Source organism: Lactuca serriola, chromosome 7 (genome assembly GCF_051521515.1).
Source record: "Lactuca serriola cultivar US96UC23 chromosome 7, Lser_US96UC23_V15, whole genome shotgun sequence".
Taxonomy (NCBI): domain Eukaryota; kingdom Viridiplantae; phylum Streptophyta; class Magnoliopsida; order Asterales; family Asteraceae; genus Lactuca; species Lactuca serriola.
The window spans coordinates 14,591,691-14,663,779 of record NC_136414.1 but is presented as its reverse complement, the minus strand read 5'-3'; the positions used below and the strand labels follow the sequence as shown (position 1 = coordinate 14,663,779).

The 72,089-nt window shown below is 36.4% G+C and overlaps 3 protein-coding genes across 3 annotated transcripts; 1 reads left to right on the top strand and 2 right to left on the bottom strand.

Annotated features, from left to right (window-relative positions):
- Positions 1 to 38,048: 38,048 nt before the first annotated feature.
- LOC145061099 (eukaryotic translation initiation factor 3 subunit B-like) lies at positions 38,049 to 41,971 on the bottom strand. The gene is made up of 11 exons (XM_079008475.1): positions 41,705 to 41,971; positions 41,196 to 41,433; positions 40,891 to 41,037; positions 40,659 to 40,787; positions 40,429 to 40,557; positions 40,240 to 40,323; positions 39,703 to 39,827; positions 39,419 to 39,617; positions 38,806 to 39,326; positions 38,628 to 38,736; positions 38,049 to 38,535 (listed from the first exon to the last, which is right to left on the bottom strand). Exons 1-11 carry the CDS (start codon positions 41,824 to 41,826, stop codon positions 38,203 to 38,205), a joined length of 2,136 nt encoding a protein of 711 aa, XP_078864601.1. The 5' UTR covers positions 41,827 to 41,971; the 3' UTR covers positions 38,049 to 38,202.
- A 13,990-nt stretch (positions 41,972 to 55,961) lies between these two features.
- On the top strand, positions 55,962 to 57,741 carry ENA (DnaJ/Hsp40 cysteine-rich domain superfamily protein). Its single transcript, XM_079011244.1, has 4 exons — positions 55,962 to 56,244; positions 56,697 to 56,793; positions 56,952 to 57,006; positions 57,181 to 57,741. Exons 1-4 carry the CDS (start codon positions 56,062 to 56,064, stop codon positions 57,371 to 57,373), a joined length of 528 nt encoding a protein of 175 aa, XP_078867370.1. The 5' UTR covers positions 55,962 to 56,061; the 3' UTR covers positions 57,374 to 57,741.
- Positions 57,742 to 60,910: 3,169 nt separating this feature from the next.
- Positions 60,911 to 64,507, bottom strand: LOC145061802 (serine/threonine-protein kinase BSK2-like). The gene is made up of 10 exons (XM_079009375.1): positions 64,240 to 64,507; positions 63,770 to 64,005; positions 63,074 to 63,209; positions 62,817 to 62,950; positions 62,606 to 62,711; positions 62,400 to 62,485; positions 62,118 to 62,306; positions 61,851 to 62,030; positions 61,601 to 61,714; positions 60,911 to 61,504 (listed from the first exon to the last, which is right to left on the bottom strand). Exons 1-10 carry the CDS (start codon positions 64,310 to 64,312, stop codon positions 61,253 to 61,255), a joined length of 1,506 nt encoding a protein of 501 aa, XP_078865501.1. The 5' UTR covers positions 64,313 to 64,507; the 3' UTR covers positions 60,911 to 61,252.
- Positions 64,508 to 72,089: the final 7,582 nt, after the last annotated feature.

Genomic DNA, 72,089 nt, shown 5'->3' with positions numbered 1-72,089 from the left:
CAACGTTATGAAGTTTTTCGTAACAGCGAAGTCACGCCTCACGCCATGGCGCGTCTTTTAGAACACTGGTCACGATAGATCATTGTGACTGTAAATATCTTATTATAACATTTAAAAACACATCTGACTATAAATATTTTATGATATGTATGTTTAAAATTAATGTTTTGGAATACAAAAAAAACAGTAATATATGACTGTAAGTATTTTATTCTGATATATATATATATATATATATATATATATATATATATATATATATATATATATATAACTAAAAGTATGTTATAATGACATTTTAATTTTTATGTTTATCTAAAAGTAAAAATAGTAACAATAAAAGAAAAAAAAAACACATGTAACTATAAGTGATTTATAGTGACCGTGTTCTCACACCCCCGGCCGACGGCGGAAACGTCACGTGGTGCAAACGTTGGGAAATTGAATCGATCCATACAAATATATCGCCTGAAATCCATGACTATTCCATTGTCTTGAATTGCTTTTTTTGTCATTCTCTAAGCATATATGTAGTTTTGATTGTCAACACAAGGTTAGTGAGAGTTACATGTTTTCTGCTAATGCAGTAGTGGTACTTTTAAAATGTTTAAAAAGTATTTTTCCATATAAGTAAAACCATACTTAAAAATGTTTTGTAGAGAGAGAGAAACCAAATCCATGGTTTACAGAGAGAGAGAGAGAGGGAGAGAGAGACACAGAGAGAGAGAGAGAGAGAAACCAAATCCATGGTTTGTAGAGAATGAGAGATCCAGTTAATGTTTATAGTGAGTCATATAACCGATGTATGTGACTGAAGAACCCCCTAAAATGCTTCATTGGACATCATATAAATGACTATAGATAATAATCATCCGTTTTGACTTGACCGTCATGGTTGTAGCTAGCAACCGCAGGTGGGGGTGTCAAACCCGTATAGATTTATACATATGTATCTCGCTCTGAGGATTAGTGGTTATAATAGTAAGGAGGTATGCTAAATGTTTATACTTAGGTAATGAATATCGTCTGACAATAAAAGTCATTAACTAATGTACATGAATAAACCGCCCTATCTTATATGTGGATACACATATGGGGCGTAATGTTCGAGAGTAGATAGCCCTAACTTATAAGTGGATAAGTCGCTAGGAAAATTGATTTACGTTGAATAAACTATAAGCCGAGTATGTTCGATAAGTATATACGTGAAAGTGTACGATACTCGCTTAAAATAAATGGTAAATCTCATAAGTAAATGTATAAGTTTCAAGTTATAATATATATATATATATATATATATATATCATAAGTTTTTGATCTTTGAAATACTATAGCTTTTATGACATTCGATTTTGGACATGCATTTATCAAATAAAATCATACAATTTATTGTAGTAAGGAGCATATGCTCTTTTAATGAGTTGTAAAGTGTAAAACTACTATAACATATATATATATATATATATATATATATATATATATATATATAAATATGATGTTTATGACTAGTTTATTTGTAAACAATATGAAAATGTTTAAACTAGTTAAGTTTGTAAACAAGATGTGATTTTCACACAACATGATAAGTTATTTTTGCATAACAAAATATGGGAGCACATGGATTCCCTCATCCCTCAAAATGTATAAAAGCTTTAAAATGGGGTCATAAGCAGTCACCTTAGATGTGTGAATTCTGTTTAGACTCGGGGATGTGACTGTTTTTCGGGAAGCACCACGAGATAACACCAATAGCAACAAACTTTTAACCCTTTTTTTGGACTTGAAGAACTTCTCACAACACAATAAAAACTCGACATTAGGACTTGGAATTTTCACAAAAATTGGCAGCACAATATGGCACAAAAAGGTGGTGGTCGAGGGTGAAACATACAAAAAATACGGTCCATAAATTTCATTTTTAAATCATTAATTAAACAAGAATTACTAAAAATCATTTATCAAAACATGAACCATAATATCTCCAGTATCAAAACGGTATATCCATATCAATCACATGTCAAATAAATCAGAGTAAAACATCCCATGCTAAGCATAAACGGTTTGTGTCATGCAGTCATCCCGAGCTCTTCCCCTTGCTACCAGAAGTACCTAAAACCAAAACTAAAGACCATAAGCACGAAGCTTAGTGAACTCCCCAAACTACCACATACCATACACATATCACCTAATCACATAACAACATATCATGGGCCCCGCCCTGCTACATCGGGACTCGCCTGACATCGGCCTTGCTCGGCATCGGGCCCCGCCTGGCATTAGATCATATCCGTCATCGGGCACTTCCTGGCATTGAGCAAAGCTCGATATACGTATGAGCATATCTTCTAATACACATAAACATAAGTGTAATCACCTAATCATAGACATATAAACATTCCTCGGGCCCCGCCCGGCATCGAACCGAGATCCGGAAAGCATACAAACCTTCCTTGGGAACCGCCACGGTATCGTACGGTAGTCCGGAAACATACAGATACAAACACATGCAGGAATCACAAAGATATCATGAATACAAACATTCATTGGGTACCGCCCCGTGTAACAACCCAATTTTCACGTCCAAAAATTTCATTTTTAAATCAATACTTTGGAAAGCATTTGTAAATAAAACATTGTCTGATCAAATCATTCCATAATCATAAATCGTGTTTGAAAACCAAAATACAAAATCAACTAAATATCAGAGTACAAATCCCAGAACAATCTCGTAAGGCGGAAAAAGTATATGTGTATGATGTATCGCTACCGCGCCAGCTCCTTCCCCCTCGATGAAGAGGTACCTGAAACCAAAACTGAAAACTGTAAGCACGAAGCTTAGTGAGTTCCCCCAACGTACCACATACCATACAATCATATAACATACAGTACAATCATATAACATACCATACTTGTCAGGCATTTCTGGGGTGCCCGACCTACCCGGTACGGCCATTCTGGGGTGTCGTCCTACCCGTGCGGCCATTCTGGGGTGCCGACCACCCTTCGGTCCTAACAACCGAACCTCGGGGACTGTTTCACCCCTACCACTACTACTATCACATATCATAACATAACATACTATCAGACATATCTGGGGTGTCTAACTACCCTTCGGTCCTAACAACCGAACTCGGGGACTGTTCCCCTCCTACTACCCCTAACACGTATCTCAGATCATGCTAGCATATAATCATGACATCACATACTGTCAGACGTAACTTGGGTGTCTGACTACCCTTCGGTTCTAACAACCGAACTCTACTACTATAACACATCGATTTAGCATATAACATATCAGGTAGTAGCAAAACTAGATGATATCACAAAAACAATCATCTAACACACAACTCCTATTGGTGGGCCGGCATTGTGGCTGTAGACCCACCGCTACTGGAAGGTAACTCACCTCGAAGTAGCTGCTGATCTGCGCGGGAACTGTCTGTCTGCTGCTGCTGCTCCGGAAATCCTCCGACTGTAATTCCCACGAAACACTCAATCAAACACTGCTAACTATCCTTAGGGTAAAATGACCATTTTACCCTGACCAAGTCAAAAGTCAAAGTCAACTTCCAATTGACCCGACTCTCCGAGTTGGCTCGCTAACTCGTCGAGTCCCTATCCAGTCGATTGTCCTCACTCTCGTCCCTACTCGTCAAGTTAGGAATTGACTCGGCGAGTTCTCCTTCTATACATATATCCAATGGTCCTTCATTCGACTCGCCAAGTTGTATGAACAACTCGTCGAGTTCATCTTCATCCGATGAACACTCTGGTTCGCGACTCACCAAGTTGTATGATCAACTCGTCGAGTCTGTTCTTGAGGCAAGAAGATTGCCTTGGACTAGCCGAGTCAGGGCATTAACTCGTTGAGTCCCTCCATTACATAGTCTGGCTTCCGACTCACTGAGTCCACTCAACGTAACTCAAAAGGGGAAAATCGGGAACTCGCGACTCGACTCGCCGAGTCCGAAGAACGACTCGCCGAGTGGCATGCATGCAATTACTATATACTCGATTCTGCTTGAATTCAATGCATTCCATTCATACATCTGGGTTCTTAGGGTAGGTTTTACATGTAAAGTTTCCAACTTTACGTGTATTCATGCATCAAAAGGGAAATAAGAGGCTTAACAAGGACTAGAAGAGTAGATCTAGGACTTATACACAAGTTAGGCTCATAAAGGCAATAGATCCGAGCTCCTAGAGCTCAATCATGCCTAGATCTGAAGTCCCTTAACACTATAAGCTCATTACTCAAAGACCAAGACTAAAAGAGGCCTTAAAATGACTATCTTAAGCTCTTAATGAGATAAAAATGAAGGAACAGAGAGGGTTTCGAGTCTAATACCTCTAGAAGCTCTGAAATGGCACAAAGATTCTAGATCTTCTTCCTCTCCTCTTGATCTACCTTCTTCTTTTCTCCAAAACTTCAAGGAATTGCACCAAAAGCACTCAAATTACTAAAAAGAAGCGTTAGGGATTCGTGAGGGGTGTTCTGGACGCAATGGGGGTCGTTATAAGGCACAAAACGATGTTTAAATAGGGTTCAAACCTTTGAAATTAGGGTTTCATCCAGACTGGAGGACTCGCCGAGTCGCCAACTTAAATGTGCTCGATATCCCACCTCTACTCGGCGAGTCGGGCCTACCACTCGCCGAGTCCAAGGCTACGAATGCAAAATGCTTAGATAAATCATACATACCCGGAACCAGGTGCTACAAATCTCCCCCACTTATTTTAGACTTTGTCCTTGAAGTCTGCCGCTTACTCCTGGAAAAGCTCTGGATAATGCTCTCTCATCTCTTCTACTGGCTCCCAAGTCCACTCCGAACCCTTTCGGTGCTGCCATTGCACCTTTACTAGCTCCACCCTCTCGTTCCTCGGATCCTTCGACTTCCGGTCGAGGATTGCTACTGGCCGCTCAATGTAATTCAGGCTGTCATCAACCTGAATATCCTCTAAAGGCACCACCGATGAGTCGTCCACTAGGCATTTCTGCAGTTGCGAGACGTGGAAGGTGTTGTGGATCTGACTGAGTTCGGATGGCAGATCCAGCCGGTACGCCACCTTGCACACCCGGGCCAGAACCCTGAAGGGTCCAATGTACCTGGGGCCCAACTTGCCCCGCTTCCTGAATCGGATGACGCCCTTCCATGGCGACACCTTCAAAAGAACCATATCTCCGACCTGGAACTCCAAGTCTGATCGGCGCTTGTCGGCATAGCTTTTCTGCCAACTCTATGCAGTCTGAAGCCTACTCCGAACCTGTTGAATCCTCTCAGTCATCTTGAGCACCACTTTGGTGTTCCCCATGACCCTCTGGCCAACTTCGCCCCAACATATCAGGGTCCTGCACCTTCTCCCGTACAACATCTCGAAAGGAGGACGGTCAATACTCGCGTGGTAGCTGTTGTTGTATGAGAACTCAGCCAAAGGAAGATAGGTATCCCAGCTACCACCAAAGTCTAACACACACACCCGCAACATATCTTCCAGTGTATGGATGGTCCGCTCGCTCTGACCATCTGTCTGCGGGTGAAAAGCGGTGCTAAAATGCAGACGAGTACCCAGCTCGTCATGGAATTTCTTCCAAAACCTGGAAGTAAACCGCACGTCTCTATCTGAAATCACGAAGACTGGCACTCCGTGCCACGCCACCACCTCTCGGATGTAGATATCGGCCAACTTCTCTGCCGAGATACTCTCCTGGATTGGTATGAAATGGGCGCTCTTGGTCAACCGATCCACGATGACCCATATAGAATCCACTCCCCGTGTGGTCTCTGATGCTCATCCTTGACCTTCCTGCAGGTCAAGCATCGCTCTAAGTACCATGCTACATCCCGTTTCATGCACGGCCACCAATAATCCAGACGAAGATCCCTATACATCTTCGTCGCCCCGGGATGAATGGAGAATCGGGATTTGTGCGCCTCCTTCAGCAGAACCTAGCGCACACCCCCGTGGTACGGTACCCACACCCTACGGTGTAGTGTCAATAATCCTCGGCTATCATAATCGAAGGAGGAAACCTGACCCACTATACGCTCTCTCTTCCGATGTTCCTCCTTCATAGCCTCCTGCTGAGCCTCCCGAATCTGTTCTAACAGTGGAGTCACCACCGTCATCCTCATACATACGTCTCTGATCGGCGCTGCCTTGCGGCTAAGCGCATCGGCTACCACATTGGCCTTCCCTGGGTGATAAAGGATCTCGCAGTCATAATCCTTTACCACGTCCATCCACCGACGCTGCCTCATGTTCAGATTCAGCTGGTCCATGAGGTACCTCAAACTCTTATGGTCCGTGTAAATGGTACACAGGACTCCATAAAGGTAATGACACCAAATCTTGAGGGCGAAGACAACCGCCCCCAACTCTAAATCGTGCATCAAGTAGTTCGCATCGTGAGGCTTCAGCTGCCTCGAAGTGTAGGCAATGACATGCCCTCTCTGCATCAGCACCGCGCCCAACCCTGAAATGGACGCGTCACAGTATACAACAAGATCCTCTACGCCCTCTGGAAGGGCTAAGATTTGCGCTTTGCACAATCTCTATCTCAAAGTCTCAAATGTTGTCTGCTGCTCAGGCCCCCATCGAAAGACCACGACTTTCTTCGTCAATCGTGTCAAGGGTACGGCTATCTTGGAGAAATCCTGAATGAATCTCCGATATTATCCCGCTAATCCTAGGAAACTCCGAATCTCAGATGGAGACTTCGGAACTTCCCATCTCATCAGGGCCTCTACCTTGGCCGGGTCCACTGAGATCCCATTCTGGTTGATGAGGTGTCCGAGAAACTGCACCTCGCACAACCAGAACTCACACTTGGAGAACTTAGCATACAGGTTATCCCTCCTCAAAGTCTCCAGAACTTCTTGCAGATGCTCCTCGTGCTCCTCCTGCGTCTTGGAGTAAACAAAAATGTCATCAATAAACACTATTACAGGCCGGTCTAACATCGGTCTACACACATGGTTCATGAGGTCCATGAACGCGGCAGGAGCATTGGTGAGCCCGAAGGGCATCACCACAAACTCGTAGTGGCCATAGCGCGTCTGAAACGCAGTCTTCTCTACATCCTCCTCTCTGACCCTCATCTAATGATATCCTGAACGTAAATCAATCTTGGAGAACCAAGATGCTCCCTGCAGCTGATCAAAGAGGTCATCAATCCTCGGGAGTGGGTAACAGTTCTTCACTGTTACCTTGTTCAGCTCCCGATAATCTATACACATCCGATGCAACCTGTCCTTCTTCCTCACAAACAGAATCGGGGGCTCCCTGGGGAGAACTACTCGGTCTAATGAATCCCTTGTCTAACAACTCCTACAACTGTCTATACAACTCCTGCATCTAAGGAGGAGCCAACCGATACGGTGCCTTGGCTATCGGAGTCGCGCCAGGGACTAGGTCGATCCTGAACTCCACCTGTCGCTCCGGGGGTATCCCCGGAAGCTCCTCTGGGAACACATCTACATAATCTCGCACCACCAGAACCTCGCTCATCGTCGCCTTACCCGCCTCACGGGTGTCCACAACATACGCGACATATCATGCGCAACCCTACTGAAGGTAGCACCTAGCTCTCGCTACTGAACATACCGCTGGCCCTTGTTGTGGCCTCTCGCCCTGAACTACCAACTCTCCCCCACTTGGGGTCCTGATCCGCACCAGTTGCTGAGCGCAATCTATCACCGCCCCATTGGGGCTGATCCAATCCATGCCTATAATCACCTTGTTCCTACGCAACGGAATGGGAACCAAGTCTACCAAGTAGCGCTCCTCAAATAGCCTCAGAACGCAATCTTTGAACACTGCTGATGCTCGCACCGATCAAATAGACTCAGTGAACTTCTTGCTAAGCGCAAGAGAGACGAACGATCGGGTGGCACCCGAGTCAAACAACACCTATACTGGGATACCGTTCACATGGAACGATCCCGTCACCACATCGGGTGCGACGCGTTCCTCCTCGGTAGTCAGCTGAAATGCTCGGCTCCTCACCACTGGAGCCTCTGCCTTGCCCTGTCGGCCGTCGGTAACCCGCAGGGTCGCTGGAGCTGGCGCCTTCACTGGCGCTGATGCTACTGTCAACTGGGGGCAATTGGCCTTCTTGTGGCCCCTCTGGTTGCAGTGGAAACACAGCAACTCTGACGTCTGTATCACATGTGCAGGGGCAGTACAATCCCTGCTAAAATTCCCCATCTTACTGCACTTATAGCAGCCCGGTGATCCCACTCTACATGTTCCCTCATGTGGCCTGCCGCATTTCCTGCAGCGGCCCGGTCCTGACTGGCCTTTCGGCCTACCATCTAATCCCTTGGGCTTCTTCCCCGAAGCCCCTCTTGTCTATCCCTCCTCTGACTTCCTCTTCCGGATGTGCTCCAGATCTATCTCCCTCTCCCTTGCCATGGCAATCATAGAGTCCAGGGTAGGGCAAGCTAAAAAAATGACATGCTCCCGAATGTCGGCTCGCAGCATGTCCTGATAGCGGGTCTTCTTCATATCCTCATCTCCCGCATACTGGGGCACCAGTAACGCCTTCTCTCGGAACTTGGCGGTAATCTCTGCCACAGTCTCCGTTGTCTGTCTCATGTCCAAGAACTCTTTAGCTAACTGCTGGGGCTCCACCGCAAGTGCGAACTCCGCTCTGAACCGGGTCACAAAGTCCGACCATGTCATAGCCTCAACAGCCGAGGCTCCCAATGAGTCACCAACAGACTCCCACCGGTCTCTAGCTCTGTCTCTAAAACACACTGCTGCAAACCTCATCTTCGACTCCTCGGGGCAGAAGCTAGTCAACTACGCAGACTCAATGTCTGCGATCCATCTTCTAGCAGCAATGGGGTATTTCGCCCCATGGAAATCTGGTGCACCAATGCCCCTAAAGTCCTTAAAGGACAGTGTGCGAGATCCTGACTGGCCAGATGTCAGGTCACTCCTGAATGCCCTGAGGCGGTCCTCCATTAGCTCAACTATCCCTTCCTTGATCGACCCGAAGATGATGGGGGTCGACTCAAGGATACCTCTGGTGATCTCTGACGCGATGAACTCGTGTAGCCTCTCATCTATTGGCTCGAAACCTGTTCTCGAACCCGATCCCTCTCCTAAACTGCCAACTACTGGCCTCTTTCGTAGTACCACCATTCCGCAAGACATAATACCAACCGTTAGTGATATCGATACCTCTAGAGGGACCACGTCCACTACAAGTTCCCTGGTCTTGCCTCAGCCTTCCTTAATTCGGGTACGAATCCTCGGCTTTCAGTAGTACGGGACCATACTACCTTCCATATCTATCCGTACCTTCCTCAAGGTCTTCCTTGACTCCACCAAGTCCCTTTCACCGCTGTTAATTCTCTGCTATTCCCATTCTAGGCTTACCCTAGGGAAAATCTCTGACTCCACCCAAACCGGTCCTCAGTTGCTGAAGGCCTCCTTGTAATGCCAATTAGCCACTACCTGAATACCATCACATGTGATGAGGCTCAGATAATCCTTCGAGTAACAGACTTATCTCTACAACGGTTAGACTCAAACAAGAGATGCGCAATAGGGCCAAATCCAGCACTTTGAGATTATTCAACCCTGATCACATGTGACATGGTGTATTCACCTAATGGCTAACTCCCACCACTCAGAGTCCCATAAGCACAATACAAGCAGCATTCGGATGCAGGAAAACTATTCAAGCAAATCTGTTCTCATAGTGAGAAACTGCACTAGCATACAATGCTAAGCTCATACTATCAGGCATAACCTAAACAGGCTATCCTACTACTGTCTACTCATTACTAGCACGCAATTCTCATAACCTGAAGCACATAAAGCAGGCACATAAGGCATCATTCCTAGATCCTTAGTCATATTCTAGCATGTTGTTCTACTGAAACTGATAAACATAAGATAACTAGTATGGGTACTATGGGGAATACTTACTCGAGCTCGGCTGGTTGCGCACATCACAAACTTGTTCCTTCTCAAAACTCTTTTATCTTAGCTTTATGAAAGTCATTTTCTTTGTAAAAATCTTTTAATCCCTTGGTTTGAGTCCAGACATCCCCGAAGGTGTGTCTGAATCCCTCAAACTAGGGCTCTGATACCAACTTGTAACAACCCAATTTTCACGGCCAAAAATTTCATTTTTAAATCAATACTTTGAAAAGCATTTGTAAATAAAACATTGTCTGATCAAATCATTCCACAATCATAAATCGTGTTTGAAAACCAAAATAAGAAATCAACAAAATATCAGAGTACAAATCCCAGAACAATCTCGTAAGGCGGAAACAGTGTATGTGTATGATGTATCGCTACCGCGCCAGCTCCTTCCCCTTCGATGAAGAGGTACCTGAAACCAAAACTGAAAACTGTAAGCATGAAGCTTAGTGAGTTCCCCCAACGTACCACATACCATACAATCATATAACATACAGTACAATCATATAACATATTATACTTGTCAGTCATTTATAGGGTGCCCGACCTACCCGGTACGGCCATTCTGGGGTGTCGACCTACCCGTGCGGCCATTCTAGGGTGTCGTCCTACCCATGCGGCCATTCTAGGGTGCCGACCACCCCCCAGTCCTAACAACCAAACCTCGGGGACTGTTTCACCCCTACCACTACTACTATCACATATCATAACATAACATACTATCAGACATACCTGGGGTGTCTGACTACCCTTCGGTCCTAACAACCGAACTCGGGGACTGTTCCCCTCCTACTACCCCTAACACATATCTCAGATCATGTCACACCCCAAAACCAAGAACGGCGGAAACGTTCAGGGGTAGATGACGTCATTGTTAGGTTTTGAGCAATCTAACACTTCCTAAGTGTGCATGCAACCCTAATAAACCTTGGATCTATGTTTTCTTCTAAAATACATGCAAATAATAACTTCCAAGGTTTCTTCCTAACTAGCATAGCATAAGGATTATGAATGATAAAAGTACTAGTAGAAATACATACCTTTTGATGATGGTTGATTGTTTGGAGTTTGAGAGCCAAGCACCAATAGTGTGAATGCCTCAAATGGAATCACAAATCACCACAAACACTTGGAAAACTTTGAGAGAGTAGTATACTTTCTTGTGGAATCGGCCACCACTAAGTCTCACACTCCTAAAGTCACATTTCTTGCATCATATCCTTCTTTATATAGTGTGCGTGGTTAGGGTGAAACCCTAATAAACCATGTCTTTTCCTTTCAAAGGATCCATGGGTTAAAAGCTCCATGGATCATCCATGGACTTCCATATTAGCTTAGCCCATTAACAAATGAGTATTAGCCCACACTATATAAAACATAATAGCCCATAATTTAATCAGTCTTCTTTTTAATCTCTAAATTAATTCATAATTAATTTAAGACTAAAACTAATTAAATAACATGACTTCATATTAATATATTATAACTTATAATATATTAATAAATCGTAAGTATACAATTCTCATAAAATTATCCATAAATCGTTTGGGTGAAGTGCAACCCAAATTGACCATGTCAGGTCGGGTCAAGTATGTACCAAATAAGTTATGGACTTAGACACCTTATCCAATAGTCATGTGAAGTATCATAACAGTGTAAAGTAGTAAACAAGCAACAACATCGTCCATTGCATTAAAAGTAAAGTTTTAATACATGTTTGTTCTTCAAATGTAATAAGACACTAAAATATGTAATCAAAATAAAAGACGAGTCTTGACTGTGCTCCGTCTTCTCAAAACCTGGTCATCGTACCCGTTTACTGGTGACATGAGAATACAAGTTATTTTGAAAGAGTAGATCAGCATAAAGCTGGTGAATTCATAAGTATTTAAATGTCATTACTCTGTTTTGGAAAGTTGTTATGAATGCCATGTAAAGTTTTGATTGAAACATTTGATATAAGTGTGAAAACCCTAGAAAATCCCATATTTCCTACTATTATAAAAGTAGTCTTCTAGCAAGACCTGAATGTTTTGAAAGTAGTCTTCTACCAAGACTTGAATGTTTCGAAAGTAGTCTTCTACCAAGACTTGAATGTTTTATTGTAACAAAGATGGTTTTTCCTCCTGTATGACTACTATTAACAATATATAGTATACCTCATCGTTTATGTGAATGTATCACAATATAAAAGTAATGGGGAAAATAAAGCCATATATAAGTATTATCCTTTTATATTAGGATAAACACGACATCGCGACTGCCGAAAAGTATTAACCTTGAACCTCCGTAGATGTTCATTTTCCTCTGTAGCTAACAGCAGGTTGTAGGAATGGTTAGTCCCGTAAAGGTACCCCTAGTATAAGTATTAACCGTAGGCATCCGTAGATGTTCATTACCTCTGTTGCTAACAGGTGGGTGCCGGAATGGTTAGTCCCGTATAGTATCCTTTTGTACTAGGATAGACAGAACTAATCTACACGTAAATTATGTAATAGTATCTCATCGTATAGTATCTAGGTACAAGTATCCATGTAAGTGTATCCATGTAAGCATATCTCTTCATATAGCATTTAGTATATACTCATGAATGAACTGACTCTGGTGTGATTCCTTGTAATAGGAATAATGTTTTGTATCCCCTAAACTATCCCTATAATAGTTTACTGGAATGTATTTGTGGTCCAAGAAAGTTTATACACCCTTGTTACTCAAGAGTGTGGGAACTGACTGAAGAATGAAAGATGTCATATCAATATATATATATATATATATATATATATATATATGTATATATATATATATATATGAACACAAGTGTATAGATATAGATTTGACCAAGGACATGAAAGAGGTTTTGTAAAACATTTAAGAGTTTTGAACAATAAATAACAATGACTTGATGTCATTGTATAAACATTTAAAAAAGCAATTCATTTGATAACAAAACATTTTAAGATAGAAAACCATTTCATGTATCACATTTTGAAGCATGTGAAATCAGTTGGATGAAAACACAGTTATGAATCACATATGATTGATTCTATAGCATGTTGTTTTCTACCTGTATTCCCCCCATTAAAGCATTTAAAATCATTTAAAACATTGATTAAGGGGTATGAACTCACCTGTAGATGGTGGTTTGGATTAACTGAACGATGTAGGATTGCTAAGTGTCAAGTGAAGACTTGTACACACTCAAAGATCCTAGTTAACATATAATCACACATATATGCATCCAATTAGTCTTTAAACTACTAATTGACAATGTTAAGACATCCTAGAACATGCTAAACACCTTATATAAGTGTTATAAGTCCTAAGGATTGCATCTAAGTTGTTGTAGGACAAAGCTATTGGGTTTAGGGTTCCAAAGAACCCCTTTCTTGAGTTTACTCCCCAAGGACTATAACACAATGAGTTTACGGTCGTAAACCCTTGAGTTTACGGCCGTAATCTCCTAAGCTCTTGATCCTTTGATGGTTTGAAGCCTTACATGTCCCTTAGAAGTGTTTCCACTTGATGGATTAGTCCTTGGAAGAGATTAGGGCACCCTTTACCTCCTTTGAGGAGTTCACGACCCTAAGGTATGAGTCTAGGCTAGTTTCACAAGGAAGGGAAGGGAATAGAGCACACTTTTGGCCCTTAAAGAAGGGTTTACGGTTCAAGGTGTTCTTGGGCCGTAAACACTTTGATCTTGATGTTTCCTTGTGATTTCTTGATGTTAAAACACATTACAAGCGCTATTTTACTCTTGGATAGAAGGACTTACGATTTGGGATGAAAAACTGAAGATCCTTGAGAGAGAATCGGGTTTTTCTCTAGTTGGAAATGGAACAAATGAATAAATATGGATAAGGACTATATATATACCCCTTGGGGTTTTGGACCGCAAACTCCATGTTTGGGTCGTAAATTTCCAATTTCTTGAAGTATGAAATGTTATTGTTGCACAATAAACCCTAGGACATCCCCTCTCCTAGCATCTCCTAAAGTGTTAATCAAAGAATACTCAAACTTATCCCAAATAGTCTGAAAATTAACAGTAACTGTTCTGACTTCTATTGACTTGATATGTTGTACAGAATGGAAATTTCGGGTTCTCACAGATCATGATAGCATATAATCATGACATCACATACTGTCAGACGTATCTAGGGTGTCTGACTACCCTTTGGTTCTAACAACCGAACTTTACAACTATAACACATCGAGCTAGCATATAACATATCAGGTAGTAGCAAAACTAGATGATATCACAAAGACAATCATCTAACACACAACTCCTAATGGTGGGCTGGCATTGTGGCCGTAGACCCACCGCTACTGGAAGGTAACTCACCTCGAAGTAGCTGCTGATCTGCGCGGGAACTGTATGTCTGCTGCTGCTCCTCCAGAAATCCTCCGGCTGTAATTCCCATGAAACACTCAATCAAACACTGCTAACTGACCTTAGGGTAAAATGACCATTTTACCCCTGACCAAGTCAAAAGTCAAAGTCAAAGTCAACTTCCAATTCACCCGACTCGCCGAGTTGGCTCGCTAACTCGTCGAGTCCCTATCCAGTCGATTGTCCTCACTCCCATCCCTACTCGTCGAGTTAGGCATTGACTCGACGAGTTCTCCTTCTATACATATATCCAATGGTCCTTCATTCGACTTGCCGAGTTGTATGAACAACTCGTCGAGTTCATCTTCATCCGATGAACACTCTGGTCCGCGACTCACCGAGTTGTATGATCAACTCGTCGAGTCTGTTCTTGAGGCAAGAAGATTGCCTTGGACTCGCCGAGTCAGGGCATTAACTCGTCGAGTCCCTCCATTACAAAGTCTGGCTTCCGACTCACTTAGTCCACTCAGCGTAACTCAAAAGGGGAAAATCGGGAACTCGCGACTCGACTCGCCGAGTCCGAAGAACGACTCGCCGAGTGGAATGCATGCAATTACTATATACTCGATTCTGCTTGAATCCAATGCATTCCATTCATACATCTGGGTTCTTAGGGTAGGTTTTACACGTAAAGTTTCCAACTTTACGTGTATTCATGCATCAAAAGGGAAATAAGAGGCTTAACAAGGACTAGAAGAGTAGATCTAGGACTTACACACAAGTTAGGCTCATAAAGGCAATAGATCTGAGCTCCTAGAGCTTAATCATGCCTAGATCTGAAGTCCCTTAACACTATAAGCTCATTACTCAAAGACCAAGACTAGAAGAGGCCTTAAAATGACTATCTTAAGCTCTTAATGAGATAAAAATGAAGGAACAGAGAGGGTTTCGAGTCTAATACCTCTAGAATCTCTAAAATGGCACAAAGATTCTGGATCTTCTTCCTCTCCTCTTGATCTACCTTCTTCTTTTCTCCAAAACTTCAAGGAATTTCACCAAAAGCACTCAAATTACTAAAAAGAAGGGTTAGGGCTTCGTGAGGGGTGTTCTGGACGCAATGGGGGTCGTTATGAGGCACAAAACGATGTTTAAATAGGGTGCAAACCTTTGAAATTAGGGTTTCATCCAGACTGGCGGACTCGCCAAGTCCAGAATATGGACTCGTCGAGTCGCCAACTTAAACGTGCTCGATATCCCGCCTCTACTCGGCAATTCGGGCCTACCACTCGCCGAGTCCAAGGCTACGAATGCAAAATACTTAGATAAATCATACATACCCGGAACCAGGTGCTACACCCCGACATCGGATCGAAACTCGAAAAAACTAAATATTAAATATTTAATTTTACATATAGTATAAGATGTATTTTAAACTTTTCAAAATGCTTGGTTTAATTACTAAATTTCAAAATTTTAAAATATTTAATTCAAATTTAAAATTAAACCAAATGATTTAATAATTATCTATTAATGAAAATTTTAATTAATTTATTAAATCAATTGAGGATTATCCGGTTAAATTAATCAAGATAATTTAATCCTAATCCTCTCCTAATTTTGGAAAATAATGGGAGGGATAAAACAAATTTTATAATTATCCTATTAATAAAATAAAAGATGATTACCAAAAATAAGAAAATCTCTATCAAAACCCTAATTTTTCGAAAAATTCTTATCTTGGGGAGGAAGGCAAGGATTTCAATCCTTGCCATTTTCGAAACCTTAATGGTTAAGGAAACACTAATTTCGAAAATTATAGGGCAAAGGAAAGGGTTAAAACCCTTTCCTTATTTTCAAAACTTAGGGCTCAAGGAAACCCTAAAATCGAAAATCCCTAAGTCCAAAAGTGTTTAATTGCCCTAAAACCTAATTGATCAAATTCAACAAGTGTAATGCATTCAATAGAAAACAAGCCAAGGTTCTGATACCACTGATGGATTTTGAGCATAACAAACAAAAAACCTATGTGTGCATGCAACCCTAATTAAGGTTCTATGTTTTCTCTAACTGAACATAAAACATTTTGAACATCAATTGGGAAACCATATGAATCCTATACTATTTTCGAAATTAGCATCTAGAGTTAGAAAACATACATTTGATTGTTATTGATGAATAACAAGAAACCCTTGTGTTGTTGAAGCTTAGAGAGCAAGCACCACAAATGTCGTGCCTCTAATGGTTCACACCCAACACTAGCAAGAGGATGAGAGAGGAGAGAGGAGAAGGGAGATGAGATTTTTGGCTATTTCTTGAGAGCTTAGAATGGCCAAAAATCTTAGGGTGGAGAGGCTTTTATCTAGTGCACCAAGAATCCTCTGGATAACCCTAATCTGAATATAATATTAATATTTCAAATTGGTAATTATTCAGCTCCTTATTTATCCATATGAGATAATCTAGAAACCCTAGATTATCCATATGAAAACCTTCCAACCTTTCCCTAGGAAGGTTCTGGAACCTCTTGCTCAACTATTGAACAATTGCACTTTAGCACATCTACTTTTAATTAATTCATTTAATCCCAAAATTAATTCCAATTAGTTTCTGATTAAATATTAATATTAATATTTCTAATTAATATATTATTCTCATAATATATTAACAAATTATTTATTTCAATTTATTAATCAAATAATAAATTCAACCTCTCTCCAAAAGTTATCATGTCTAGTTTCTAGTTTTGAGGGCAACCCAAAAGGACTGTGCTACTATCAATTCATATATATATATATATATATATATATATATATATATATATATATATATATCAATTATAGTTATAGGCTTAGACACCTAATCCAAAAATTATATCATCAACAATATAAATACACAATCATACAAGTCTTTCAAAATTTTAAGCTTCGCCCAACCCTTCTGACTTATACAACCCACAAGGTTTGAGCCATCAATTTATATGTTTTTATTTAGCGACACCAGCCATTGACTTGGCTCAAATAGATTATCAAAATCATCTAGATATCATGTTTTATTTCTACAACTATCAATTATAGATCCCAAGAATTATCAACTGCAGCTTTCGGTGATTATCATCTAAAAAACTTTGTTATTATCAACTAACAATATCCAGTCAATTATCATTCAACCACTACCAATTACCATTCAATTATATAAACATATGTAGATAACCACTATCAAAGAGTGTGATAGGGTTACTCACATTGAGATGTCTTTTGTAGATTATTTCCCAAATCATGAAGTCCCTTATCATCTCTTGTTTCAGGACCTGACAAAATAATACGTTCTGGTTGAATATTACAACCTAATATATAACCATATTTCTACATACTTTTAGTTTACCCTTTCAATTAGATTTATGAGCCCTTAACTAACTTTAGGTTGTGAGGACTGTAACATCACCATCTGGCACATATCACAATATTCTCCACTTTGGGCTCCCAACACGAAAACTTCCTAGGGGGTCACCCATCCTTGAATTGCTCTCGCTCGGGCACACTTACTGCAGAGTTCTTATCGGATGTGCTTCCCTCATGGATTTAAAACGTCTTATGATTGGGAAGATATCCACACCCCTTATAAGGAATGCTTAGTTCTCCTTCCCAACCTATATGGGATCAGGTGCAACCCACCTAAATTGTGACAGCCCTAATTATCATGATCCAAAAAGACCTTTTTATTTTTGCTTATTTTCAATCAGAGTGATATCTATAAATGCAGAATTTGTCCCATATAAAGTATTTCTGAAGAAAATGTTTTTCATTGATTATTAAAAACTTAGGATGTCATAATTGATACAAAACATAAGCATAAACGTAATCATTACATGCCTTACATTAAATTATTGTACTAATGGCCTAAACTCCTTGAATCTCTCAGTGGATTGTACGTTCAAACCGCTACCTGAGATACAAAGAAACTAACTGGATTAGGCTTGGGAGCCTAGTGAGTAGATAGGGTTTTCAACCCACAATATTGTAATTATATATTTTTCACAATAAACAAATAATCCCTTATTACCCATTGCTGCTATTCTCATTCTCAAATCCCTAATGTTAATCTCAAGAAACCTACCCTAAGGGATCTCTGTAAGTAGACAATACTACTTCAGGGAATCCATAGAAATATATGTCAGTAAGGAAACCCTAAGGAGGATAGAATACCCAAACGAACAACTTTCCTTTTCCCTAAGAAGTATGATCGCTAACACCTACAGGTGGCGAACCTACTAGTGTTCCACTGGACTACCTAGAATAGCCAGTGGTCGTTAGCGATTGTTCTCGGTAATACAATGCGTGACCTCTCACCATTACTTTATTTTTCCAGAAACCCTTTACTACCCAACCCATTATTTTATCTTTCCCAAAACACTTCACTACCCAATGAGTATATGATAAAGCAATTTATAAAAATAAAATCATACCATATTATAGCCAAAATATCAAGTACACATATAGTAATCACATATAGCATTTAATAGGTAATTTATATATATGTTTAAGCTGAAAGTAACTATGCACTCACTGTTAGAGTGGATGCCTCAGAATTTGGGCAGTGTTTCGCCATAGCACTTTGACGTTTCCCTTGACATGACATAGATATGATTATTACTAAGTCTTAGTTTGATATTCCTTATGACTAATGATAGTATAGATTCCTCAAAAATCATAATGTCCACATCAAGATTTATCAAGTAAATAATAACCAGCTAGGATCATATGGGAGGTATGGTTAGTTTGGTATACAAAGGATACTATTTGGAAATCCCACTTTAAACACCTCACTAAATCCAGCCTAGACATTACTCCCGTAAGTAGATCAATCAGTATAATGACTTTGGAATCACTGATAAATCTTAATTATAGGTTCATGATAATGAATGTGACTATAATTATAAGTTACACTTGTCACACCTCTAGCCGACGGCAGAAGCGACAGGCTATGTGACGTTAGGATGTTAGGATTCCAGGCCAAAGATATACATTGAGTAATACACAGTATGTACTAAAAAACATTTCTATTTATTCATTAAATTAAATAAGTTACATAGTTGTTCAAGTTATAAGTAGGTTACAAAATCAAAGTACAAAAGTATAGCACATAGACTCCAAGCTGCATCACAGGGGTTATCTCCTCCTTCAAAAAGTTTAATTCTCCTGAGAATACATATGGTTTGAGAGGTCAACATAATGTTGGTGAGTCCACAGGTTTATGATTTTTAAATCGTGGGTGTTTTAGTTTATCTTGTTTATCTTAAACTTGCTTCCTCAAGTTTTGTATGTACTGTCACTACTTTCTTAGGTTGATTCCTAGTAATAGTCTAAGATAGTTAGTTTTAGTTCAACAAAGTTACGATGAGTTCCTATAATCGAGTTATGACTGTTGATCCCGAAAACCACGACGCTTCATCAGACGTTTTTATGTGTTTAGAAAGTTATGCTTGCTTCGACTTGTAGTCGGGTTATAGCTAGCAACCACAGGTGGGAGTGTTAATCCCGTATAGATCTATACATATCTCTCCTACTCACTTAACATTTAACGATTATAGGTCGGGATCTAACTGAAAATCTATAAGCATGTTGATGAATCGTGTCTCGTCTAACACTTGTTGTGGGGGCCTCCCATGGTCGGTTGTGTTGTTATTCGCATAGTATTCAGATGGTTTTACTATATATATATATATATATATATATATATATATATATATATAGTGTGTGTTTTGTGTAGCGACGTATTTGGGCACAGTAACACTAGGTATTAAGCTTTATCCAAAGGGTGGATTATAATAACGAGTTTCAGCGTTTCATGGCAATTGGCCACCGTGAGAACTAGGTATGATCTCATCTAACATTATAGTTCAATATAACAACTAGGCATAATCTTAGCTAAAAATTTTGGGCAGATTATCTACCGGGCATAATATCATCCTACTGTTACGAGCATGCATTATTATTTAACTTAAATTAGTTAAAACTATGTAAAGTTGCATTTTAGACATGTATCCCCCCCTCCCTAAAGACTTTGGAAAGTGGGGCCGTGAACTCAACTGTGAGTTATGAAAACATTGTTGTAGGGTAGAAACCACAAGTTAGCATATCGAGAGATGCTTGGGGAGGTAGCTTGTGAATCAATGTAGATAGAGAACTGATGAAAGGGGTGAGGAAAATGAGTTGCTGTAACCTGCTATATATAGAAAGTTTTGGAGTGTGCACTGCGCAAATACGCATGAACCGTAGATTCCTTCCACGTGTCCTCATCTCATCGTGCCACGTCATCCCGTATCTCGACGTACCGCTTCAAGTGCGCGCGAGCGCGCATGACGGTGAAAATTCAACTTTGAAATTCTGTAACTCTTGCATACAAACTTCATTTAACGACTCTTATATATTCATGTAGGTCTCGTCATTCTCTACACCTTTACTTTTGATCATTTTGTCTAGTTTTCACATTCGTTTGCAAAGAGTTTTTATTACCGTTATAATTTTATAAAAATCATAACTATCTCACATGGCTTCCGTTTTAGACGTTTATTGCCTCTTAATTCCTACTTTAAGTAGTACTACATTGCCTAGTTGGTGACTTTTTCCAAAAGTCGATGAATCTCCTTATAGTTTTTGTCGTTGTTACTTTTTAAGTACGATAGATATTTATTTACTATAAATGTCATATCTCACCCATAATGCGGAAGATTCATGCGAATTTCATATTTATGGAATCGTGGTAACCTATAGAGTCTAAATATTCTAACCTGCTCTCAAAGTGACACAAATTTTTGCGCACTTATTTTTTAGCCTAATAGTTGACGTATTTAAGGACGAAAAATTTGAATATATTAAAATATATCAGATGGTTACAAGGTTGTCCTTATTACATTTTTACGTCCCATCATTAAATATTAACGATGGTTTATGATGCATTTTTTGGGTTGTCACAACACTTAAAACAAAGTAAGTTTAGCTCAACTTATAGAGTATTCTGATGAAAACCAGGAATTATGTCAGCAGAACTCTGACCCGAAAGCTTTTAATAGCCGGCTATCTGACACCGCAAGGCCTCGCTAAAGAAACAAAGAACTAGGAAGTAAAGGGAGCAAGGTCTAGAAATGATCTCGAGAGGATTCAGAGGAAAGATATGAGAAAATAAGCTGAGAAACGCATAATTTATAGGCTGGAAACTAAAGCATGTCATGCACCTGGTCGGGGCGGGTGACGTGGATCCACCAGGCGTTTGACACATGTTGTCCATTGGGTGGGTCGTTAGAGGCACGCCGCACACATGAACGCAAATTTTTTATAAAACTTCGAAAATTTTATTGTCGTCATACGAGCTCCGTTTTCGACACATTTTACATCTACACATAACTATCGATGAGATTGACAACGTTCAATTAGACTCCGTCGGCGAATTTTGACTTTATTTTTAAATGTTATATTTTTAATAGGCTTAGACTATTAAAGTCCGTTAAATATTCATAACTCTCTCGTACGACGTCCGTTCTTGACTTTCTTTATATCGACGGACTCCTATTAATGAGATTTTCAACTCTCATTTAGATCATTTTCCTAACAATCGACCGATTACAATTCTGGTTTCTGAACCATATATTGTTACGTTGAAACTTTGAAAAATCATAACTTCCTCTCACGAAGTTAGATTTGAGTGTTCTCTATATTCCCGTTCTCGGTTTATGACTACTATGAATTTTGTTTAAATTACTTATGCTAATAAGTATTCTATCAAAAATTCACTTTTTACGATACGTAGAGTTGTGTTGGTTTAATCGTAAAACATCGAAGAAGCATAACTTCTTCATACAAAGTAGGATTTCAGAGTTCTTTATATGTACGGAATCCTTGTCACATGCATTATAACTTTGGTTAAGATTATTTATCATAAATAGTCTTCTATCAAGAATCATATTTATCCCTCATGATATCTTAATTGTTTAGTCTGAATTTGCGGGTGTTACAAGAACACATTGTCACTTCCATGTTGCTAACAAGTTAGCATTTAGAGTTTGTTCCTATAAATTTCCAAAACCACCACAACACAAGCTTTATACTTGTTTAACAGGTTTTAAGCCATCAATTAAGCAATTAATCTTGTCTACCATTATCTTTATCATATAGGAAGATTTAGAATTTAGGGTTCATAATGTTTTTTAGCACCAATTTTTGGCCATTTTTATAAAATATAAGAATAAAGTTTTACATAGACGTAGCGGCTAAACAAGCAACAAGCTGTGCCGCAACCCCTTTTTGGATGGCAAAACTAATTCTTTTAAGAACAACATCTATAGATCTTGGAGTCATAACATTACTATGCATGACCCGTTGTACTCTATTGAGTAGCTCTACAACTTCTAGCGCAAGGAAACTGAAAGTATCAAATGCAAAGGGTATAAATGTGTGTTGATTTTCCATGCACGCTTTCTCATGTTTTGCCATTTTGCTTAATGCAGCTTTTAAAGCAGCTTGCCCCATAGTGAAAACCCCACTCCCCAGACCCACAAGAGGGGAAACCCTTGTTAGATCCATGCATGCATGTTTTCCTCCAGTCCATCCAAATACTAAAACATCAGCTGGTCTAAGTATTGATCTGCCTTCCAATGGGTCAGTCAAAAAATTCATAGGTGCCTCTTCCTTGGCGGGAACCCCAGCGAGTCTAAATATGTCGAAAAGAACATCCCTAACCAGATTGTGTCGGTACTTGAAACTCGGGAGCTCTTTACAATGAACTGCATACTCCCCAAAGGAGTCCAAACATGCCTTACGACAAATAGGGCAAGTCTCGTCAGCCGGAAATAAAGGGATCATAAGGCAATACTTGAGGATGGCACGATACTCCACTGGCGGCATATGTTTGCCAACACCGTCAATAGGAATAGTCATAAGGAAATCCTGAGCATGTGGGACCCTTAGACACTCAAAAATTGTTTTCTGCCTAATCGTCATGTCGAAGTAAATTTTCATGTCTTGGACAATTTTACTAAAAAGGGCACTCGCCAATGAATGTTGGGCTTTTGGAGGGGCGGTGTCCTTATTAGTGAAACCGCTGAAGTTTACCTTAATTCAAGTGAAGAGAGATTGATTTTTGCATTTCTCCCTTGATTCTCTTCCACTTGCTTCAACTTGATCTTATAGAGCCTTTAGAAACGTTAACCCCTACTTTTTGAGTCTAATATAGGTGTGGAAATGTGTTTTATGAAGCTACGGACCGACTTACTCTTTATTCGTGCTACTAAGAGCCTCTTAGCATTACACGAGTTGTTTTTTCGAAACATAATCGTGTTTTGGTCAAACATCCCCCAAAATAGAATTCTACTTCATTTGAATCAAATATATGTAATCCGATCATCTTACACGGTCCCCTTAAGATGCATATTTAGGAAATATACTTTCATTAACTTAAGTCTACTTCAACCTCTAACTTCAAATGTGCATATTTTTCTCATATGAACTCTGTTTTAACTGATTTTTTTGTTCATGCTTTTTATTTTATCATATATACATTCCAAAACCAAGAATTAGTAAAATTGACTCCATTAAGTCCTCATATTATAGTTTCAAAAATTAATCATCGAATTTCTTTCAAAACAATACATTCATAGCCCTATTTTGCCAACATATACAAGATTTATTATTATACAACCAACTCTTTGAGTTTCAAATAAATTAGTTGTAAGAAAAATGATTTATCTTGAACAACACTATTTTTTGAATATTTCTATTATAAGATACATATTAGCTGTGTAATTGTGCATGCCATATGGTACAACTTTTTTGCAAAAATGATAATTACATATCCATTCGTTGATTTCCTTCAGATTTTTTTTCCGAACAAAGGTATTTGAGGGGATTTTTTATTGATTTAAGTTGACATTCTTGGTTGTGGATACTATGATGATTTTTCAAAAATTGATGTTTTCCATCAACCCATCAAAAACTAATAACACGCAAACTCATCAATTGAGAATATAATCGATCAAAAAAATAAAAATAGTGGATTGCGGTGGGAGCATATCAACAATGACAAAAAGGGAAGGCTGGTACAGGAGGCATTTCGGTTAACTGAAACATAACATCATTTTCATTAACCTTAATTGAAAAACCTATTGAAACATTTGCATGTATTGGCATAGTAAAACATGAAATTCACATTTTTACTTGTTTCTTACAAAGAACATTACATTGAAAAAATTCATTATAGTCTTTTTCGAAGGATGATAGTGCCTCTTATCGATTATCTTAGATTAAATTTGTGACCCTGATATTAGCTACGTCGAATTATTAGTTAATGATGGTGAACCATATATAAACAATCTGAAAAAATGACAAGCTGAGATGGTTTCAAGGTGACATTTTGGGTTTAGGATAAAGATAACGAGGGTGGAACAATATTTCCAATATGAGTAACATATGATGCACTGATCATGATTGTGATGTAGCTGTCTAGCTGGCACGTAAAGTTTGTCTTTGGTGGGGCATTACGGTTTGTAACGGAGCGTTACGGAATATGGTGGAAAACTTTCAAGGAAATTTGATGGCTATCAAAGCCTTTGATGCAGTAGTAGGGGCTTGCTATGGTGCGATTTGGAACTTCAAGAATAAGCTTGTTTTTTTTATCATGTTAAGCCTAATTAAGCAAATGTTAAGCCTAATTAAGCAAAGTGTTATCTTCCACCGTGGTTTACTTTTCATTTTTCTCTATTGTCAATAGAAAGAAGTCTTGTAATTTGTCGTCGACTGAGTGGTTGAATACCCCTCATATTGTTTCTTCCAATGTAATTGTGTTTTTGTGATTGTCTTTCTTGCTTTGTTTTCGGTTGGTAATGAGAATTGTTCTTAAAAAAAAAGTAACATATGGTGTACAAATATATGTATATATCAAAAACATAACATTTAAAGGAGTACATCACTACTTTTTCCGTTAACTGATGGTAATTATCTTGCTTTGTACTGGTTGTTGATAGTTGTAACTACCACGACACGTTCACCACCTCTTGTTTATTATAATGAAGCTGATACATTGATTTGTCATATTATTATCTTTTGTAAAGTACCATGGACATTGCAACTCCTCTTGGGAACGAAGATGCTTCATTAGTATTCAAATTTAATTGTTATTTTAGACAATTGTATATTTGTGGACCACGATACCTCATAGAACGAAACAAGTGCATGTTTACGTAAGGAAATAGGTGAACGTTTGCATGGCAATAGTCTTCATTACGAATGTCACACAATTAATGATTGTCGCTACGTCTTTATTTTAGGTGCATTTGTAATTTTGTACTTAATCGGGTTTAGATACATCAAATCTTAGGGTGGCAATTTATGACACGACACGAAACGAAATTGGGACGAAACTGATATTTGAATTTGTGTTCATGCTAACTGTAAAAAACACGATGTCGTGTCGTGTTGTGTTCGTGTTCAAAATTCGACACGAAATTGATACAATTTAGCAGTTATTTATCGTGTTGTCGTGTTATATTTGATAAAGTATTCATTAAATAAACTAGTTTTTAGTATATGTTATATTTTTCGTGTCGTGTCGTGTTTATCGTTTTTTAATTCGTTCGTTTTCGTGTTAGTTAAAAAAAATACAACTTCGTATCATGTCGCGTTCGTGTTACATAAAACATTATCGTGTCATGTTGTGTTAGACAGAAACACGAAACGATAGTACAATATAATTTGTCACCTCTATCAAATCTATATATCTCACAGTGATTTAAAGAGTTAAACCATAACATATGAGAAACAAAAAAACACATAACTTTATGTTAAATACATGTCACGAATTTATGGTCATATATAAAGGAATTCGGTAGATATTATTACTCTGTGGTATCAGTGTTAAAAAGATTTATATAAATACTACTTTTATTAGGAATAAGGGGTGAAGGAAAATTTGTTATCTGTGAACTGTTTTAAACGAAATTCACTTTGCCGATTCCACTTCTACCAGGTTACTTCTTGAAGAGGTTCGGTTTTTAAATCTTATGACTTCAAGCCGTAAAAAAAAAAAAAAAAAGTGGTTGCTCGGTTCACGGCTGGTCCTGAGTGTCACAGAATGACTTTTACGACTAGTACTCTATCTCGTGTGTCATTTAGCTTTTCTTCAACTAAGTCATGCTACCTTTGACGGTCTAGATGTACTAACAAATTTAGAAAGCTAGAGTCACGACAAGGAACACTTTAAGTATGAAAGAAAGCTTCTATTATAGAAGTCGACTTTTTTACAAGGCAACTTCTCGATGATCTCTACAAATGAGACCTCCTTCCTAGGTCCCATATATTCTTAATTATTCTAAAGTGTTCTAACAATATCTGTCTTATCTTTACAAGACTTCATATTATGTAATACTATTCATGATGTTCTAGAGATCTTTAGGACGTCCTAGTATAATCCAAGTCGCTCTTGTATGATCTAGCGTGTTCTAGATCGTTCCAAAGTCTTCCGGGTGGTTCTATCTTATTCAACGTGGTTCTATCTTATTCAACGAATATCTATAATTTTCTAGTGTCTTTCAGGACCTCATAGAGTATTTTTAATCTCTTCGAAGACTACTCGAGTACTCTTTATCCTTCCAACGTTCTCTATATGATCCTAAAAACTTTTGGAAACTTGGTCTGTGACATGAGGTTGTCCATGCCCAAGGTGAAACCACGTAATAATGCCATATTTTTATACTACCATAAAACTGAACGACGTAATGTGGGACACAATTTTTTAAAGCAATAATATAACTACGTATATTTAACTAAAAACTCATATTCATGCAATGTGCACGTAAAACAATTAGTCCCTATATTTTTCTTGGATCAAGAATATAAAAATCATTAGTTTGTCGTTTCTTCTATTTTCTGTTTTAGCACAAATTGATTGTTTTCGAGGAACATAAACAATCATTGTACTTGAGTTAAACATAGAAGCTTCCGTTTTCTTTTTGTATGTCGATCGAAACTGTTAGACGAACAATTTCCAATTAGCCTTAATTAAACACTTCTTCATTAAATTCCAACAATCCAATAATTTGAAATATAAGACTGGTAAATTAGATTAAAAATGCTAACCTTTTTACCAAAAAAAAAAACAAATACTTGTGACTTGTGACTGTTAAGAAACATATATACTAACGGAAATAAGTAAATCAAAGAATTGTAGTTAATAAAAAACAGATTAATTCTAAAACAACCTATCAAAACATAATAAAAACCTATTAATGCTTAGCATTCAATAAATAAATTGAAAAATAAATACTAAAACAAAGTAATTCTATTGTGCTACGCCAAAAACAAAAACAAGTTACTATTAAAAAAAAACAAACATTGTCAATGGTAGAATATACTGAATCAAATTTTAAAGAGATTATAAACAGACAAGAGTATTAGATTAAAGGTAACAGGGAGAAAAGAAATGAGATAGTGTGTTGTTATTATTTGTAACCTATATTTATTTAGCAACGGAATGATTCTTTGTATTTAACATGTTATATTTTAATTTTATACAATGAATTGTTTTTTTTTTGTATATATGATGTTATATTTAAAGACTCAAATATAATACATATCATATCCTTGATTATTAATAACACTGCAAGCATTACAAATAAAGCGATATTTATTGGCATACAAAAAATGCTATTATATATATCCAAAAGAGTGACACTAAATGTCTTAAAGGGAGTTAGGGGCACAAATAAAAAAATATTACTGCCAGAAGCATTCCACTAAAACCCCTTAGTGCATTTTTTAATTTTGATGTTTAAGTTTTTGGGGTTTTAATAACATTTTTTTATTTGTCATAGTAGACAAAAACTATTTTGTGGCACATAATTTTTGCCTCTAAAACTCATATAATTCTAAAGTTGATCCAACTTTTATTGGAATTTTTTTATTTGCCACAATACAGTAAAATATTTTGTGGCATATATTTATATATAGCAACACTTTTTTTGTTATAATTGTTGGTTTATATTAACATCAATATACATCAAAAAAAATAAAGAACATACTAACCTCTTGGTTTCTTTCTTGTTATAGCAACGAACTTTTAAAAACAAAAATAAAGAATATACTAACCTTTTGGTTTCTTGCTTGAGATCTTGTGAATGTCAGTTGATACAAAGCATGAAAGACCCAAAGTAGAACCACTCTAATGAAGTCATACCCACAAACTCCAAAAGTAAAAAAAACAAAAAACAAAAAACAAAAACAAAAAAAACAAAAAAAAAAAAAAAATCTATGGTTTGTACGAAATTCACTAACTATAGGAGAGGGATTATGAATTTTTTCCAACAAGAGAGAGAGAGAGAGAGAGAATGAAAATATGAGAGAATCAGTTGTTAGGGTTTGACCCTTAGCAGTTTATTTATAGTTAGTTGGTGAAACCCTAAAAGATACAAACTCTTAGGGTTTATCATTACCTTTCTGCATTCTTTGCACATGAGCACAAACAGAGTCCCATTCCTTCAACTGTCATGCCATAAGAGACTTGACCACTTCATAGCATTCTTGTCTCACTTTCTTGTGAAAATTTTCAACAATATCAAGGCTTATTTCATATGGACAATAGTCCTCGTAGAACTTTTTCAGTTCTAGCGCCATGGTAGCAACCATGATACAGGAGACCTTAGTGGCATCGTCATGATGTTTGTTATAGAAAGCAATTTCCTCAGGAGTGTCAGTGGTTTCATTGATTTCAATAAGAGGCTTCTCGAGGACATACTCTTTGTTCTCGTATCAAAGAGTCATCATCAGATTTCTTATCCAGTCCATCTAGTTTGGACCAGTCAGCTTCTCTATTGACAGAATCAACAAGAGAGTGAAGTTGGAGTTTTGATTGGAGCTTTGAGCAGCAGGAGCATCACTGATTCCAAACATCTATAATAAGTGAGATATTCTTATTTAGTTTATATAAGTACTTAATATTTTAACCCAATTTAATATTCAAGGCTAGGATCCAAAATACAATACGAAATTAAGAATAAGGATGTCATAATCTAATTACAAATTTATTAAGGTAGGTGAAACGATTCACCAATTTCAATCTTCTAAAATTCCTAGATCATTTGAGATTCATTGAATCATATCAATGGCATGTTTAATCTCAGATTATGTTCTTCAATTTGTGATTGGGATACCAAGGATCACAAACAAGATGTGAACAACCATGCAAACCCACTTGATAACCTCAATTTCATTTATCATCTCAAATTGATGTATCCGTAAACCACATAAGCTTCATCAATAATGATAATTTTCGAGTTGTGCCATCAACTCAACTTTATAGTCCCAAATTAGTGTGTCAATTAACCACACACGCTCCACGAATGACTCATAAAGAATGATAGATTATTTCCTATCAAATCCATTCGACTAACGACCCTCCACCACACAAGGGAGCGGTTGGTGAAAAGGACACCCATTGAACTTGCAGTTATTTCTAATTGTATACAATTTAATGTTGAACTTAATCATCCATATAGCATAAAAACATCCAAAAATTTGCCATATGAAATATAAGAAGCAAGTATTTTAGAAAATACATATTAAAAAAACTGTCGATTACTTTCAACTATGAAATTTTCGTCAAATTTGGTATCATCCAGCAAACATTAATAGCTGATGAACTTTATAAAATTTAACAACATAACATCTTGCACAACTTTTGAGCTCAACAAGCTTGAAGAATATAGACTTTGTCAAGCCTTCGAATGTGCTTTATTTCTTATAAATACATTAACCTAAGAAGAAAAATAATTAAAGTCATTCAAAAATCAAAACTTTAACAAATTGGCAAAAATGTTTTGAAACAATACCACAATCTATCATACGTCCTAAAAATGATAGTAAAATTTCTATTTTCCAAACACCCAACAATACAACCAATTTGTTCCAAATCAACCATAATATAAAATATTCTCAACATCAGAGTGAAATAAAATGTCAATGCGAAATAAAATCAAGGAGATGTTGTGCGATCATATTGGCCCTTCCCTTTTGAACTAGAAATGCCTGAAAATGTTAAACCACAAAACTGTAAGCACAAAGCTTAGTGAGTTCTCCAAAATACCACATACCATATAAATGGGCCCAACCCAACATACAAATAAATGGGCTCATCCCAACATACAAATAAATGGGCCTAACCCAACATATAAATAAATGGGCCCACCCCAACTTATATAAATGGGTCTACTCAAACATTCAAATGGGTCCAACCCAACATGCAAATGGGCCCAACCCAACATACAAATGTAAGAGTCACAAAGACAACTATCACCCTATATAACACAATCCAGTGGGTCGGATTTGGTGCCTTTGATCCACGAGTATAGTGAGAATACTCGTCTGTCTCACGAAATCAGCTAAGAACAGTGTCTACTTCCACGTGAACACTACTATGACCCACCTATTGAATCAAACAGGGTCTCACCTTAGTCTAACCTCCAAAACTTGTCATTTGACCAAAAGTCATACTAAGGTTGTGGTTTTATTTTTATTTTTATGGATACACTTGATGCTATTTTTGAGCATGAGTTGAAGACACTTGATGATCTATTAGATCCATAAAAATATTTGGAGGAGCTGGAAAGATTGCTAACAGACGACTCGTATGAAGAACAAGAACAAGTTGAATTACAAAACCACATCGTGATTTGATCATTGCCACGATGCGGAACCATGTTTGTCCAAATTGTGTTTTGAATCATAGGGTGGAAATTCTGTCTTTGGAAAGAGTTCAGATATGCGATCCATTTCTGATTAGTGTCCAACCGCTTCCAACCCTTATCAAGATTCTTGGATTTTATAGATTCACGCTCGACTGGCCGATTTTAGAAACAATGAGTCAAATTTTACGAATCGGTCCAAAAATAATATTAAATGTAATGGATGGATTGACATCGAATTTATTAGGAGTTTCTTAAGTTGGGATTCAAGCTCAAGACTCACACAAAAAGAAGCGTTTATCGAGACGCAGCCTGACTTTTTAAATTAGCTTGCATTTTATTTTCATTTTTAGATTTTAATTTTAATTTTTAGTTTTAGTTTTGAATAAAAGTGCTTTTGATGATTTTTATTTTTGTGACATGCAAATGTTTAGCTAAGAAAATAATGATGGGCGAAAATTCAAGAGTGGGGTGGATTATTACGAGAAGAAAACAAGAGACATTACACGCAAATAAGTGTGGGGTACACATTTGAAATGGAGAAAGTCGGAAATTATTGTTACAATGGGAAGAAAACTGATACAAGGGACTATTCGAGAAATTAGCTACTTCAAGATTGGTCGATTCATTGAGCGATGAAGAATTCTAATTTTTCCCGAAGTCTCGTTGTGAGCCTAGCTAACCCGAGACGTGGCCACCCATTCCATCGCGACTTATTTTTCAGATGAAGACTGGAACACGTCAATCATATATGTTTGTTTCGACGTGTGACAACCCAAATTTACTGTCGTTACAATTCCACCTTCACTAACGGAATTCGTCATTATATACTATTTTCTGTAATGTTTGGAGTCGTCAATAAACAAATATCTAGTTATTTTATGTCCTGATATTATCAAAAGCAATTATAACTCGTAAGTGCTAACCTCGTTTGACTAAATAGAGTTATATTACTTTTCAACCACTTCACTCGGGTAAAAAAAGTTTTAACCCCGTTAAACTTTAGCATCGGGTAGCCGTGTATCGGGTGCAATACCCGAGACATATATAAGCAAATGGACACCACTTTTAAGCTCTTTTACCACACATTCACTCTCTCTCACTACTTTCTCTCTCTAGACCCGAACCCGACTCCAAAACCGCGAATCCCGGCTTCCAAACGTAAGGATTTATTCCCTATCTTATTCTAAACATACTTCATTGTATTTAGAGGCCAAAAATCACAGAATTTAGGGGATTAAAGGGAGTTTACGGCCTAAGAAGCCCCTTAGGCCGTAAACACCTAAAAACTGGCCAAAAGCCTCATTTTTCCTTCCTTTAAGCTTATGTACTAATTAAGGGATTTACCTAAGGGAGTTTGGACATTAAAACATAAGAAATTGAGGCCTAAAAAGGAGTTTACGGCCCAAGCTTATGCTTAGGCCGTAAACACCCAAAAACCTTGGATTTAAGTCCCAAAAACTCATCTAGGGCATGGGGTAAATTTGCTATGACCTTTGGAAAGGTTTAAGGCCATTAAACAACACCATTTAGAGGCAAAAAGAGGAGTTTACGACCAAGTCTAAGCTTGGGCCGTAAACACCCAATAAATATGCCAAAATGCCCCTAAAACTTCACCTAAGGTCTTCTAGTATTTATCTAAGGTGAAGGGAAGTGTGTTGTACCATTAAGCATCTCATTTTGAAGCCAAATGAAGAGTTTACGGCCAAGACTATGCTTGGGCCGTAAACTCCCCAATTTTTATGCCAAAATGTCCCAAAACTCCATCTAAGGCCTTCTAGTATTTATCTAAGGTGAAGGGAAGTGTGTTGTACCATTTAAACATCCATTTTGAGGGATTAAATGGAGTTTACGACCCAAGCACAAGCCTTGGCCGTAAACTCCCCAAAATATCACAAAACGAGGGTTTAAACCCTCCATATTAGTTCAAGACACTTGCTAAGAATTTAGGGAAGTGATTAAAGGCCTTAACTTGCAATTTTGGAGGACCACTTGAGTTTACGGCCAAGCCTAGGGGGCTTACGGCCGTAAACTCCCAAGGAGTGGCCTTTGGGCCGTAAACTCCAAGGGATTGAGCTCATGGACCCTCCCGTAAACCTTTCATGGCCTTGTACCACTCCCGGGAACCCCTTCTAGGCCCTAAAACCCCGAATCAATGCTAAAATGCCCAAATACTTTAAAGAAAAGCATAAGATGATTAACTTCTTGTAAAATACATATTTCATATGACATTAGGGTCCTAAAAAGGTGCTCAAGTCGTTATTTGGTATCAAACGCTCAACCGACACTTTTACCCGATTTACCCGATTCACCCGATTTACGCGAATTCAGGTGAGTTCATACCCCTTTAATGAACATTTCATATGTTTTATATGTTTTAGGGGGGGATACAAGTCAATTATACATGTTTATGGAAATTCATACAAGTCGTTTATTCATGTTACGGAAATTAATCACATGTGATTCACTATCCGTAGTTCAAATCACATGTGATTTACCACTATGCTTTATAAAAAGGATTTTTCGTTTTCAAAACCATTTCGGATAAAAGATCGATTTTCTAAATATTCCCTTTTGAAAAGATTTTTATTAAATAAATTCCTTATAAAATGTAACCACACCAATATATTTATATAAATAAGGCTTGAAGGACTTAGGACCGATAGCTCGCCTTAATTCCTGTTCTTGTTTGATTGTGGGCTTAGGGTAGTTGGTATCCGTCCGACTGTCGTTGATTTCTTACTTATATATCATATATATTAGTGTTGGATACGGGTATTTTGGTTTCATTCGATGTTTAAACCACTAAATTGACAAGAATCATACGCACTAAGTTAACTATAATAGGTATAGTTAAGGCCACTATTACTCGCTATAGCTACTACTCTACACACTATAATACACTCTATAATGATACTATATGCTAATACGAGAACGTGCTAAGAGTGTACAAAAGACTACTACGCTATAATACAAGGGAAAACACTAATCAAGAGATAACACCCTAACCCACTACGAGATACTCTATTCGCTACGCACTACGCCCAGAGTCTTCTGGCAGGAAGACGACGCTATATGTATAGATCTATACGGGGCAGACGCTATTACATCCCGACTGATAACTTCAGTCCGAACCGTACAGGCCCAGGGATGCCGCTACTTCACTACACTGTGCATGACCGGGAAGGTCATGGGGTCCTCTATTACTCACACTATCGGTAACATACAAGAAATACACTATAACCACACTAAAATACTAGACAAAAGTTAAAGTTAATATCCCGAAGTAAACAAGTATCTAATACTAAAGAAAGTCTGCACCACTATTATGGACTTCAGGCATAACCTACCATATTGCATTACTTATGGGAAACCCACTATTATACTGTTACAATGAATGTTTTCTTCAATGATGAAAATTACATGTTTCTTAAAGGTTTTCACTACAAAGTATTTCTGGAAAATATAGGATTTTCTAGGTTTTTCTACTACTTATGAATGTAAATTACAGCTTTTCATACTATCGGTTCTAATGCTTTTTATACAAAAACTCACACTAAACTCTTATGAACTCACCAGCTTTATGCTGATATTCGTTTTCAAAACAACTTGTATCCTCAGGTCAAAGATAGATAGGTACAGGCGCGGCATTTTGGAGAAGGTGGAGCATACAAGATCCATCTCTTATTTTTGTAATACTTTTGATGATTGTTAAACATTACAAAACACACTTGTAATTAAACTCACTATGAAATGCAATGGTTGTATGTTTCTTGTTTTTACTATTATGCAATTGTGATGATATTGTACATGACGTCCTCCACCCCGAAACGTATTCCGCCGTTATCGGTTTTGGAGTGTGACACGACGGTATTTTACATCACAAGCTTATTCTTAGATAGGGTTGTGTGCCTTAAACGAAGCATGGGGATGGTTCATTTGAGCAATAGAAACCGCACCCACGGGTGGTGTTTCCTCAATACAAATAAGAAGTGTAGAGCATGTTTACATATCCCGTCATAATATGTCTTTTTTCTAGTAGTGACAAGAGCTAACCACTTACAATTCTGACCTTTGATGAGTTGAATTGAAGATCAAGGATGCAACAGAGCTCAACAGCCTTACAGACGACTTGTTTCGATTCTTTAAGCCCTAACTTCATTGCAATCTCTGAAAAATCAATTTCAAGAGAGAGTGGTGGAGAAAAAGAAACAATCGATATTTGGATTCTATAATTGTTATTGTGAATGGCAGAAGATGGTATCAACGAGAAACCACCGCGGGAATATTGAATCTTTTGTGTTTCTAGTTTTCGTTTGGCACCACTTTGGAAAACCGGTGCACTCCATTTTTCTTTCCTTGCATTTTTTTCATGTTTATATTTTTCCAGAGAGAAAGAAATTCCCTTCTTTAAAACTTTTAGAGAGAGAAAAAGAAGACAAAACTACAAATTTGGTCCCTGTGGTATTCAAAAAACTTTGGATAGGGTCCAAAAAGTTTTGAACTTACATGGAAGGTCCAAAATCAAAGTTTTTCTGGGTTTTTGGTCCAAAAAAACTTAAAATGACATATATGCCTTTTTTATTTCTTTTTTCCTTTTTCTATAAGTATTTTAATGCTATTTTGATTTTTTTTTTAAAAAGAAAAAAAAAAGAATTTTCCACCCCCACATCCACCGTACTCTCTCTCTCTCTCTCTCTCTCTCTCTCTCTCTCTCTCTCTCTCATATTTCACTGGTTACTCCACCAATTTCTGATGAGAATACGTACACACGGCAATCTCTACCACAAAAGAAAACCCACAAAATCCAATCTACAATCAATTTATGTATGTGTGTATGTGTAGGTTTCCTTCTGGAAATTGTTTCCCCAATAAGATCCAAATCAAAAAGCTTTGTATGCCTCTTTCTGAAACTGAAATCGAAGTCAACACCTACCTCCCATCCCTCATATCTACTTCTCATCTTACTCTGAACCGAAGGAGACTGAATCGATGTCGTCGTTGAAGCATTTCAAGTGGGAGTTTTCAAAGGATTTGGTTGTTATTGCAGGTTGGTTCTTGAGAAATCGAGTTTTCTGATGATTCTGATTTCTTGGATATGCTGAAAAGGGCTAGAGTTTGAAATTTAGGGACGTTGGTTGTTGGTGATTAGGACATAGCACTAGGGAGATAAGCTGATTTGTGGGTTCCATTAAATAAGGTCAAGAATGGGGAGATTACAGAAGAGTATTTGTTACTCAAAACCATAAATGATTTCATATGAATTTTTATGTTCATACCCAGAAATCTAGAGAGATAGAAAGGCTACGGTGAGTTTAGGTGGGGTCGAGTGGGCGATGGATGCCGATGATGGGAGAGGTGGCTGGAGATTGGCAAGGTTGTTGGAGGTGGGTGATGATGGATCTGGTCTGGTTTGTTCATCTAGAAATTGCAGGTGAAATGTCGGGAGGAAGAATAAGATAGGAGAGAGAGAGAGAGAGAGAGAGAGAGAGAGAGAGAAAGAAAGGGGGAAGGGTATGATGGAGAGGGATGGGGGTGTAGTTTTATTTTTTTATTTTTTTAATAATTATTTAAATTCTAAAATAAATAAAAAATGTAAAAAAGAAATAATAAGGGTAAAATGGTCTTTTCGTATTTATTTGTACCAAAACCACATAAAAGTTTTGATTTTGGACCTTTCATGCAAGCCAGAAACTTTTTGAACCCTATCCAAAGTTTTTTGCAAAGCACAAGAACTAAATTTGCATTTTTGTCGAGAAAGAACAAAAACTTACAGTGACATAAAAAAACCTAATAAAATTTAATAAAATTATAAAAGCATATAATAACTTGTATGACACAAAATTTATAAGTTTTAATGACATTTTAAGTCATTATTCCACTAATAAATGCGGACATTAGTGACATAAAACGTTAAGTGTTTTTAATATTTATAACTAGTAAAAAAGCTCGGGCTACACCCCGGATCGAGTTTTTTTTTTTTTTTTTTTTTTTTTTGCTGTGTTAATAGGGTGGATTGGTCTATACATTTCACTGAAATGGAAAATTCCAAATCTACCCCCAAGACCTAAAAACATCAAAATTATAGCAAAAGTGATCTCTTTTTCACACAAGCATATTTCTATTCTTCCGACTTTAAAAATCAAACTTAGATTTTGTAGTCACTTAAAAGGCAAGAAAGTAATTGTGGAAAACTTACTTTAAGAATCTCGATATGTGTACATGGGACTTTTCCCAGAAGTGCAATTGAACAAGGAGTTGTGAGGAATTAATTTAATGTTCACTCCTCTGACTCCTGGAATGGCAATTGTGTTTTCCTTTATCTCGTGTCTTGATAATGATGAAATACTTGTGAGCATGGCTTATATACTTCAATTGGGGTTGTTCTTTGCATATACTTCTTCAAAGTCCCTCTCCAATCACCTTTTTCAAGATTTTCTAAACTGATCAAGGATGATTGTGTTCATCCCTTGTCCAAGGCAACCCTGATCAATGATTGTTTTACAGAAAACATATGAACAAGAACAATGAGGATCAAAAGTTTTTCTTTCACCAATAACTCCAGGATGTCTACGTCCATCTACAGATCAGTTTAACTGTATAACAACGTAATTTTGTGACAGAAATTTAGTTAATTTGGCTCAAACTCACAGCTTCATTTGTTAAAAAAAAAAACTAAAATTAAAACCATACGTAGCTTTTTCAACGTACAACGTTAGAGCAAAATTATTCAACATATTTGAAGTTTGTAATTATTGTGGACTTAAAAAGTGATTCGTTTTTGGTATTTGCAGATGGGTAGATATTGCTAAGTTTCTACCTGGACGATCCGATAATTCAATAAAAAACCTCTTAATATCGTCTTTAAGTACATGCAACTCGTTTCCTTCTTTGATTGTTGTATTTGTACAACCTCCTTTGTTAAACCATGATATCATTCCTTGTTTGATTGTTCATATATAATTTCCTTTGTCACAAAGTATATTCTATGTACACATATGTTGGTTGTTACTTGTTAATATGATAAATAAACAAATCACGCAACATAAAAGAAAATTTTAAACAAAACTTTTGGGTTTAGACTTTAGAATAAAAACCAGTTATGTCTGAAAAAGTGTTTAAAAAAAACAATCAACAATCAAAAACCAAATACAAAAAATAGTCGATCAACATAACAAAATATTAGGGGATTCAAAACTGAAAAAAGTTTCTAAGCATCAGCAACGACCTCTTCAGAAACATCCACCAATTCTTCAACCTCAACCTGTTTGGCTTCATATTCCTCTTCAACATCACTGGCTTCACCATCTCTGAGCATTTCTCTCTCCATTTTGTCATGTTGATGATACTTCTTCCATTGATTCACCCACTCACTCCATTCCTCCTTCAACTGTTTCCTTTTCTCACGATCTTGCTCACTCAATAGCAATGAGATATCTTGATCTTCCACATCGTACTTTTTGCTGTACTTTTTCAGATTCTTCAAGATCTCCTCCTCTTTCTCAGGGCTCAAGAATGATGGTGGCCTTGGCCTCCACAAAAACTGTTTCAAGGTTTTGTTTATAATTTTTTAAGCCAAAAAGAAGCAAACCGAGATTTATACACATTTAAATTTTAGTGCTTAATTAATTTTACCTGAAAGAAATGGTCCTTGAGAATGCGATAGAGTAGCTTGCCATTGAATGACCAAATGTTGAAACCATTTTCCATTTCATGCACAGAAGTCACTGATGTTGCAACATACCTTTTCAACAAAAAACAATTATGAATTATTCAGCCACTTTTAAACCAAATTTATGAAAATGTTACCTACCTTCCAGTAGGATCCCATTCGATATCGGTTGCCATAAAATGCTCAGCAGTTGCCATGGTTTCAAGCTCATCCACATTAAAGAATTCCAACTGTCCATTGAAGCCCTTCAACCCAGCCAAAATTACGAATCTGCCACCAGGAGACCAGAAAAGGGCATTGGCTTGTTTTTGCTTTAGGGTTGTGAGTTTAGAGACTTTCCCTCCTTTCATTGAGTAGAAACTGATATCGGGCCTTGGGTTATCACCATGAATGATTGCAAATCTGTGACCCTTGGGCTCCCATGCAAATGCAATGATTTTGTCGTTTTTGTTTTCGAGTTCAAAAACTTCAATTGGGATGTCGCGTTCTTTGATTCGGAAAAGCTCAAATCCAGTGTATGTGCTTTTTTTAGTTTTTGTGTATCGGTCAACTTTGACTGCAAGATATTCTCCTTCACTTTGCCAATACATTTTGCAATCACTCACACTGAAGAGGTTCTTTTGGCGTAACTCTGCTTTGCTTGGGATTTGGAACAGACTCACCTATAATATATATAAATAGTATGGAATTTTTCAGATTCTTGAAATATAAATAGTCAAAAAAAGATTTTCTTTAATGTGTAATAACAACTTACTCTAGCAGGTTGATTTCCACCACCTTGTTCAGGTACAAAGAGTGCAAAAATAGGATCAGCAGGAGACCAACAAAAATCAGTCACATTTTCAACTTTAATTGATTTCTTATCAATAAGACTAAAAGTCTCTGTCTCATACACAGAAATCACATTTTTTCCAAGTCTAGCAAAGTACTTGTCTTCTTTTCCACCACCCCATCTGCAAAATAATACCCATATTTAAATAACCATAATAATTCTTCTACAACTAATTTATAATCAAACAAATATTAATATATTATCACCTGAAAACAGGCCAAGAAACACCAGAAAAGCCTCCACTTCCTCCAAATGCAAACTCATCTGCACTTCCCTTGAAATCTCTCATTACTTTGCTTGTTCTCACATCAAATATGTTGAGCACCACCCTCTAATCATGTACAAAATTATAACTGTTAACTCAAAAAAATATTTGTTTGTTCTATAATTACAACAAATAGTAATGTGGGTTTTCATTTATTTGTTTATTGTATCCTCTTATTTTCATTTCTTTCTATCATAGCATTGTAATTTCAAGTTTATATTATTAACATGTACTTTGAAACATCACTCCAACTATTGCATTGTACTTTCAATTTTTTTTCTTATTAAGACACTGTACATTAAAATATCTATTTATTTATAGCAGTAGAATTTGCTTTGTATTTGGATGACACTGTTATAATTGAGTAGATTTTTCAAATTACAATGTTGTAATATGGAGAAAATAAAGTAGGATACAATACTAATTAATAAAATGTGTTGCTATTTCTTGTATTTAACCCTATAAAAAACCTCCTTACATGACTATCTCGTGGATTGCTTGGCTCATGGCTGCTGTAAGTAACCAGATACTTCTCACCAGGAGAGAAGTCAATCAATTTAACCTACAATTTCACAACACAAATTTCAAAATTCAAAGATTAAAAGCCTAAACAAATAAATATATTTAATTAAAAAAGTAAGATCAATTCAAACTTCAAAGTAATAACCTGAGGATGAGCATAGCGCATAAGGCGATTAAAGGTAGAAGCACCACCCCACACAGCAGCACCCTGTCTATGGACAGTTGCCAAGTATGTCCCCAAAGGAGACCATTGCACAAAGCTTTCTGTCCAAAACTGTATACAAATTAAAGAACCAAGAAAGGTTAAATTAGTAAATACAACCATAAATAAACCAGAAAAATGAAAAGTAAAGGATAAAAAAGATGGTTAATTACAGGTCGTTTGTAAACAGGATCAGCTTTCACTTGTCTTGCATCATTCCACAAAACCTCTGTGTCTGATCCAGCACGAATAACAAATTGATCTCTACCTTTCTCATCAGTAAGCCAATGTTGTAGATTTTCCTGTATTGATGCACAATAAATGTTGACAACTTATAAAGAAAATAACTAAAAAAATGAATGCAAGATACATGGCATAAAGTTATACGCAAATGAAAGTACATACCCCTGAAGTGTATGGTTTGGATTCTGGAGGTGCCCACTCATCTGGGACTCTCATGAACTTCTCAATTTCATCAAAAATGTTGACAGAAAAAATGTGGGCTCTATCAAGCTTGTACCCATTGGTTTTTTCCTTTGCAAGTTCAGCTTCCTACAACAAACCATGCCACAAAAACAAAAATTAAAATCAATTTGCAATCTTGCTAAAAGATTAAAAGATAAAAACATCATCTTTTTTCTATAGATCCAATGAGTAACAGAGTAAGAAAGCTATTAACAAGAATTGTGGGACAAGAGGGAGGTATATACCTGTGGAGTGTTGTATTCGATGAAGCAGTAACCTCGAGTTTTCCCAGTTTCTTCCTCAACAGGCATCCAAAGCCCATTCTCCTTGATTACCCCAATTTGACTGTAAATCTTACGTACTACACCTTCTAGCTTCTCAAATTTCTCACGGGGAACAACTGGTAAATTGTCCACAACAATAATGTTGCCAAACCCAGCATCAAATTCCAATGAATCCTCCTCGTTAAGATCTTCATCGTCACTGAAAATATCAGATACTCTTAGCTATTACATAATACATATACATAAATACATGTATTTGATGCGAAATTTTCAAAAACACACACAATGTAAGTGGATTGTCAATGGTTCAAAAACCACGTATAGATATGTAACACAGGTAACCCTAAATTAATGTGCGATAGATGCACGATGAAATCGTCCCAGTTTATTACAGAAAACAAAACAGCAATTAAACGCATATGCGAGCATGTATAATAAAGAGAGTGACTGTAAGAGATTTAAGCTTTTACCTTTTGATACCGAAGTCTTCACCGGGAGGAACCCAAACAGAGTTCCAGTCAACTGCCGACAAATCAATATTCAAACGGGAGGCCTCCGTTCGGATATCTTCCATTGACATTACGTCCGCCATGGTTGCTTAATGTTTTCTGTATGGTGAAAACGGCCTAGGAAAAGGTAATCCTAAGCAGTTTTCGGCTACGCCCTTTTGCAACCGATGTGATGAACTATTGGTCGAAATTAGGGTTTTTGATAAGATTTGTTTTGAGGCGACGGAGTGACGGTGCGTCTATATAAACAAAACATATTTTTATTGTAGTATTATTTAGAGTAAATTACATAAATGGCCCATGTGGTTTGGGATAACTTATGTATTTGGTCCTTAATTTAATTTTTTAATTCGACTCGTCCCTATAATATGTTTTTATTGTGTGTTTGGTCCATGTCTCAATTAAAAAGAGTAATGTGCCCTTATCAATATCTTTTTTTTTATTAATTTTATTATATATGTATTTCTAGATGGGCTCACTTGACCCTCACAACCCTCATTCCTTATCCTTTCCCCACCCATTGTCTTATTCATCTGACCAACCACTCCCACTTTTACCATGTCTTCCATTTTTGAAACCTACTTGTAAGCATAATACCAAGAAAATGAAATTAAATCTAACTGATTGAATCGGGCTTACAACCAAAGAGTTATGACGAATAATATTGTGTCCATGTTTCCTCCCCTTTTCCCTCATTGTCCCTCTTCGACAAGTTATGCTTACTTAACTCTTTCGATGCTCTAAATCGACGAAGAACAATTGATTCCCTCTATCTATATCTCCAAACTCCATCATATCTATAAGGTTAAAGAACAGGTTTTCCTCACCTTTCCCCTCCCCACCTCGTCTCCCTTTTAAGAATCTATTTTTTGCATGCGAACAATAAGGTATGATGGTAACAGTGACTTGAGTTATTATATTTATCGGATGAAATGTTGATGATTTGGGATTCTTCATCGTCGACTCAGTGTTCTATAGTTATACCCATTGTCACCAATCAATGGTGGATTAGTTATATTCATCAAATTTGAGTTTTTTGTAAGTGGTTGATATCATCGATGGTGATGTTGATGGCCAAAAAAATATGACTAGTGCAAGTGGCAGTGCTTATTGAAGAAGATGACCAATGCTCGAGTAAAGAAAAACATATTGTAATCATGTGGGTTATAGGTGGGTTTACAGATTAAATAGAGGCAACGACGTTGTCTGTTTGTGGTTTACAGTTTTTCCGATGGAATTCTTTGTGTGTGGGGTAACCTAATCAAAAAAAATCAACAGCAATGGTTTCGCTTTAGCTTATTAATTTCTCACATGGTCACCAAAGTGGTTAAGTGGTTGCATCATGTTTGTTTTTAGAATTTTTTTGGTTGATTTTTTTGAGCTCACTAGAGAATGTGATGGAGGTTGGGATGAGGGGATGGTGGTTGTATGGTCGGAGAACACAAAAAAAATGGAAGAGATAGATGGTGTGGTAATGTGATTGATGTACACATGATTCGACTAGCTGTACATTGATTACATGTCTTAAGAGCAAAATTAGTGTGCTTAGTGGTGGTGGTGATAAGTTTTCCAACAACCAATGGTATGGTCAGAGAAGATGACTCGACCACGAAGGCTTAGGTGAATAAGTAGAGAATGTAGGCTTTTTAGAATGGGGCCCACATGTAACACTCTAAATTTTCAAACGAATTTTTCATTTTTAAATCACATAAAATCAGTATAACATTTTCTCAAAACCCCAATGTATCAAATGTCAAAAACACAATTCAACAAAACAACTGATAATATCCCAGAATCCTCATCATAGTCTCGAACAGGTGTGTACAATCAAGTCGGCGCCTTCCCACGATCCTAAGAAGTACCTGAAACACATAACACACAGCACAGTAAGAATCAAGCTTAATGAGATCCCCAAAATACCACATACACAAATAATAAGCCTCTCATGACTATAACTCGGCACGGACCATCCGGTCTCATGCGTCTTGGTGAGGACCCTTCGGTCTCACGGCTCGGTGTGGAACCTACGGCCATGTGTCTCGGTGAGGACCCTCCGATCTCACAACTTGGGTTGGACCCTCCAGTCCTATATCTCAGTGAAGACCCTCCGGTCTCACAACTCGGTTTGGACCATCCGGTCCTAACTCGGTAAAACACATAATAATATAGCATATATCACAAAGACAAAATGCATATGTAACGATCCAATTTTCATGACCAAAAATTTCGTTTTAAAAACATTACTTAAGAAAATATTAAAAACTAAAAACATTGTCTTATCAAATCATAACACAAGTGAACCATGTCTAAAAGCCAATTCATACATTCAATCAAAATATCAGAGTACAAATCCCAGTGAAGCTCGTAAATGCGGAAACCGGAGAGTGTGTGTGTGACATGTTGCTACCGCGTCGGCTCCTTTCCACTAGCTGAGTAGGTACCTGAAACCAAAACTGAAGACTGTAAGCACAAAGCTTAGTGAGTTCCCCCGTCGTACCACATACCATACAAACACGTAACATACATACTGCCAGGCTATTCTGGGGTGCCTGACTACCCGGTACGGCCGTTCTGGGGTGTCGTCCTACCCGTGTCAAGCCATTCTGGGGTGCTGACTACCCATGTCAAGCCATTTTGGGGTGCTGACTACCCATGTCAAGCCATTCCGGGGTGCTGACTACCCGTCGGTCCTAACAACCGACCACAGGGACTGGTCCCCTCATACTACCTCTATCGCATATAACATAACAAGCCAGCATGCAAACATATCATCATATACTGTCAGACGTATCTGGGGTGTCTGACTACCCTTCGGTCCTAACAACCGAACTCGACTACTATCACATACAACGTATCATGCTAGCATATAACATATCAGGTAGTAGTAAACCTAGATGATATCACAAAGACAATCATATACCATACGTCTCCTACTGGTGGGTCGGCATTGTGGCCTTAGACCCACCGCTACTGGAAGGTAACTCACCTCGAAGTAGCTGCTGATCTGATCGGAAACTGACTGCCTACTGCTGCTGCTGCTGCTCCGGAAATCCTCCGGCTGCAATTCCCACAATATACCCAATCAAACACTGCTCACTAACCTTTGGGTAAAATGACCATTTTACCCCTGACCATGCCCTAAGTCAAATTCAGAGTCAACTTTCAGTTGACCCGACTCGTCGAGTTGGCTTTCCGACTCGCCGAGTCCCTATCCAAACGACTGCCCTGAATCCCGATCCTACCCGTCGAGTTAGGCGACGACTCGACGGGTTTACCTTCTTAACCAATATTCAAGTCCTTCATCCTTCTCGCCGAGTTGTATGAACAACTCGTCGAGTTCATCTTCATCCGATGAACACTGATGCTAAGACTCGCCGAGTTGTATGAACAACTCGTCGACTCCATCTTCATCCGAAGAACACTTATGCTGAGACTCGCCGAGTTGTATGAACAACTCGCCGAGTCTGTTCTTGATCTAAGGAGATTGCCTTGAACTCGCCGAGTCAGGGCATTGACTCGCCGAGTACCTCCATAGATGAGTTAAGCTTCCGACTCACTGAGTCACACCCCGTGACTCACTGCTCACTCGACACTACGAAAAGGGGACAAACTCGGAGACTCGCGAACAGACTCGCCGAGTCATATGAACGACTCGCCGAGTCGTTGCCATGCATCCACTAAATACACAAATTTGCTCGATTCCAGTCCATGCCATTCACAGATCTGGACTTCTAGGACACGAATCACACGTAAAGTTTCCAACTTTACGTGTGGATATTCACCAATATGGATTTTAGGGCTCAAAATGTCTCAAAAGGGTAGATCTAGGGTGAACAAGCAACATGGGGCCATAAAGCTAACAGATCTGAGCTCCTGGAGCTCAACCTTGCCTAGATCTAAGGGCCAATCAGCCTATTACGAAGTAATTTGCACATACAAACTTGGGGTTTGGCTCAAGAATGACTTACATGAAGTAATAAGCATAGAAATAGGGGAAAAACGGGTTATACCTCAAAGGAACTGCTGAAAGAGTGCAAAGATGCCTGGATTCCTTTCCTTCCTCTTGATCTACTTCCCCTTCTTCCTCAAAACCTTCAAGAACACACACAATAGCCTCAAAATCTCAAGGAACAAGCTTAGAACGAGGGTTTGGAGCTTCTGGGGAGAGAATGGGGGCTGGCCTGAGCGGATAAGTCCTTTAAATAGGGTGCAAACCCCTGAAACTTAGGGTTTCATCCAACAGCTGTGACTCGCCGAGTCCAGGATATGGACTCGCCGAGTCGCCAACTTAAACGTGTCCCGGGTCCCGCATCCACTTGGCGAGTCGGACCTATGACTCGCCGAGTCCAAGGCTAAAAGAAAGGAAATACTCAAATAACATTTACGTACCAGGAACCGGGTGCTACATCATAATATCACATAACTCAGTATAAGCACATAGGACCCTCCGTTCGATAACTCAAAGACCTTCTGATCACACAAATTTACTGCTCAGGTAAGTATAGTGAGAACTGAGAAGACTCACCTCGGAAGTAAGCAAGTAGATCTAGTACCCCACGAACAGTCTAGACTCCGCATATATAATCTAATTATCTATAATAAGCAATTTGTAATAATCACTTTGATATGCTAAGTTAACTCCTCCACTAAATCTAAAAAGGGTGAAAAGACCAATTTACCCCTCCATGGTCTCCAAGGTCCACAATTGACTAAACCCTAAAAGCCAACGAAAGTCAACACCCAAGTCAACAGTCCATGTTGACTAAACCCGTCGAGGGCATCTATGCGACTCGTCTAGTTCCTTCGCTTCCTCTGAAGTATCGGGAAAATCCAACTCAACTCATCGAGTTGTCTCATCAACTTGTCGAGTTGTAGCGTGTCCAATCCATCGAAGAAAACCCTAGCGGACTCGTCGAGTTGGATCATGCACTCTTCGAGTCCCTCTAGACCAATTCTCATTCAGACGATTCTAAGCAAAAATAATGTCTGAAACCCTAGATCTAGCCTCCCAAGGCTAAAATACCACGTAAAGTTGCAAGTTGTACGTCCATGCATGGAATATAGGGCTCGAAATGCCAAAACAAGCTCCATATAGGGTTTAATGCATAAAAATTTGCAACCAGCTTGATAAAGCTTGGATCTTTGGGCTCAAGGGACTATATATGGTCCAAATCTGAAGTCTAATCTCCATGGCAAGCTGAAAACACTCTATAACTCAAAGAAAGATGGAAAAAAAGGCCCTAAACTCCCTAGAAACAGAATCTAATCAAACAATGAGCAAGGTGGTGACTTTTTACCCTCAAACAAAAGCTTGGAATGAATGACCACCAGATCCAGAAGCTCCCTCTCGTCTCAAAACTTTTGCTCCTCAACTTTCCTCCGAAAATGCACTAAAACACACAATATTAGCCTCTATTTCTCTCATACAAGGTTATAGTTCGATTAGGGTTTCTCACAGAGTATTAGGGTGATAAGGGAGGCAGAAATGAAGGCTTAAGATCCTTTAAATAGGACACAAACCCTGAAAATTAGGGTTTTCTCACTCAGCACCTACTCGTCGAGTTGGGGTCCTCCAACTCATCGAGTAGATTCTAAAAATCATGCGGCCATTAACTCCTATACACGGCGAGTTGGGGGCATACAACTTGTCGAGTTGCTCTGACATTATGAATGTAAATTAATTTAAAATTATATCTGGGAGTCAGGATGTTACACCACATGTATTTATCTTTTTAATAAATGTTTTTTAATAAGATAATAATAATAATAATAATAATAATAATAATAATAATAATAATATAAATGTCAATTTAGGTCTAATAGGGACTAAGCATGAAATGAAATCAAACTATATAGATGGTCCAAGTTAAAAAAAAATTATGGAACAAACACGTAAATTACCTTAAACCACATGGACCATTAATGTAAATTACTCTGTTATCAAAAAATTTAGGTTATTACCTTTTCCTAAGAAATATATTAGACAAAACTACAAAAATGGTCCCTGCAGTATGTAATTATTATAGGATTTGGTCCAACCCATACTTTTTTGGATTTGTGGTGTTTGTTTGTGGTTTTGGTCCCTATCCAAACCGAAAAGACTAAATTTCCCTTCTGATTTTTTTTTGTATGTTTTTTTCTATTTAATTTACAGTTTTATTAGATTAAAATATAAGGCCCACAATCTCTCTCTCTCTCTCTCTCTCTCTCTCTCTCTCTCGTTTCCCAACTGAACCATAATAAAAGCTCATAAAGATAACGTTTGCTTCATACTTTTTGATATGATGATTTCTTCAAGTTCGTTTGTTTCTTTGTTAATTTGGGTTTTGGGGTTTTCTTTAAAATATATATTCCCTTTCAATTTCTTTGTCATGGATGCTTTTGTACTTGATTTTGTTTTTGTATCTGTGAATGAATCTAAATTGATGTTTTATAGATTGTTTGTTTGAAAATACAAAGATTTTATGCGTTGTGATTTCATGAGCTCTATCAACATGAACATTTTTTTTATCATCAATATTTAGACCCAAATTGGTCTAATTTCTTTATCTAGTTTTTTTTTTTTTTTTTTTTTTTTTGTGGTTATGCTCCACGACATCTAAAGCCTTGTGTGAATTGATTCAAGAATGAGGAGTTCCCCTTCGTTCTTTGCTTGTTTACATCCTTCCTAATGCAATCGTTGATAAAAGAAAGAGACATGTGAAGGTTGATTCGAAAGGGATGACTTTCTTTCTTTCTCTCTCTATATCTATCTCTCTCGATTTCCATTTATTTCTTGTTATTGGTGTCATCTTGTATATATGAAACCTAATGAACAGGTGATTGATCACTTAAATTCATATATACCAAAATAAAGAAGATTAAACCATTCAAAAAAAAGGTTATCAATCGATCATCAAATCAACCCAACTAACCCATACCAAAGCTCAACTCTAGATATACCTTGGAACCAATTTCTTTGACTTCTTGTGAGTTTTTTGATAAGCATGTAATGATTATGTGACTGAGAACTTGAGTCGCTTCCTCCTGCATCTTGTCGTCACCCAATGAACGAGTAAAAAAACATGGATTTGAGATTGAATAGTTTGAAGGATGGATTAAGATGAGTTCCATGTTAAAAAGTTTGGATTTATTTGATATGTTCGATTTGGGTGTTTATCATTTTTAGTTTAAAGAACATAATTAATGTTTTGGGGCTGCAAAAAGGTTGTTTGGTTTGAGAAGATGAATTGTGGGTGGCTTTATGCATGAGAGAAATAGAGAGGGAGAGAGAATATATATATATATATATATATATATATATATATATATAGAGAGAGAGAGAGATACTAAGGGTATTTTAGTCTTTTGAATTTTGGGAGAGACTTTTTTCTACATACAAACATGTTTAAATGGACCAACAATCCAAAAAGGTTATGGTTTTAATCAAATCTAAAAAAATGCATAGCAAACAGATATTTTTTGTTGTTTTTATCAATATATTATTATTTTTCTAAAGAAATAAAAGATGTAAAAAACCTATTACTTTATAATTAATTTCGTAAAATAACTAACATTTTGGGTTTAACTTTTTAAATATAAATTAGTTTTCCACATATAAATTCTCGTGTATTTTTATTTTGGTTGGTTTAGTTAGCTTGCATGTAATCTTTTGGTAACATATAAATAATTATTAAAAAAACTTTATATTTGACAAAAAAAATTGTTTTGACTAACATGTTGGTTTTGGCTTATAATTCATTTAGTCTTAGTTGTTATTGTTTTGGTGTTATTGATGATTTCCAACATTTAAAATCTGGAAAAAAATAGATTGTTGTGGAATTAGATAAAAAAAAAGTTGTGTCTTATTCTTCTTAGCAAAACACATATTAAAATTTATTTGCACGATACTTAGAGATTGCAGCGGATAAATAAAATCGGTATAGTTTGGTTTGGTATCTTAGTGAGTAGCTCCATTAGATTGTTTTCAAAATAAAACATAAATACAACTCCTAAACTCTGATATTTAAAAATCTATTTTCAATTTTCATATTGTTCTTGTTAAACAATATTTTCTATCTTAGAAGTGATTTGATCAATAATATTCCCATTAGATTTCTCTAAGACTTTTTTTTTTCCACCAATAGTATATCAATAATAGCAATTCAACAAATTCCTTAGATATTGCATTCTAATTCATTTTCAAAACAACAAACATAAAAACTTTGGTTATTAAATGCATTATGATATGATTCCTCTAAAGTTAGCATACAAAAATGTCTTATTATACTCACTAGTTAATGTCTTGTATATATTATGTAAAGTGTAATATGTAATTTGTTTATCTATAAATAAAATGCACTTCCACCTTATTCAGTGTGATGAAATTTATTCTCATTGTATCTACAACCGTTTAATCCCACCCTTAATCTCTTCATCTCCCCTTCTTCACTTCGTCTTCTTCTTCTTTGTTTATGCAACTCCTCCCCCATGGCGTCCTCCTTTCAAAGTGAATAAATTATTACAAGATAATTCCTTATGTCATGCATACTTGGGGCGTACGCATGGCATAGTCCATTTAATGAATCACACATGCATGTGGGTATGTAGGGCGTATGTGACCAATAAACAAACCCTACTTTTTTAGGGTTTGAACACTATTTAAACATCCTTAACTCTCCAAAACATTTTCCCTCATCAGCCTCCATCTCTCAAATCGCCACTTGCAAACCTTAATCCATTGTATGAGTCTTTGAGCTTGAAAGTGCATTTTTGGTGTTCTTAAAGGAGGGAGAACAAATTGGAATCATCTTGGAAGCTCAAGGCAACCTAGATCCAAAAGTATCTCACCCTCAAGAATCTTTTAGAGGTATAAAGTCCAATTCTTGATGGGTTATTTTCTTAGATCTTTCTAATCTATAGTTTGTGTACATTTTGGTCCTATAGTTTTGGTCTAGTGGAGTATGAGCTACTCCATGTCCTTGAATTGTAGTTTTATGTAGTTTTAAGCTCATGGATTCATAAAAATGAGAGCTTGAACACTCTCATTAATCCATGTAGAAGTTTTGGAGCTTTGGATGGCTTTTGGACCAAGGGTTTGAGTTTATACCCTCTTGTATGCATGTAAATGGATAAAGTCAGAGACTTTACCCATTAACACGTCCCTTGTTACATGGATCTCTGGAGCTTGGTGCTTTGGATTGATGAAATAAGTACTTAATGAGGAATTGGGGATTTAACTCTGGTACGTTGGGCGTACTGAGCCTAGGTGGAATCTTTGACTTTTTGAAATTGACTTTGACCAAGATTTTGACCACGTTTGACTTAGGGGTATTTTGGGTATTTTGAGTAAGTAGTTTGAGATTAGGTCATTGTTTGTTGTATAAGTGACATGTAGAGTCAACAGTTGGAGCTGTTATCCTTTCAACTACATTTCAAACTATGAGGTGAGTTTCCTCACTGAACTTGTGGGTCGAAGGCATTAATGTCAGCCCAGTAGATTATATTTCCTGGATTAGGATGTTACTACGATGTAGATATCTGTCAAGATTTGCATGTTTATTTATTTGTTGTTATATGTCTATCTGTTGCATATGTCGATATAATGCGGTTTGGTTGAAGCAATATTGCTTTGTGCGGAAGCCAACAAACCCGGGAGCAAGTCAGACATAAGTTGTGGGTCAAAAAGACAAGCCAAACTTATGTTATGGGCTCGAGAGCAATCCAAACATGAGTTGTAGGCTAGGAAGGCAAGCCATACTCATGTTGTGGGCTTAGGGGTAATCTAGTCTGATGGTTATGGACCCAATATCCATGTTGTTTTATGTTTGTGTGGTGGTATTTTGGTGGAACTCACTAAGTTTTCGCTTAAAGTTTAAGTGTTATGTATCAGGTACTTTTGATGACTGAGGCAAGACGAATGCGTGATCGTACATATCATTCGGTGACATGTTTTGGAGATGTTATGATACATTGATTTTGGAATATTTATACTTGATATTGGTTTCTTATGACTTGGGTTTTTATTAGAGACAATGATTTTCCTTTAATTAAAAATGAAAAATTTATTTGTGATTTTTGGACGTTACAGAATAATCAAATGGTTCCTCTACTCACATATCAAAAAAATTTGGGGCACGTTGTTGGTACCTTTTCTCAAACCGGTTCTTGAACTTCTTATTAATAATAAATCACCATCGAATCCAGCTTACACAAAGTGATTGTAGGCTAATCAACGGGCCATCATTCTTCTTTGGGCATCACTTATAGAGGAAACTTCTTCTGAAATAGTTGGTCTTTCCACTACTCAATAGGGTTGGGATGCTCTTAAACATCCACATATCAACTCCTTTATTTAGTGGATTCAATCGTTACGATATCAACTTTGTTAATTGTCAAAAGGTTCATCCTTTGTTGCTGATTTCGGGCGAAAGTTCAAATTCATGTGTGATCAATTGGCGGCTGTTGGACATCATGTCGATGAACCATATAGGGTTTATTGGTTCATGTGTGGTCTCAGTTCATCATTTGAGACCTTTTTAAATATTATTTGAGCCTCCCGATCTCCCACTACTTTTCATGATCTTCTTGCTCAAGCTAAAGCACATGAGTTATTTTTACGCTCCTTACATGATACTATTTCTCCTTTAGTTGCCTTTTCGGTTAATACCAACACACCTGCTCCCTTCGTGGACATGTTTGCAGGCCGATCAAGGGGCTATCATTCTTCTCCAGACATCACTTACGGAGGAAACTTTTTCTAAAATCGTTAGTTTTTCCATTGCTCAACAAATATGGATTGTTCTTGAACACACATAAATCAACCCCTCTGTTGAACAAGTTTAATTGTTACGAGATCAGCTCCATCAACTGTCAAAAATGATGGTTTTAGAGACATATATTGAATATCACACAACACATCAACATATATTCAACACACATGTCTCTACAACCATCATTTTCCATCGGGTCTACCTTGAGAGCACCTTAAAGACGAAGTATAATGACAATGTAAGATAACATTACTTATATATTTTGGGAAAACTACAATAAAGTCCCTACATATTGGCCTCATAATCGATTTAGTCCTTATATATTTTTTTATTCAATTAAGTCCCAAATACCGGTAATCGTATTCAATTTAACCCTTTGACCCGGTCAACAGGTCATCCAACTTTCAAAAATTACATTTTCGGCCCAGATTTCAAAATTTATTACAATTTTGGTCCAAATTTTACATTTTTGGCCCAAGTTTTAAATTTTTTTACAAATTTGATCCAAAATTTACATTTTTTGCCCGAATTTTAGAATTTTATTATAAATTCATCCTAACTTTAGTCTTTTTTACAACTTTTTTTCTCAAAAGTTTGTTTCTAATATGTTGTTTCTTTAAAACTCATATTTATACAAAAAAAAACATATTTTCACATAAAAATCTTATTTTTTCTATATAAAAACTTTTTTGTATATGAAATATCTAATTATAAAAATAGGTTTGGATTATTTGTGTGATTTCTCTTAAAAAATCAATTAAGAAATTTAAAGTAACCCTAAATTATACTATTAAATTATAGTTTGTCAAAAACTAGTTACACTAGTTACCCTAAATTATACTATTAATATAGATATTTTAATATGTGTTCTATTTAGTGTGTATTCTTTTTTGTATGAGATTATAATATAGTTGTTTATATGTATGTTTCAATCTGTTGCATTTTTGTAAATTAAATCATACCTTCGATCACATATATACGACAAAAGGTATGTAGAGTTGTTATAATCTCATATATGACAATCCATATTGATTTCAGTAGGAGTTGTAACTATCAACGTTTGTAATATTTTTTTACATTTGTTAAATGTCATTTTCTGCCAAAAACCTCCTTATCGACAAATGACAATTGCTCCATTCTAGATAGTTATTTTTTGTTATTACAACAAACAAAATTGACACATAAATCCGATTTTACAAAGAAGTTTAAATAAAGAAATCTAAAGTGATGATGAACTATATGTATGAACATGTATTCAGCGAGAAACAAAAAATATGAAGTTTTCAATATGCAGCATCTTCTATTATTTAAACTTTTCCTATAAATGTGATTAAAGAACAAATAAATAATATTAAAATGAGTGTAACTAGTTTTTGACAAACTATAATTTAATAGTATAATTTAGGGTTACTTTTAATTTCTTAATTGATTTTTTAAGAGAAATCACACAAATAATCCAAACCTATTTTTATAATTAGATATTTCATATACAAAAAAGTTTTTAAAAAAAGTTTTTATATAGAAAAAATAAGATTTTTACGTGAAAATATGTTTTTTTTGTATAAATATGAGTTTTAAAGAAAAAACATATTAGAAACAAAGTTTTGAGAAAAAAGTTGTAAAGAAAACTAAAGTTAGGATGAATTCATAATAAAAATCCTAAAATTTGGGCAAAAAGGGTAAATTTTGGACCAAATTTTTAACAAAATTTATAATCTGGGCCAAAAGTGTAAAATTTGGACCAAATTTGTAATAAAATTTGAAATCTGGGCCGAAAATGTAATTTTTGAAAGTTGGATGACCTGTTGACCGGGTCAAAGGGTTAAATTGAATACGATTACCGGTATTTGGGACTTAATTGAATAAAAAAAAATATATAAGGGCTAAATCGATTATGAGGCCAATATGTAGGGACTTTATTGCAGTTTTCCCATATATTTTCGGTACCTTATTAAATATCATGCATTGCACTATTACATGTATTTTCGTTTATGATGTTTTGTTACATTATATAAAATCAAGTAACTGGAGCCCGCCCTTATCAGGTAAGGTATTACCTTACACATGGGAGGTGCAACGTTCGAAACCTGGGGGGTTTAATTAAGAGTTTATGAGGAAAGGGTATGCAATGCACTTAGATGTCTTAACGTATCTCCTAAGGAGCAAGCCATCACCTCTTATCTTTGCAAAAACGGGGAGTCGTGGCAAGACATCGAAAACCCATTTATGAAGTTATAACAATGTACTTTGACTTATATAATGTTTTTCCAAAAATGTAGTTCTATAGCTTTAAAAAAGTTATAAAGAAAGATTAAGAAATTTTAAATAAACTTTGATGAAGTTATGAGGTTGTTACATTTATATATATAAAATGCTTGTTCATTTACATATTGTTCTTATGATGTCTAGATCCTCTCCGGTTAACTAGGATTTCCATGTCATACTTTCTATTTTGACATGTACTTATGTTAGTAACGGGTATTTAGTGATGTTATGCAGGCTAAGAAGCTTGATGATATTTAAAGATTAATTATGATGGTATATTTGAAATAGTTAGACATTTTACAATTACTTATTTTGTTAATTATGATGTCATCGTATGAACTTTTGATAATGTACTCTCAATGTTAAAAGTTTTCCGCATGTTACTTATTGCACAGCCTCCTGATTTTTTTTACAATTAGCCCATCTACTTTAAATTTATATATATTAGACCCAAAAATATTAAATTTTGGCTGTGCCCTCCCTGCTCATTGATTTTTATACATATTATATTTCCGGCCCTCCAAATCAATAGTTGAAGCTCCGCCCCTATTGCAAAGTACTTTGCAAAGTACTTGTATAATGGATGTTTCATAATACGGTTCATCTTTTAAAGCTCGTCCCCTTGATTCAAAATGCCAAAATATCTTTATATAACATGTGTGAAGAAGAAAGTCTCATGTTGAATTCTTTGTATAGCATGTTGGTTCCATCACAACAATCATTAAAAATAATATATATGACCTCTATAATGGGTGAAGAAACCCTCACCACTTATGTTTTTATCCACATAGACCGATTAATAACATGAAAAATACATCATAGTCAATAAACACGTTATAGCTATATTTTTAATCTTAAAATCTATATCTACATACATGATTTTGGAACTTTCAATCCATGTGACCTAAGAAAAGCATTATGAAACTCTGCCATCCATAACTGACATTCCCATCCTATTACATCGATAAATTGTACATCTTGTGAACACATACATAACACGTTTGTCGCAAAAAAATTTCGTTTTATATATGTGGTTGTCTTCGAATGACACAAGACCCTTTATGTATGTTCCATCTAAAGGTCAGAGATAATTTCTTTATCAAGAAAAAAAAATGTTAAAAATATATTAAAATCAACCAAATAAAATTTTTATGGAATCCTTTTAAATCCAATTCCATTCGATTTCACAACCAAACATAAAAATTCATATTCCAATTCCACCAAATGAAGTCAATCCCGCCTAACCAAAGGCACTCTTGTACATACATAAATGGATAAAGTTGCTCATAACTCGCACAAAAAATGATAGTCTTTACCGGAACAGTATCCAATCTTTTCACGCGAACAGCCGTCCAGGCCACGAATTCAAGCAATGGTGCACCGCCTCCGGACAGTCGCAACCTACCAGCACCATCACCGCTACCGCCACCGCCTCGAACCCCTCTGCTATCATCCCCGAAGCCATCTTGGATTGTTAGAACAGAGGTAAGGTAACACTTTCTTAAATTGATATTTATACATGCTGGTTTTGTTGCTGCTGTAATTCGTAATGAAACTTAATTTAATTATCCGTTACTGTATTGATCGAAACCTGACAAATAGTTGGAGCATGAGAGTTATGGATTTGGGGAAAACTGTTGCGATTTTGAACAGGTTTTGATTATTTGAAGTTGTGACTGTTTAGATCTCATCCGATACAAAGTTTGTTCCGTTTACAGGCGATCAAATCGAACTTCCCATGCTCATTTGACCTCTTAATTGTTTGTATATAAGTCGAAAACATAGTAAATAGCTAGAAGTAAAGTGAATTAACGAAGGCATTATGTTCATATAAATGGGAGCTCAAATAGTTGAAAATTGATTTCTTGATTTGCCCTTGTTTTGTTGGTGTTTTTTGAAGAATACCTGGTATCCAAATTGCTCTTTTTTTCTTGCAGTCTAATGTTAGATTAGAGAAAAGACAAAAACCAGATCCTTCATGTGTTGTATGCAAAGGGAGTGGAAGAGTAGATTGTTTTGATTGTTGTGGAAAAGGTTAGCTTTTTCCCTCACTTCCATAAAAAAACACAAATGCATCAACACTTGCTAGTTTTTCCTTTTCTTGTGGGCCCTTTTGTTACACAGAAAGAACATGTTGTACTATGTTTGTCATGTATGTGTTACAAGTGATGTTTCTTTATATTTTGTTTCAGGAAGGACAAACAATGTTGACTTAGCAATGCTTCCAAATGGGGAGTGGCCAAAATGGTAAAGTATCCTAAATCTTGAGCATTTTTCTAAAAAAAGTGTTTTTTTTTTCCAGACGGATTATGCATCCATGTTTTCAATCTATAACCAAAATATGTAACCATGTTCATCCCACAAATGTTTATTTTTGCAACATAATGTTTGACTTTTTGACCAATTTGAGGTTTTACACAGGTGCAAGACATGTGGTGGGAGTGGGCTTGGCTATTGCTCAAGGTGTCTTGGGACAGGGGAATACAGGTATCTTATGGGATTTCAATTTATGAAGAAAGATAATGATGGAAATGGAGGAAATTACAAGGTTCGTGATATGTTAAGAAATCGCAAGAGTGCAGCAGATTTGCTTCCAAATGATGAAACAGCTTAGAAGTTGACATACCACTACATTTTTCAAATCTGGTCCTTATCGGGTTTAAATCTACAACAGCCACCCTTCATCTTCCGGTTGAGAGCCGGATGGCCCATAATATTTGTGGTCACTCATCAGATATTCCATTCATCACAAAACAAAGAAAGATTTATGGATCACCAATGAGGTGTGAATAAAATAGAAACAGAAATGTTGAACAAGGGTTGAAATGTGAAATGGTGTAAACAGAAGGTTTTATTAATGATTGGAGGTTAAAAAAATTAAAACATTCTTTTTGGTTTTTATGTGGTTAGAATCTAATTTGTAATGGATTTAGGTTTATGTATCTATTGTAAGTAAATCGAAAGAAAAGTGTTTGATTTCAATGTTTTTCTCTTGTCGCATCTTGAGTTAAAAAAAAAAAAAAATCAAAAGATTTTCCCTAGGTGTTATTTTTAAAGGTCTCAACTCTTGGATAGTCACATGCCTTCTTTTGTGGATGATTTGCTCTTTCCTAATGGACCAGATGATTTGTAGTTGTGCGAGTCTGAGGTTTTTTCTTATGCAAAAGAAACAAAAACCGAACTAAAAATAAAAAAATATATATATAAACCTTAAACCATTGAGTTTAATTTTAGAAAAGAAGCAATTTTGTATGGTCATGGTGGTTTTTTGTTTTAAATCCAGAAATAAGAAAGGATGTGAATCAATCTTAATATGATGTAATTTGTAAATTATTTAGGACCAAATACATAAATGTCACTATATTTTGACCATTTTTATTTGGGAAATTGAGTAATCTAACTCATATAAATGAGTTTTTTTTTATAAAGAAAATAACCATTTTTTCAGCTTTTGAAAAATGATTACAATCTCCTAAATGTCTCATTGCGGACTACTTTTCATTTTTTTTTTTTTCAAAGAATGCTCCGTTCCGGATTTGATCTTCAAATTCTTCCGGAATTATCTTTAGGTTTTTTCCCATTTTTTTTTTGAAAAAATATCTTCCATTTATATCCGAAATGCTCATTTCTAAGGGTTTAATATCCCAATTTTTCAATAAAATGTATGATTTTATACACTAATATCAATATCGTATATAGTTTATATTTAGGCGCTGATATTGCCACTGTAATTTTTTATGTTTCCACTGAAAGAATATAAATTGTCAATTATGCCCCTACTACCTGAGAAAAAGAAATAACAATCTTTATATAAAAAAACCCATGATCTTCGCCTGGTAGTATCCCTCGTAAATGTATTGTAGGTGATGAATCATCTGTAAAAGTAGAACTTCGTTGACTTCAAAAGATACAAAAATTTCATGAGTATTGTACCATTGTATTGTGTTATTAAAAAAATATATTCTTTAATCACTGTTTCAACTCTATCATCCCCACCAACATCATCGTTTCCGATCATCATTTTTCTCCGGCCACCAATCTTCTTTTCTCAACTACTAAATCCAAATGGTTGACCTTGTTAGTAGAAACCAAATTCCCGGCGATTCCCACCATCGGTACCCTTTTTATCCAACATGATACTCTCCAATGAAATGGTTGTGAGTTTCTCCAGTTTGTTTGAAATCCAAATCTTTTTTTAAACAACCTGTGATTCTATGCAGAACCAAGTTTGTTTTCTTAATCTCTCTAGGTTTATAGGCGTTGCAAGTGGGATAAAGTTCCTACCTTGGCGGTCATCTTTTTCGTGGTGTCTATCAACTCGACGAGGAAGAGACAGAGATAAATAGGGACGAGAAGGGTGATAGAGTTTATTGGTTCTGATCATTGTCTCTCGCAAGGTTGCTTGTGATAAATAGGGTTAGTCTGTTTGAGTGGGTGATCTGTTTTTTTTTTCAGCAGTGAGAGAGACAATTGGGATAAAGGAGGTGGAGCGTTGTTGGGTATGGCTGGCTCGAGCATTTGGGAAATTTAGTAGCTGAGAAAAGAAGAATGGTGGCCGGAAAATAAATGATGACCGGAAAAAAAAATTGTTTTGTCCGGAAACAATGAGGTTACGGGTTGGGAACTGAGGATAATAGAGTTGAAACGGTAATTAAAAGGTTTACAATAAATAATAAAACCATCAAAAAATTATAATTTGGCATACATCGGTAATTACTTTAGGGGCATAGTTGTCAATTCAAATTTTATTTCAGTGGAAGCATTAAAATTTGCAGTGGCAATATCACCTCCCTTATATTTACTATATTTGTTTAACTCTTTGTTAAATTTAAGTAAAAAACGATTTTTTTTCGAAATTCCGGAACTTTTCTTCGGATTTCAGACTTGTTCTTGAAATTCCGGAGTTTTTTTTTTCAAAATCCGAAATTTTAATCCAGAATGTGAATAGTAGTCCGGAATGTCATTCTGGAATCATTAAAAAAATGTTTTTTCTTTGTCCGGAATATTCATTCCGGTCAAAGTGGTTATTTTTGCTAGAAGAAAAAAGTTAGGTTATTTTTTCAAGTAAACATTTAAAAGAGGTTAGATTACTCAATTTTCTTTTTTATTTTTATTATTTAACTGTTATATTTCAGTTTTGTTGATAACAACCCTTAAGTTTTAATTTTTTTTTCTATGGAACATTTTGACATGCTATACCATGTTAAAGTAGGAAGAATATAATTCTTTTGTCAAAATGCATGGTTTTATTAGAACGTTTAGACTAGGAACATTAAATATGAGTCATGTTATTACACCACTTCTATATGTTATCTTAACTTTCACACCATAAAAAAAATAATGTTTTTATCTTATAACATGTTGAGAGAGAGAGAGAGAGAGAGAGAGAGAGAGAGAGAGAGAGAGAGAGAGAGAGAGAGAGAGAGAGAGAGAGAGAGAGAGAGAGAGAGAGAGAGAGAGATGATTTGATTGACTTAATCACCCCTTGCAAAATGTCATAACGACCACAAGAAGCACCATAACACCGCCAGAAGGGGCGATGTTCCCCGTGTTATGTTGCCGTTCAGATATGTCCACGTAGATTTTGACAAAATATCGTACATATATGCTCTAAAACACTAAATTTTGACAAAATATTTGTGACTTAAAAACGTTTGACTTTACAAAATTATAAAATATTGATAGTTTTTATTGAGGTAACTGAAATATAATTATTAAACCCCATAAATGATCAAAATATAATGGTTTTTACTTTTTAGATGGGTATAGATATATTAGCTCTTAACTTCTTAACATGATTTTTTTAGAACAACTTCCTTACATGATTAATTCTTTTAAACTCGTAGTTTTCATTGCACTCCATTTGGTTATTGTTCTTAGATATGAATTTATAGATTTTTTCCCATTATATTGAGAGATTCGATAGATATTTTTTCAAGCTTTCAATGATTTTGATTTCAACAACAACAAGCTCCTACATTTGATTGCTACTTTTAGTGCTTTATGCGGTTAAAAACCGATAAAATTAACCTAAAACCAAACAAAATCGTTTTTTTTTTTGAGATAGAAACCGAATTCTTCTGGTTTCATTTTAGTTTTAATTAAAAGCCAAAACCGAACCAAACTATGTTGACCCACTTTCAAAGAAGGGTAAAAGCAAACGACACATAAATAACTTAAACTCGAATACAAGCCTTTTAACTTTAAGGCACTTTATACAAATTCTACGTATGATACTATAGTCTACATCACAACAACAATAAACAATCGTGCCCAACCCCTCCCCTCATTAAATAAACCCAAATATGCCCGGGCCTATCTCATTATCTTCATAGCATATTACGAACCCAAACTTTCTTCGATTACCCTTAATTGTGTTTCACACACACTTTTATGTATCGAGATGCACATATACGCATCTGATACATACAAAGTACGCATCTGATGTGTACAACACCAAAATACGCATCAGATGCGTACATACATACAGGAGCTAGTTGCGCCAACTATTTTGCCTCTTGGCTTCAAACGCGGACCCATCATTGAGCATATCTTGAGCATCCGTTTCCATGCCAAGCTTAGAAAGAGCCAACGCTTGCATGTAAAACGCGGTGGGCCACTCGGGCAGACAAACTTGAGCTTGCATTGCGTCTCGCAATGCAAGCTCAGGCTGCCCGATCATCATGTAAGAGAGTGCCCGTCTCACAAAAATCGTGCCCGAAGGGACCGGCATCATTGAAACCAACTATGCATTTTGAAACAAGAAAATGGTTAAATTGAAATTTGTATTTGTTTTTTTTTTTTTTTAAATCAATCAAGAATTAATTAATTAATTAATTACCTTGGAATAATGTTCAACAGAACCTTTGAAATCCTTGTCTCTAAATGCAATGTCTCCAAACTTTTTTGTGTTTAGCATGTCTTGCACTTGTTGAGTCCATTCTTGGAATGATAGCTTCAACAACATAAAGATTTACCAACATATCAATATAGCCAATTTACTTTATTGCCATTATGAATAAAAAATAAAATACATTTCTCATATTGTTAACAAGAGTAAAAAGTACATTGTTATTATGCATTATACTCACCTCATTTTCGGCCCCCTCTTCATCTCTGTATCCTGTTTTAAGCAACATGTCATGTACTGCAGTAAGATCCATTCTTGCACATGCTTTTCCAAGAGGAGAAACTATGGTGGGGACCACTGCCACTGCCACTGCTACTGGAGTTACTGTTTTTATCAAACCCATCAACACATGTGATGCAACCTGAAAATTTTACAAATTTCTACTCAAAATAATATTTTTTTAATATCATTTATCCAATGTGGGAAAAATAAGACTGTGTAGTCTCACATCTGTCTGTTTTTGAAGGGGAGCAACTGATGTGAGAAGAAACTTAATATCCGGACGATCTCGCCCCTCGTATTGAAGACACTTTGAAGCAAGTTCCACCATTGCAGTTGCATCTTCATCACCATATTGCCCTTCCAATGATGAATCCATCAACAACAATATGTTTTTTCCACGTATTAAATCTAATGCCTGAATACAAATAATCAAACACATAATAATTAGTGTTGTTTCTTTTTTACTTAATGGACTTCAATCTGATAAAAAAAAAATACATATATTTACATGACTTGGAGGTATATGCTTTCCACTCAAAAGATCCAGTAAGACAGTTCCATAGCTGTAAATCACACTCTCTGGAATAACCCTGCCTGCAAAACACAAAATGAGACTTTTTCATTAAGTCTTTAACTTTTTTTACAAATTTACCCTCAATCCTCATTTTAAGTACTGAAATTTTAAAATATGAGAAAGTATGAAAGAGGTGCCACCTGTACGCAAAAACTCAGGGGGAGTATAAGCAAGATTAGTACTATAACTCTTCCCATCTCGACTATTTTTCATTAAACCAAAACTAGATAACCGAGGATCACCATCCTATCACAAAAAAAATAAAAAAGTGCAATAAAACTTAATTTACAAATAAAGATTATTCATTTATCAAGTACATAACATGAGGAAAATATGTATTGTACTTTGTACCTCATCAAAGAGGACTCTATATGCATTTAGATCATGATAGATTTTCCTATTTTCAGTATTGCAATGGTCAAGAGCTTGTGCAATATGGTTTGCAACTCTCACACGCATTTCCCATGGCAAAGGTTGTTTATCCCCTAACATTTGTAACATGTTAAAACACAATTAGTAAAAAGTAAAAAACTAGTCCAAATGTGAAAAGTGAGAGAGAAAAAGAAATGTGTGTTGTATTGTGTATGAATTATAATGGAAAAGCATACAATGAAATAGATGCTTTGAGAGGGTATCATTGGGCATGTATTCAGCGACTAAAAGACGTTCTTCTCCCTCAGCACAACACCCAATTAAGTTAACCAATCTCTTGTGTCTAACCTTGCCAACACCAGCAGCTTCTGCCTATAAAGAATGCTCAATAAGATAACTATGAGAAAAGGAGGGTATTTATGTCTTTTGCACAAGGTGATCGAGAGCAAGTAATAAAACCATCCATTTTTTAGGATATTTGAATATTTCACAATTGCAAATAAAAAAGCAAAATTAAAGCTAGAAAGCCTTCATTGTGGAATTAACATTTTGTTATGTGTATTTGTGTCAAGAAGGCCACCACATTTCTTAAGAAAGCAACTTTCTTGGTAACCCTAAATTGCTTTACCTTTTCATTCAAAAAGGAAAGAAATCATTATCTCGCTTTTCATAGAAACAAACTTTTCCTTATTAAGTTCACAATCATAAGAGGGACAAATTGCAACAGAGAGCAAGTCGTTTTCACTTCAGTTCTTTATCGTGAAATTTTGATTTTTTTAATAAAAACTTCCGTAAGTAAATTTATTGCAAAGAAATCAGTGCTCATGAAACACGATTCAAGCTCTTTAGCATTGTTTAAAGAAGAAATAAAAAGAAACCTAGAAACTGAATATGAAAAGCAGAAAGAAGCCACAAAAATCATGGATACATACCACGAATTGTTGTGGGTCGGGCCAAGAGAGCTTGGAAAAACGTTTAATGGCGACGACTTTATTGCTACGAAGCTTCCCTCGATAAACCACATTCGGAGCTTTCTCTCCGCTCTCTGAAACTATAAGCTCGCTGCTGAACCCATTCGTTGCAGCTCGAAGCTCCGTCAGTTCGAACTCTTTGAATGCGGGGACTCCTTGATCTTGATCTTGTTGATCTGATCCTTCATCTCCATTGGCTTTTTTTCAGCAATTTATAACAAGAAAACAATCAATCAGTATCGATGGTATAAAAAATCCAAAAATAATACTCCTTATTAACGAGCTACACTTGCTTTTTAACTTAGAGATACCGACAATAAGCAAATAGAACAATGTTGCTGTTAAAAGTTACATGATTTGGGTTTTGAAAAGGACAAGATTCAACATCGGAAATCAGTGTAAGGGAATATAAGAGGATTGTGAAATACTACCTGGATCTGGTTTGGATTCAGGGACTTGATCAGGAGTTTGAACATTGGCGGTTTTGGACTGGAAACAGCCCATTGTTGATGAAGTTTGTTCACATAAAATTTGCTCAGAGCTCTTGTGATGAAGTTTGTGCGCTAAAGGACAAAAACCCTAGAAATGTAGAGGTGTAAAAATGGAGTGTTGTGAAGCTCTGTGAGGGAGAAGGAGCAAATTACAGGGGAAGAAAGAGAGTACAGTGGTTGTGATTGGGGGTGGGGTGGGGGTAGGGGTGGCGGAGGAGAAGTCACATGATAAGTCGACGATGAGCACGTGATCGTGGCAGGGGTTTTTGAAAGTTACTCATTTCTCCAAGGAAGTTATATTTTTTTTAAAGAAAATGCAAAATTAGTTTTTTTTTTTTTTTTTTTTTCAAATATTATTATATTTTTTAATTTATTGTTTATATTCTTGGTATTCATTTTAGTACTTATAACTAAAAAAGCCTATCGTTCACTCCATTTTATTCATTTCTCATTTCCAGTTGCATCCATTTCTTAACATAACACTGAGTTGTGTCACCGGTTCCTCTAAGACCATGCAATGGAGGAACCATGCAATGCACCTCTTACCGCATACCGTGATATAGTGCGGTATGCGGTAAACAGTGCACCAACCCCCCAAATAAAAGTGTGGTATGCATAGAATGCGTTACAATTTTACCGCACTATAAGGAGTAGTCATTCCTTTAAATATTGAACTTCATGCATAAAATGTGTATTATGGTGGGTATGATAAGGTGTAGTATGACACCCATCAGTTTTGTGGAGTGAGACAAAAATAACATGACATTTGAAAAGCGTGGTTAGTGTGGTATGACAACCACCAAACTAATATAAAAAAAGCCATGATAGATTCTGACTCTTCTAAATAATCGAAAAATGGCACGATTGGGTAACAAGAGCATTAAAAATTAATTAATAATCCAATAATAATTAAGACTCAAAAGTCCTTATATAATTTGATTGAATTTTTTTACTAAGGGTGTGGTTTTTAGTTCTAAATAATCAAGAATTGGCACTTCACATTGAAGGGGAGAAGGGTGTAGAATATGGTTGGATGGGTATGAGGATGGGGATGGGGTGGTTGAAGGGGAGAAGGGTGTAGAATATGGGTGGATGGGTATAAGGATGGGGATGGGGTGAAAGCGGACATTTTTTAAATTATTAATAATATTTTAATATAAAATAAATTATAAAATTAATATTTAAAGGGAAATAGTCATTTGAATTTGGACAAAGACCAAAATCACACAATAAAACCTATGAATAATAACCAAAGTCACAACCATCAACGATGATGAGAAACTCCACCTCCAATCTAATTCACATAACACCTTTCTCTCATCCATGTATCTCAAACCATTAGCCCCACACAACTGTCATTTATTTGTCTCCAGTCTATCTATCTGAGTGCACGTAAAAGAAGGTGTCACGGTGGCAAAGGTAATTATAAGAAAACTAGACGAATTTTCGCGCGTTGCACAGTGAAGATTAAAAATATATTGTTAAAATATTGAAAAATATATGTTTAAAATGGTTATGTTATTGACATTAACTTTGAGATAATATTTTTACACTAATATATATATATATATATATATATATATATATATATATATATGTGTGTGTGTGTGTGTGTGTGTGTGTGTGTGTATAATCTCAATTATTTTGAACAATAATATTTATTGACATGAACCCACATTACTCATTAATATAATTAAATATAATTATCCATTTAGTATTATTTTTAACAATTATTATTATTGATTAATTATATTTTTACTTATGCGATCATTTTCTAATTTCAATAATGATATTCATTTAAAATACAATTTATTTATAGCTAAATGTAATTTATAATTTGATGTTATTATCATTTAAAATTGTTATTCATTAATTTTAAACCACTTATTATTAATAATAAGTTAAAGAAAACTTTTTAAGAAACACTTAATATTATTATTAAAATGTGAAACATATAGTAAATAATAAAGTGATAAGATAAACAATTTGCATTTCAAAAAAGACTTGCATAGATAATATGACATATCCATGTAATTTGATTTTATTATTTATAATTATTACTTATTAATTTTAAAACCACTTGTTATTATTAATAAGTGAAAGAAACTTTTAAAAAGCACTTATTATAATTAAAATGTTAAACATATACTAAAATCTAAAGTGATAAGATAGACAATTTGCATTTTAAAAAATGATTACATGGATAATATGTATAATATGACATATTCATGATTTTTAATTAATTATTGTTTTGAAACAACATGAACATACAAATATGTATACAATAGTTAATTAATATATATATATATATATATATATATATATATATATATATCACCTTCCATAACATATGATCAATAACATGAATCTTATCTAATTTACATTAAAATTTTGTGACAACCGTAAAATTCTTGTCAAGTCAAAGTCAAACAAAGTCAACAAGTCAAACCGGTCAACTCAGTTAACCCTTGTATACTAAGGTTTACGCTATGTAATTATGATACAACTCGCTATTCTAATGAGAAATCATTAATTGAAAAAGTTTGTATATCTAGATTTCCTTAACCTAAAACTGTGGTAAGTAATGAACCAAACCGATAAAACAATGTTGCATACTCATCGGGAGTGTGTAAGATCCTTAAACATGGCTTAACGGGGCTTACGGACATTGCGTTGCGAAGTCAAACACTCAAAAAGGTCACAAAAGAAGCCTCTCCCAATCTCTTTCACTCTCTCTCTCTCTCTATTAAAAATCTTTCCCAAATCTCTCTCAAAAGTTCCTTTAACTTTTTGAAATCATTTGGGGCATCCCGACACTTGACTTGGTGAGAAACCATTAGAAACAGGATGATACCTTGGAAAATAGCCTTTTAGGGCCGAAGTCTCTCCATATGGACCAAACCCTCCTTGAGCCGAAGCCCCAAGAACCAAGATCGAAGCCCCCTTAAGGAACCGCAGCCATCAGACTGAGGCTGATGAAGACCCGCAACGCTGAACCGAACCCAGAACTGAGCATCGCATCTGACCTTCGCATGCGGTCCCTCCTGATGAGTTGCCTGCAGTACCTGCTCGGACCGTAGTCCCTTCCCCCTCGGATCCAATTCACCAACTAAACCACCACTCCGGTTCTAAGGCTGCTAAGACCGGAACCACACCCTGACTTCAGATTTTCCACTTTCTACCTGGTTTTCGACCACGACTCCGTTTTAATTCAGTTTTTAATTATTTTAATGAGGGATTTTCACCCAAACTTATTTTTTGACATATAAGGTCCCATATATTCATAAATTCAGCATATTTTTAAAAATATCCTTATTTAAGAATAAGATCTATTAAGTAAGATCTTGTGGTGGAGTGTTGACTTTGCCATAGTGTTTGACACAAGTAACCACCCCCATGCCCACTCCATGACCAACCCACACCCCTCCCCACCATCCCTAGTCACTTCATAGTCCTTTCCCACTCATCTCCCAGCCATACTCACGTACTAAGGGCTGGAAAACCCACCCCCTGTCTTCACTTCACTCATTTCCACCAAAGATCAAACACATCTTTTCTCTCAAATTCTCTTTCACAATTTCGAGATTTCCAAGGCATTTTTCAAGCTTTCCTTCTACATTTGATAAGTATCATCACCCTTCATATGGTTATTACACTTCCTTTTACTCAAATCATTGAGTTCTTACGCAACTCCATCATAATTGTGTTAGATTCTCGAATCTTCAAGCAATCCTCCAAGTGTTCTTGAGTTGAACACTTCTCTCCTTCAACATCCATCTATTGAAATCACATAAGATGAGTCCATACCCCTACATTTTCATGTTTTCTTCAATTTTTAGGGGGGGGGATACAAGTTAAAACACCAAGAACACAACTAAACTCAAATAACAACTTTCATCAGAAAAGTTGAGTCTTATTCACGGACTGTTTTAACTATCTTAAACTTAATATTTTTCAAAACTGTTTAATATTCAAATATTTCAGGTTCATACCTTTAAAATGACTACTTGCGCATCTGTATATGATTTTTCTACGATTTATGGTGATTTTTACAAAACTGCCTATCATTTCAGAAACGAATTCGGACCAATCTGTAAATATGAACATTTTAACACGTTAAAGACCTCCAAAAATCATAATAAAATTTATGAATAAACTAGACACATTTTATGAACTCTTAGAATTTACGGATTCAGTTTTTGACTTCGTATGATTTTTCTATGATTTTTCTAAAACAATGTAGAAAGGTTAAAAACTAGTTAACAACTTATAAGTTTCATAACACTTTGTATTATGTTGAGCAAAGTGTATAACAATAAGTTCTAGATTGAATGTGTTTTCTTGTTAGTTTATCATCATAAACTGAAATTTAGTCATTCATGATAAGATTCTTCATTAATTTAGAACACATATAATAAGCTATAACAAGCATAGTTTATGGATTCATAACATCAATGTATTTTCATAAAAGAGTTCCTTTACATTACAAACGTTTTGGATAAACTATAATAGGTATAGTTTATGTATCATTTACAATTCAACTTATTTACCAAAGGTTTTCAGTTCAGTTCACGTAAATCTATTAATGAATAAATTTTTGAGACATTCCTTTTGTGTTACCTTCATAGTAACAAAGTCAAAAGTCCTGTAAATTGTAACCAGAGTCTCTTGTGGGGAGATCATGATAGTTGTGTATAGATATATATATTGGGTTTGACAAACTCATACCTGAGCTGCATGCAACAGCTAGACCGGCAGGTTTGAAGCGACAAATGTCATTTAACTTGTGACGCCTGAAGAACATCGTATTACGAGTTCGTCTGAGTCATAGTATGGTTATAATAACTCACATGTGGTATTAACAAACATAAGATTTACGGGTTTTACTTCTAAATTTAACGAGTTTATGCGATTTAAACTTGCACAAATTTCTTTAAGTATGGTAAAATACTTGTACATTTCGGTCTTGACTTTTAAGATTACAATGCATTACATAAGAAAATATGGGATTTTTTTTAACAAACATCACTTTTACAAGGAAAGGATTTTAGAATCACCTTCAAAAGCTTATGAACTCACCAACTTAATTGTTGACACTCTTTCAAAACTACTTGTATTCTTAGGAAATCCATAAACAGATAACCAGGTGCTTTTGAGGATGGGACGTAAGGCGTCAAACATTTCATTTTTGTCAACATAATGTAATTGATTTGGAAACATGTAAACTCATGCTATGATGTAACTTTTTCAATTATATTTATGTTGGTTGTGTTTACTTTGATCACTATTGTAATTGTTGTTATAATACTATACATGAAATCATCCACCCCCGGACGTTTTCGCCATCCTTGGTTTGGGGGTGTGACAAATTTCAACCACAACATACAATGATATTCTTAAAAGAATACTTAAATCAAGAAAATACAAAAAAAGAATTAGTATATAACAAACTTACAAATTAAAAACTTCAGCATAATAACATGGTTCAAAAAATTGTTCAATGCCCTCAAACCAACACAAAAAACTTTAAACTTGTTTTCTTTGTGAATTTTGTATGTGATTTGTATTGGTGTGTCTACTCAAAGAGATTGACCTTTTTATAGTAGAGTATCCATTAATTGTTTATTAAATATATTATATAAGTTATAAAACCTTTGGATTGTTAATCATTATTAAGAGACTTTTGAGTGGAATTCATTAAAATAAGAGGTTTCAAATGCATGAGGTGTTTGCAAATTTTTATGGGGGTTTCAAATGCATGAGGTTCAAGAAAAAATGTTAGCTTTATAAGTATGTATGATGTATGATGGGTGGTTATTGTGTTGCATCGTGTAACGCCCAGTTCCTGGTACGTATTTGTTTTGATTAAAGGTTCTTTTTGGAAGAGCTACTCGGCGAGTTGTAGCCCTAACTCGCTGAGTAGATGTCGAGATGGGTGCGGGCTTTAAGTGATCTACTCGGCGAGTCCACGCCTGGACTCGGCGAGTAGACCAATTAGGAGGAGACCCAAATCCTTAGGGTTTGCACCCTATTTAAATGTTCTTATAGCCCCATCTCAGCCTCTATCATCCTCAGAGCGTTCCTTGTCGAAACCCTAGCCTCCATTTGTAAGTTTGAGTGATTTGTTGCCTTGTGAAGGATTTTTGGGGCACATTGGAGCTTAGAAGGAGAAAAGAAGAGTTTGAAGAGTGCAAGAGAGGGAGTAGATCTGAAATCTACTTTGGGAGAAGCTTCCATTCAGGTAGTAAAGTCTCTACCTTGATCTTTAGTTCAATAGATCCCATTTTGTCCCAATTTGGTGGTTTTCAAGCCCTAAAACACCAAACTCCATGTGTTTGTGCTTAATAATCCAAGAGGACTTCAGATCTAGACTTTATGGACGTGTTAGAAGCATAAAGTTGTTGTGGTTGAAGTGATAGAGGACCCCAATGGAGTGCATGACCTCTTAAAGAGCTTGGAATTGCATTTTGAGCTTATAGGGCCATGCATGCACGTAAAGTTTGCAACTTTACGTGTTAAGCATGCCCTAGGATCATAGATATGTGGTTTTGAAGAGTTGCATGTCTCAGATTTGGCTCATATGGGAAATGGGTCAAGGGACTCGGCGAGTCCCAAGGTGGAACTCGGCGAGTCCTATGAAGATTGCCTGGTACTCGACGAGTTGGATGAACAACTCGGCGAGTTCTATGAACTGTATTGTGTACGAAGGGTTTAAGTGTCAGAAGTCCAACCCTTCGTGTTTGCACGTAGGATTAGCAATCTAACGTGTTACGATAGTCCCAGAAACCCCAGATCCTCATGAAGGATGTTCGGATAAGGATCTGGAAGCGAGTGGGAAGTCTGCTCGCATGGACTCGACGAGTTGTTCATGGACTCGGCGAGTTGTTCATAGACTCGGCGAGTTGTTCATGGACTCGGCGATTCGGATCGCGAGCCGGTCCCATCGTCCCGAGTAGTGAGTTAAGGACGATTCAGTGAGTGGGAAGAAGGGGCTTGTAGAGTGGAACCGGGTTAGTGGAGAAGGGCTCGACGAGTCAGTGCCATGACTCGGCGAGTCCGGTCAACTGGAAGTTGACCTCGACTAAGGAGTTGACCTGGGTCGAAGGGAGGGTCAGTCATCTGACCTAAGGGTGTGAATGAGAGGCTAACCTATGTTTATGATTTATAGCCGGAGGATTTCTGATTCAGCAGTCAGGCGCTTAGCAAGCAGACTTCCTCAGTTACTTTCGAGGTGAGTTACCTTCCAGTAGCGGTGGGTTTAAGGCCACAATGTCGGCCCACCAGTAGGAGTTGTATGTAGATGATTGTCTCTGTGATATTCATTTAGGGATTACTACTACCTGTGTTATGTTTATGTGCTAGTATGATATGATGCTATGTGCTAGTGACAGTAGGGGGAAATAGCCCCCCAAGATATTCGGTCGATAGGGCCGAAGGGGTAGTCATACCCAACCCTGCTAGATAGATTCTGATATTGTGATACATGTTATGTGGTAGTAGTAGAGGGGAGAAATAGTCCCCAGTATCCGGTCGAGAGGACCGAAGGGGAGGCCAGCACCCAGATATGCTAGGCAGTACCCGGTCGAGAGGACCGAAAGGGAGGCCAACACCCAGGTATGCTAGGCAACATCCGGTCGAGAGGACCGAAGGGGTAGGATGGGCACCCAGATATGCCTGATAATATATGTATGTTATGTGGTTATATGGTATGTGGTACAGTGGGGGAACTCACTAAGCTTCATGCTTACAGTTTTCAGTTTTGGTTTCAGGTACCTCTTCTTCGAAGGGGA

Excerpts from the sequence above, each read along its gene's own strand:
- LOC145061099 (XM_079008475.1), bottom strand. The coding sequence starts at position 41,826 with ATGGCGGACGTAATGTCAATGGAAGATATCCGAACGGAGGCCTCCCGT. Across the intron at positions 40,558-40,658 it reads ATCCTGTTTACAAACGACCT|TTTTGGACAGAAAGCTTTGT; the intron begins GTAATTAACCAT and ends ATTTGTATACAG. Across the intron at positions 40,324-40,428 it reads TGCGCTATGCTCATCCTCAG|GTTAAATTGATTGACTTCTC; the intron begins GTTATTACTTTG and ends GTGAAATTGTAG.
- LOC145061802 (XM_079009375.1), bottom strand. The coding sequence starts at position 64,312 with ATGGGCTGTTTCCAGTCCAAAACCGCCAATGTTCAAACTCCTGATCAA. Across the intron at positions 62,307-62,399 it reads AGCATATACCTCCAAGTCAT|GCATTAGATTTAATACGTGG; the intron begins GTAAATATATGT and ends ATTTGTATTCAG. Across the intron at positions 61,505-61,600 it reads CTGTTGAACATTATTCCAAG|TTGGTTTCAATGATGCCGGT; the intron begins GTAATTAATTAA and ends CAAAATGCATAG.
- ENA (XM_079011244.1), top strand. The coding sequence starts at position 56,062 with ATGATAGTCTTTACCGGAACAGTATCCAATCTTTTCACGCGAACAGCC. Across the intron at positions 56,245-56,696 it reads CTTGGATTGTTAGAACAGAG|TCTAATGTTAGATTAGAGAA; the intron begins GTAAGGTAACAC and ends TTTTTCTTGCAG. Across the intron at positions 56,794-56,951 it reads TTTTGATTGTTGTGGAAAAG|GAAGGACAAACAATGTTGAC; the intron begins GTTAGCTTTTTC and ends ATTTTGTTTCAG.